General features: G+C 40.7%; 1 protein-coding gene across 1 annotated transcript; it reads left to right on the top strand.

Annotated features, from left to right (window-relative positions):
* The first annotated feature begins 16,274 nt into the window (after window positions 1-16,274).
* lingo3a (leucine rich repeat and Ig domain containing 3a) lies at window positions 16,275-71,458 on the top strand. Its single transcript, XM_084722952.1, has 2 exons — window positions 16,275-16,820; window positions 68,660-71,458. Exon 2 carries the CDS (start codon window positions 68,701-68,703, stop codon window positions 70,546-70,548), a length of 1,848 nt encoding a protein of 615 aa, XP_084579078.1. The 5' UTR covers window positions 16,275-16,820; window positions 68,660-68,700; the 3' UTR covers window positions 70,549-71,458.
* The last annotated feature ends 631 nt before the right edge of the window (window positions 71,459-72,089 follow it).

The following is a 72,089-nucleotide window of genomic DNA, read 5'->3' as shown; positions in this document are numbered from 1 at the left end:
ATTCTTGCTCTTAAAGGGACGACAGAGAGGGAGCCCACCTTTAGCCTGCAGCCAGAGCGCGCACACACACACACACACACACACACATACACACACACACAGGTTGGCCATGACAGCCAGGCACTTTGTTTGAGTCCTGGCTTTGTGCCCAGACTTGCTGTACCATGATGTTGTGGGCAGCAGATCGAGCGCTTGGCTGGACTTCGCTTTCCTCATTTGCTGCCCCAGTTGCATCCAGGCCTCCAAACAGAGATGGACAGGGGAGCCCATGTGAGGGCCCAAGAGGACAGGAAGACTGCACATGAAGTTATTAGTCACAGTAACTACATTAATATGTCAAGATCTACAGACTACATAGAGAGCAAAAATAGAAAAAGAAATGTTTCCAAAAGATTAAATGGAGACTGCAGTTGGATATGGGAGGCAGATTGGAAAGCACCAAATCCAAGTCTTGTATCCAAACCAGAGACTCTATAATAAATTGTGGATGGAGCTTCCATGACATCACTGATAAGTTTCTGAATAAAGCACTGAGTGTGGGGGCTCCAGCCGTCGACATCTTGGCAGTGAATAAATCAGCTAACTCCAGGCTAATCCGAAACTGGGCAAAGAGCGTGAATGGAGCTGCGGTAAACACCTGTCCCTCAAAGTGGCCATTCCTTTAATAATGGAAAACTTAAAGTCTTAATATAATTTTAACTGGTGAGTTATATACAAATTCACCGCATACAGTTGTCATGAACAGGGATAATATCTCTAGAGACTAAAGCTGTTTTTTGTACTATGCTGTAAACATATTTTTACTCTAAAGTTGGACATCTTAATAAGGGAGTCTGTTGGGATCTGCTTGCTTTCGGAGCCAGCATCAAGTGCTCATTTAAGGAACTGCAAATTCTGTTACTTCCATATTGGCTTCATGTTTCAGCCTCAGAAGTTTCCACATAATCCAAAGTGAAAAAATGCTGTATCTTTGCAGGATTTTGAACTATAAAAATAAATATTTATTAACATCTTTTTTGCAGATCCCCTTGAGTTTTTGCACAGGATTAGAACGTGAAACAAAATGTACATGTGCTTAGGGCCTGTGAAAGCCCTGAGCACATGTTCCTGGAAACCAGGAACTAACAAACAAAAACAAATGCATAAATAAAAATCTGAAATACTTGATATCTTGACAGTAGGTGTGATGGACACAGTAGTAGTCTGCTGGGGGATGGAAAGTGTAATTACAGAGTGTGTATTTAGCTGAAGAGGTGGGGTGTAAATCTCAGTGGATGGCCTGTATGCTTTGTGTATCAGCGAGAGCAGATGGTGCAAATAACAATGCAGTGATGAGTTGTTTGTATTTGCATTGGCAGAGGCCAAGCATCTCAATTTCACACCGTTTAACAAAAAGTGAGGTCATCTTGTACGGATGTACAAGAGCAATATAGGAGGCAACAAAGGTCGGTGGAAAAAGATTCATCTATCATTAACAGTGTATTTGCATTTAAAGTAAAGGCTGTTTTCTCCTCCAACCTTCAATTTTTAAAGGGATAGTTCAGTTAAATTGAAGCAAAGTTGTATTACTTACTCATCCATAGTCAGTGTATTAGCTACAGTAGATGGTGGTCAGCACATTCCCAGTTTGGAGAACCAGCAGGAGCACTGGTGTAAGAATCTAAGCAATGTACTGCTGTGGATAGGGTCAGCAAAAAAATGTGTTTTAGACACCTAGAAAATCAATATCATTAAGCATTCGCTATATTCAGAATGTTTTCACAGCTTTACCTTGCTTAACAGTCTTTTCTGATGTGAAACTGAATTGTATCGCTTGATAAATCATTCTCTCCAAAGCCACCAGACTCCCTTGACAAAAACAGTAATTTTATCTTCCAGGAGACAAGAATTACTAATCTATCTCTGCCTCGATTGGTTAGTTAGTTTGTTATTGTGTGACTGAAGTTGAAACAAACAACACAAACAAACCAAGCAATATTTGGCTTAAATAACACATTGCTTAGCTCCCTACACCAGTATTCCTGCTGCTTCTCCAAATTGGGAGTGTGCTGATCGCTATCTACTTAAGGTAATACACTGCCTGTCGGTAAGTAACTTGTACGGCTCCACTTCAAATAGTCCAAACTATCCCTTTAACATTCAATCACTGTAGCAGCAAGTCTGGTAGACAGCATTGTTAAAAGTCCCATTTAGCAGAATGTCAAGCTTGTTGCTTTAATAATGGAGGAGGCCTGTGTTGCCACGGGCACAATAGCCGTTGTGTCATGCATACGCTGCAAATTGTGCGTGTCAAATAAAGAAAGAAGCAATTAAAGGCGATGCCTGGCGACTATACCTCATTTAAACCTAATAAGCATTTTGTTGTCATTTCCCCTGTGTACAAGCAACATGCCGTCCTCTCTCTGTGTAGGTGTGGCTCCAAATCTTTGTGAGATTAAAATGAACCCTGCCCGCTTTTGTTTTAATATGATCCATGATTTCATGTAGCTTGGAAACAAGCATCCAGCTGTGCATTGTTGGCGAGATAAAGCAGATAAAATATCTTATTTGTTTATAGTCTTTCATCACTGTGCCATAATCTGAGCCATTTTTTAATACAAATAAATGCCATGGTTGTCTGCTTAGACTGTGTGTGTGTGTGTGTGTGTGTGTGTGTGTGTGTGTGTGTGTGTGTGTGTGTCTATGTGTGTGAGGGAGACACAAGGATGACGATGACCCGGAGCTATCAGTCTGTTAAAGCACTGAACAAATAGTTTTTGACATGACAGTGACATTGTGTGATTAAATATAATTCAGTTTGCTCTTTACTCAGGCTGTTTATTCTGTTGCCTCCATGATCGTAATGTTCTTGCAGTTCACTGACTGCATGTTGCTTATTCCTTCTCCATCCATTGCAACCGCTTGCCTCGCTCACTTCATTTCTGCCAACCTCAGCTTTATTGAGGCACGAATCCGTGACTGATTTTCACCTGCACCCTCATCTGCTGCCTCAGCTTGTTCAGGGCTAAAAGCTCTATATGATGGATAATCTCAGCTGTTGTGTATTACCCTTGAACTGTGGCCACATTTTGTGTACTATTTAACTTAATTTATGTTTCCGTCACCCTCAACAGTCCAACCTGTATTGCTTTTTTTCCCCCTCTTAGTACCATAACAAATGTTCAGTGTCTCCTCTCTTATCTAACACTATCGTTCCCACCTTCGCTCTTACATACATATAACCCCTCCCTACATTTGACGTAAAATTAAACATTAATTTAACTTTACGACTGTGTTATAAATAATTGCTGTGATTTAATTAGCTAACCCAGCAGGGGAATTTACTCTCATCTACAGGGTTTGGTTTAGTCCTGAAGCCTTGGCTTAATTAATGAATTCATACACTGCCTGAGCCAAAGTCATATACTATGAACTACATTCACTCACACACACACACACACACACACACACACACACACACACACACACACACACACACACACCTGCTACTTTCTTATTGCCAGGCAACAATCAATTATTTAACATTTCATTGAAGCTGCCTGCATGGCTCTCGACATGCCGAGCTCAGCTCACCGTCCCGCAATCAGTTACACACATTTACACACTTACACAGGAGAAAAATTAAATACTATATTTGTATGTCTGTGTTTAATCAGAGATCTGTCACAAATGTGTCCTCGACTCGCATCTCTCTTGGTCTCTCTCCCTGCTGTCGCTGTGGGTGTTTTTTATGCCCTGTGTGTTCCTGACATTGGCAGGGAGCTGCTGGGGTTATTCATCTGGCGCAGTGATGTGTGCAGACTTGGGGAGATATTCCACGTCCCTTTTGGGAGGCATTGACCCTCAACACTAAAGGCTGGGACCGTCCCTCAAGTGCCGCGCCAACCTTTCACTCCAACAGGACTGACATTGACCCAGAAACTAACAGTTTGCAGTCAATTTTATTTCACTGTTTTGTGTGTGTGTGTGTTGAAGTAAAAGAAAGTGTGGGCAGGTCATATATCATCCTTGAAGGACATTATTATTTTCCATCCCAGCGGGCTCGACTGTAGCTGTGACAAGTGCTATGATAGACAGAAAAGTCAGACAAACAGAAATTGGGTTAGGCAGATGCTCACTCAATATATTGCTAAATCTACCTCTAAAATCCATCTGTTTCTTATCGAGTTTGGGCTATTCATGGTTTCCCAATTCAAATGAAATGGAGCAACAGAAGACAGGAATAGGTGCAAATATTTATAAGTACTGACTCCCACAGGCCGTCCAGACTTATCTAAAAACAATTCTGAAAAGTTAATTTAACACAACTTAACACACTCCTCCTTGACTCTGTTCCTGATGGAAAATGGGCTATAGACTTCTCGGCGAGTAAAGGAAATTGGCAACGTGCTCTGCAGTACATCCTTAGATGCGTCAGATTCTAGCCATGTAAACTCCCTACGTTAGTAGCCTCGACACATCACTAGCTAGTTGGTATGACATAGTTGGCTGTTTTCGTTGAATGGTGAACTATGGATGAGCTCAGACAACAGGAGTTTGATCTCAGGTTTCATCAGGCGCATAAAGAGAAACTTCACAAATTTTCTGCTGTCTAATCTCAAACATGACACACTGCAAGATTTGAAAATAAAGGCACAACATTTATGTTTTATTTTGTAAGTGAAGTCGTAAATCAGTTATTTTTTCATTTGAGTACTTTGCCGATCAAGTATTGTATTGGAATGCTTATGGAAAAAGAATAATTAGAAAGCAGCCCTGCGGTTATATTGTTCTGCTTTATCTCAGTTATGAAGATATTCCATTTAAGTTTGCATTGATCATCTTTTCTGTCATAAGTAGAACTTTAAGAAAGTTTTTTAATAAAGAAAAGATGAGATGGGCTTCACTGAATTGTAGATGTGATTAGTTGGTGAGTATCACAGTCATGACGGCCTGGGTGCCAAATCCATTTTCTTGCAGTGACCACATGGAAGCAACTGATCTTCAGAAGTGCAGCTATTATTTCTACACTACTGGCTTCTTTCTGTCTCTGCAATATTCAAGACATGTTTAAGGCAATACCTAAGTGAAACTGGTTGTACTTTGATCATTTTTTGCTCATTGTGAGTTGGTTGAAACCTGTTTAACCTCCACATAATGATCTACTACTTTAATTCTGTTTTCTGTACATAAAAGTAAATTGCTTGTATTGATTGCGCTGTTTGAATGTAGTTTTCATTCCAAAAAACACTTGTTTTATATATGCATCTATTACTAAAACACATTGTGTGTATATTGTTCTGCGCAAAAATGCATTCAAAAGTTCAGCTAAAGCTAATTTGAGGTTTTCACAGCAGGGACTGCCCATTGTTCTGACGGCCCATTATTCACAAACCCCAACAGTACAAAAAAAATGTCCCATTGGACCGAAAGTCCATTAGTCTGACAGCCAGTTATCTTGAAAACAAACGCCCATTGCTCCACAAATACACACACTCCCTGCAGTTGCAGTGTTTACAGAATAGGGTTGCAGGGTGAAAATTTGGAGCAGTAGGCCTTTGGAGTAATTGTTTTCAGGATAATGGGACATTTTTTGACTATTGGGATTTCAGAAGGATGTGTCATCAGAACAGTGGCATAGCACCTTAGCAGTTTGACTTTGCCAAATTAAGTTGCTAACATTTTCCTGGCCAGGTTCAGAGGAGACACATTACAAAGTAATGCATGTGACTACTCAGATTACTTTTTTGTTCTAATGAGCAACATAACATATTAGATTCATATTCAAGCATATTTAGTTACTTTTTCAAATAAGTAATCCACGACCTTTATAATTTTATCACATATCCACCCACTGCAAGGACTGGCACTGCCCACACCTGTCACTTGAGGAGCCTCTGAGGGTTACTTCTTTTGCATTTGAGACAGAAGACAAACAGCCTACGGTCTCAGCAGACAATGAAATCATGAAGTGTCTCAAGATGGATGTTTTGAACAAATTCTCCATGATTAAATCTTTCTTCAAGTCAGTACTCCAACAACCTCCAGGCTAGTGGACGTTGTTGGAGTCTCATCAGAGGAACCAGCTATCCGACACAGATTTTGAAAAATCTTCTCTGAGTTGTAAGAGTAAGCTATAGGAAACACTGGTTGGGTGAGTCTAACAGTAATTTGAAAGAGCTGTGCACTTTCATAGTTTGTATGTAGACGTGTTTTGAGAAGTTAACTGGTTTATTAGTTGTAACATGATATACTGTAGGCTGTGCAAGACTGTTTTATTATTTTCATAGAGGCAGCTGTGCAATGTGCCTCTACCAGAGAGAACAAAACCAAAACCATGTGCAAGGACAGGACAACTGAAGATGTGACAGGAAATGGGGAGAGAGAGTGGAGGAATGACATGCAGCAAGGGGCCATGGGCGGGAGTGGAAGCTGCTGCAGAGGACTCACACCCTCCGTACATGGGGCGCACGCTCTACCAACTGAGCTATCCAGGCACCCCACTAGTCTTTAATCTTATAAACCTGCATGCGACTTCCAGGTAGTGCCCCTCCTCTCTCTCTTCCATGTTAGGAAGAGTTCATTTCAGGGCCAGTATGGATGTTAGTGACGAATAACCTTTTTAACTAAGATATGGACATGTAAGTATTAAAAAACATATCCTTTAAAGTGTTACAATCTTGTTAAATTCATTCACCACTTCATAAAAGCTTTGCAAAACCCTTTTTTGAGGGGCCTTTGATCGTTATTCTTCTTCTTGTAAATCACAAATGCCAACTGTTGGAATGGACCACTTCCCTCAGAGATCTGCTCATCAAAACTCTTCTTCGTACTGAAGCAGTAGACTTGGGGTCAAAGCTCTGCAGGGAGCCTTTTAAGATGATATTCAGACTCTGCAGAACACAAAGTATTTTTCTGCACCAGTCTGTTTAATCATCTGGCTAATCCCAGCTGAAACAGTTAAGCTACGTACCTTTCTAGTTCTGGCTGCAATGATTTTGACATAATTCAAGAAGTCAGAAGCTGCTTGAGGCCCGCAGCCACTGCAGTCTCTGGTTCCTGTTTATGTAAACACTGTTTTAAGAAAAGAAAGTGTGTAATTGTGCACGCATACACACACATACACACACACACACACACACACACACACACACACACACACACACACACACACACACAGTCCCCCAGTTGTGTCTGTATTTACTCGAGCAAATATGGTCTCCTCCTGCCCACATCCAAATGAAACTGTCTTCAGTCTCCAGAGTCCCTCCAAGCTGTCTCCTCTCTTCCTCCTTGCTGCTTCCCTCAGAGGCCCCATGGGTGCTGCACCCTCAAAAATAAAGATACTGACTAGAACCCTAAAGGGTTCTTTGGCTTGTCCTCATAGCAGAACCCATTTTGGTTCCTGAAAGAGAGTTCCAGACAGGTTCTACTCTAAACCCTTTCAGACAATTCTACCTAGAATAGTTATACCTGCAACCATCTGTGAAAGGTTCTGTCCAGAACCCCCTATGAGAGGTTCTACAAAAAAAAACCCTCAATGGTCTGAGGGTTCCACCCAGAACTCCACCGTCTTTTTCCACCCTCCAAGGATGCTAACAAGAACCAAGGGTTTTATCTTGAACCCACCCAGGGTTTTAAACTGAGAACCTTGGTTTATTCCAAGGGGGGGTCTACTGAGAACCTTCTTATGTTCCAGGATTTTTATGTGGAACACACCCAGGATCGTCCTACTGAGAACCTTTTCATATTCCATATTCATATTTAAAATGTTATATTCATATTTCATTTTCATATAGAATTTTATCTAGAACCCACTTGTGGTTCTACCAAGAATGTTTTTTCATATATATTAACCCTTGATGAAAAAGTTCTTAAAGGGTTTCAACAATCTTTGGAGAACTTTCTACCAAGAAGGGTTGTCTGGATGGAAATGGTTCTTAATGGAACACTTAGTCCTACAAAGAACTCTTGATGAATCCTTTCTTCAAAAAGGGTTTTTCAGAGGCAAATGGTTCTGAGTAGAACCTCAGCCTTTTAGTAAGAACCTTTGTGGAAACCTTATTTCCAAGAGAGAGTGTGCTTTGCCTCCCCTTTTGGTCTCTCACATCTTTATTTACTTCATCCCTCCCTCACTCCCCACAGATCAGCCTTAAGGGGGAGGCAGACGTCTTCTCCTCTTCCTCCTCAATCGACTGTCCGCTCACACATTTCTCCTCTTCCTCTGGGTCCTCAGGCTCCCCGAAGATCTCCGTCCCTCCATCCTTTCCAATTCTCATCTCCTCCTAGAGTTGCTGCTAATCTAGTCTTCTGTCTCCCTCTCTATATCACTTTGTTTTTCTTCCTTTGCTTCGGCTGAGCTCTGGTGACTCACCAACCTTTGTCCGAGCCCGAGGGTGTGGGACTGTCCAGCCTACACGCACACAGACACACACAATAATATGTCACGCGAACACTGAAGCACCAGTGTATTACTCATCCTGCCTCTGCCTGGCTACAGCATGGAAATCCTCACTTCAAGTCATCACATCTTATTAAGAAGAAAAGTTTAAGAAGCCCGTTCACACTTGTCACCTACAGGGAGCTGTGTAATCGAGGAGACACTGCAGCAGTGTGGCCTCCCAGATGAAAGTTAAATTTAGCAGATGCATTAATGAAACATTTGTTTGTAGCCACCACGTTTGATTGCATCATGTTTCTAGCTTGTACACAAAATTTCTTTCATGTTTCATCTGGCCTCGGCATGTATGCTGGTGAATCCTGCGTAATACGTTACACATGCAGCATCACTGTGACTTCATTTCTGTCCTTGCAATGTATGTCCTCATAATCACACAGCAGATAGCACAGAGGAGATGTCAGCAGCTCACCACACCAGCAGAGACAGATGTATTTTGTGCCTGTGTGTGTGTGTGTGTGTGTGTGTGTCTGTACACTCATGCTTGTGGTGTGATGAATGTACTTGCTGCCTGATTATGTCTGCACTGTTAGTGAAGTACATGTGCCACCTCGGAGTCCAGAGCAGGAAGACGAGCTGAGCAGCGACGATTACTCACGCAGCCTTTTGCACGGCTGCAGTGAAGATCTAACACTGAGCTTGCATGCTTACTCACACACACACACACACACACACACACACACACACACACACACAAACACACGCACTCAGCTTCTGGAAGTGGTGCGGTTGCTCGTCTCACAGCTGCAGCAGGGGCTCGGCCTGCTGCCTGTCTGGCCGGTCCAACGGCAGCCAAAGGCCAGATGGGCTCAGCACGGCACTGTAAGGCTGCGGGACACACTCCTGAACACACACACTGGTGTGCATGTAAAGCAGGTATGACACACATGGATGCGCAAAAATGTGATGCCTCATGCACACACATCTGCATCTTTATTTTTATTGTCCGTTGTGTGTAAAGCACTTTGCAATATTTGGAAAAGTGGTATATAAATAAACTTTATTATTATTGTTTTGTTGCAATAATAGCACAAGTACACTCCAGGGTGTTTTTTGTATTGTGTGTTGTTACAGACTGAGTGAGAACATGACTCCCTAAAAGGAGTCAAACGATATTTTTCAAGGAAGTGCAAGCTTATGAACAAAATGAGAAATAATTTATGTTGCAAGTGACATGTATTTTCTTCTTCTTCTTCTTTTATTTTTTAAAGATTTTTATTTATAGTATTCTATCATTATACACATCACATGTATTTTCTGGCTTTCCTCCAGTCTTTGTTTTTAGTGACTGTGTTAGCTGTGTTGTTCTGTCAGTCCACCACTTTGGTTCAGAGTGAAATATCTCAACAACTATTGGGTGGATTGATGATGGATGATGATGAAGCAAAGCAGAGTATGTAACAGACCCCCCGATCCACTAGACAACACGTATCAGTGCCATGTTTTGGTTTGCTTGTGTGAAAACTTCAGGCATGTATGAAAGTAGCTACAGGGTGTAATAATGACAGCAGCAAAAAAGGAATGTGGTACAAAGAGCAAGAAAATCTGTGAAGGGAGGAAACCAGGGTGGATGGTGAGGTAAAATACAGGATCTTAACCTGAGAATTTGGTTTGCGTGTAAGGCACAATGCATTACAATGCATTGTGGGATATTTTTAGTCCATTATGTAGGGTATAATAATTCTCACTATAGATTCTGACAGCACTATAAAATGGCAAACTGACTATAGTGGACTACCAAGTGAGTAGTGAGTGATTTGGAATAGAGCCATGGAAACTGTGACAAGAGATTGTGAGTAGACTTTGCGTTACTTTAAAAGGTCACAAGCCAAAAAGGTTGGGAGCCACTGCACTAAACTCACATATCTTGACATTTTGTATGATTTACCAAAAAAAATAGTTCTACTAAAGGTGCAGTAGCCAGTTCTGGAGGAAGATAATTGATTGTTGAGTCTCATTCCCAGGTCAACAAATACATTTTGAAAATCAGACACAACAATCAGCTATCTTACCGACCTGTGATTGGCCACAGTTTCCCATCACTGGCTAAATTTTCTAAGGCCTGAAAACAAGAGCCAAGAGGAGGAGCAGAGGTCTAGTTTCTCTTAGACCACTTCATTTACATTATGCTAAAGGTTATTATGGAACTTTTGCAAAAATAAACTGCCTACCCCAGCGTTAAGCTAGAAATCCCTTGGATCACAATTACTCCACAACAAAATGACATTCATATATTCATGCTCATGGGTTTGTTTTCTTTTTCGAATACTCTCAAACTTGCCCTTACCCCTTTGCTCGTTGGCAGAATTACTTTTCAAGAAATGTAAAGTAGGCGTGTGCCACATCCCACTGCAGTGCTCGTCTTTGTCCTCCATTCACTGAAATCTGCGCCTCTTCCTTTTTGTTATGCATTTTGTTTTGAGTGAGTGGGTGTGAATTAATGGGCAAAACCGCTTTAAGTTGCCCAAGGCCATTAGCTTGTTGTTTGTCTGTATGAGTGGGTGAGTTGTAGAGATATAAAACTGGCAGAAGGGTTGTGGTGAGTCTCTACTTATGGCCTTCAGTCAAGGTGAGCTCTGGTCATAGATGTTTAAAGCCTAAAGCACTGATACTGTAGTAAATAACTGTTTTGTGGAGCTCGTAATGTTTGTTTTTCTGACCTTATTGATGGTGATAAAGTGTTGATATAGCTTAATGGTCATTTTTGAGCCTGTGTTATTAGTCTTTCACTCAATATTGGTCTACTGTTTGTTTCGACTGCTTCTTCTTGCTAATGCAGTTTTCCTTCTTCTGAGACCCACTTTAAAAGACTAAGTTGTTTATTAAAGCTGACATATACTGTGCTGCTGATTAGTATTCAACTTAATATGAGTCTCTTTTGTAGCTGTCTTTGTGATTGTAATTTACTGTAGTCGCTGCCTGAAGTGGTGGCATGCACACTGCAAGATTAATACTGTAAAAGAAAGATATTTTATGAACACTGAAAACTGCTGTGGATTCAAAAATAACCATTTTTATTGCGCGACAGTTCATTTTTCCTTTCCATTCATATCTTGTCTTGTCTTTCTGTATGCACAGCAGACATCAAACGGTACAGTAAGATCCATAGACCTCTTCTATTTGTGTTCAGCCCAGACCCCTTCAATGTAAACTCATTCATAGGGCTCAGTGATTTAAAGCAAGATGATCTAAATCGCAGTGTGTGTGAACCCTAATTGTGTAAGATGCAACCATTTTCGGCCGTGTTCTCATTTTGGTGTCGCCATCCTCTTGCTGGTTTCTGCAAAAGATATTTTTAACACGCTCTCAGTGCATAAGTGACACACAGATCAAACGAGATTCTCTTACTGCATTATTTAGGGTTTCCTCACCCTCATAAGAACTGTCCAGCATGAATAAGGATGTAATTGCCTTTGTCACTTTGTCGGCGAGACGTTTAATTTTTCCTTCAATGCAAATCCTCTGCAACCCCCTTCTTCATCCTCTTTGGATTAAAGCTGTTTTAAATTGCTTAAAGCTGGAAAAAATTAGACACACACTTAAAGGGTCTATAAACAAATTCTCTGTGATATGGACCCGCTTCCTTTCTTATGTTAAGTGACTACATTGGCACTGGCCTCAACAGCCACCTCGCTCAGGGACAAACCAGCATAAACCAACATGTTCTAAACAGACATGAACACTAACAGAAAGTAACATTTGCATTTGGTAAAATGAAATAACAAACTTAATAAACTACTCAGTCCAGCAAGCATGATGGACGTTCTTTACAGTGTTTCCCTTCAGGTACCAGTCAGCAATTACGGTTAAGGTAACGAGTGACCTGTGCCAGTGGGTGGTGCTTGATTTTGGCTCACATCTTTCCAACATGGCGGTCAGGTCACAAACTTTCTCCATTGCGTTGGACAGACCCCACTTGCATAAAATAGAGGTCTAATCGTGATTATGCAAATTCTGATACGGCCACTGGTCATATCGCTGCACTGCACCCATTGTGCTACTCCTCTCCATAGAAAATGAATTGGTTCTGCCAGCTTGACGTAGGTCAATGGATTTGATGTGTTTGCTTTTTCAAAATGTTAACATTTCTTCCCATTCTAAACACAAAATCAAATCTTAAACGGTTACTGGCTAGTGTTGAATATATGTTATACATTTATTATCTCATCACTTATAGAGTAATGCAGTTGAATGACATTGCCTCTGACATACTGTACCCTGCTCTCCCTTAAATACCAGTCACTTTCTGAAATCTATAACCAAATGTATTTTTCTGTTTCATTAATTACAAAAAAATCTCTCTAAAACAAGACAACCAGGTGGATTAGATGGTAATGTGCATGAAATTACAGAATTATACTTTTATTTGTTTTGATATTGGCACTATATATTAGCCATTGGCCACCTTACTCTCTTAATATTGGCACTGGTCATTTAAATATCAGTTATTAGGCCACTAAATATTAGTACAGGTGATCAATAGTGTGTAGGGTTTTTTTTGTTTGTTTGTTTTCTTCACAGTCCACACTCTGCTGTGGACTAAAAGTAGTAAATCTCACAAAGTAAGAACCGTTGCTTCAAAACCGTACTTACATAAATGTCCTAAACTGCTTTAGACCGTGGCGTTTGAATCCCAAGACCATGACTGTCATTGTTTTTTGGTAACTCAGCCTCTCTCACCCACACAGAGAAAGCGAGGGTAAGCAGTGCTTTCAATTTGACAAATGACTAAAGAGTCCTAGAGTTGATGCACAGCCTTTTCAACCTGCACAGTAGGCAGGTACATTGCCTGCCTTCATGTTTTATGTATACCATATTTATCAACACCCACCCCCTCAGTACCTCTGCAGAAACCCTTCAAAATATTCAGCCAGAAAAGCCCTCGGAAGCCAGAGCAGACCTGTTTTCACTGCTGCCCTCTGGTATGAGGCATGGAGGGAGGTATGCTGGTGATTACTGTGCTGTGGTATTATTGTAAAGCTGCTACTGAGCTTTTCACCGTAAGCCAGTGAAGGAAATGGTTGAGGGGGATAATGACATTCATGAAGGTCACTGTACTACAGGCTGTATAGCAGTTTGGGCTTAAAAATGCAACAACCGGTGGCAGTGTTCATATTATGTGCTAAAAAATGCACCCATGTATTTTAATTTTTCCCTGTGAAGCATGGGGAGTGACACTGTTTGCGTACAGAGACCACACGTGCACTGACTGAGACTGCAGCACAGATAAAATAAAAGCAGCACAGGGAAGCTCCGTTGTGGCTTTTGAGGACAGCAACGCCGACTGGAGATAGGATGAAACGTGGCACAGCCTCCATTTTCACCTGGATATGACACTCCTGCACTGCCTCCGGCTCCGATTTATGCTCTGTTAAAAAGTGGCAGTGAAATGTAAAAGATGTGTTAGGACGCCGGAGGGAGAGTTCAAGTCCACCCCCCCCCCCTCCTTGTTGGAATCTGAGCCCATTAAAAAAACGTGAGTCCTTGTACTTTAGTTAAGAATGAATGGACTGGGAAAAGTGCCTAGTCTGCTTAAAATTGTAAATATATCTTTTCAGTACAGACCTAATTTTATGGTAATCTGATATGCTCTGGTGATGTGATGTATTTTTGGGGAACTATAAGAAGAGTAAATGTTTTTGTTTTCTTTGTGGGTGACTAACAATGTCTCGTGAAGATAATTCAGCATTATTATCATACTGACAGTCACAAAATATTCTTTTAAATTTGGACTAAGCTGCATCCTGTAATGACATTTCAAATATACAATCCAGAATAAAACACTTCAGCTGTCTATGGTGGACTTTCATTGATGGAAAGCAACAGCAAACGTCATGTTTTGGCATCAGTCCCACAGAGATTTAAAGGGCAAGGCCTTCTTTCTTCACTCACTATGAAATGAAATACAATCCACCTGTCAGTGCTTTATAATGGTTTCAACCGCCTGGCACAGCTCACCACCACCCTCTCTCCGGTGTCGCTGTAGTAAGCAGCTGTTGCTGGTAGTAATCGTCGGTGGTTGGCTGTAAAGTTGGTGGTATGATCTCAAGCTCCTCTTTTATGTCCTCGAGCAAGACACTGAACACCAAATTTGCTCCCCATGAGTATATAATGTAATATAATGTTGATATTTCCCTGTCCATGTCCAAAAGGAATATAGGAAATTGAACTGAACCAAGAAAAATAACCAGGATACACTTCTTCACCTGGACTATAATAAACCACTGATGATATCTAACACTGTTAGAGCATTGGAGGGTGTTTTTATTTTTCTTCTTACCCTCAACATGTAAAGACAATCCTTAATTTTATTAAGTGACATTAACAAATAACAGAGCCTTTTCACAGCAGATATTTTGACTTGTCAAAGCAGGAAAAAGTGTAAATAACAGGAGTGAATAACGAGTCCAGTGACTGAGCATACACAAAAGCCCTGGAGCTACTAGGACTACTGACCTATTGTGACATTTCAAAATGCCTGCCGTGAAAAAGGTCTATTACTCGCACATGAGCCACATTCATGCTTTGTTATTATGCATGCAACCAGCGGAAACATGTTCATGTTAGCCTCTGAGGAAACAGGTGAGACAGTATCAAAACAAGAGCAGCTCTGCACCATGTGCCCTATTTGATCTTTGGAGTTCAGTGTGGGCTAAAATGACGTGGCCTTTAACTGTAGGCTACGTCTGAGTGGCAATTAGACACAATTTTTCTTTGTACAATTAAACTGTCTACTAACAGACTATCAACCATTATCCATTTCCTTAAGTTAGCTATAAATTATGTATCCATTACTTTAAGCTAACTATGCATTTAACAATTATTTAAACTAACCATCAACCATTTATGAATATGCTAACTATATCAAAAATTATCCATTACTTTCAGCTGACTATCATCCAGTACTTTGTGTTAACTATAAACAGTTATCCATTATTATCAGTAAACTATCAACAATTAATTTAGCTAACTTACCATTTATTCATTCTTTATCTGCCAACTACATTTAGCTGACTATTGGTGCTTAGTACTTCAATAATTTATCCATGACTTTCTGTTATGTCAGCTTAATGTTGCTCCATGTCTCTTACATGTAGGCCACAGTTTGTTTAACGTCTACCACATCAACTTTATAAAATGAATATGTCACTCTTGTGTTTATTAGTTGTTACTGCCCATAGACGGACAAAATCAATGAATGAAGGTTTTATTTAAACCTTCAGTGAATGAAGGTTTAAATAAAACAAAATTGCAGAGTAATTTCATAAATTATTACACAGCTGGCTGAAGCAGCAGTTGCCAATCATGTTAGTATCTCAGTGGCTGCGGGTGGTGATTAGTATCAATAACTGAAAAGAGAGAGTTCGATATCAAAATGTCTGGGGAGAAATGATTTTTGAAAAGCATGTTCTGAAATATAGCTTGCTATTAATAAATAAAAAAAGAGAAACAGAATAAAAAAGGTGAAATAACATTTCATAATACTGATTGTTTAAATAATAATTATTACCAAACCTATTGGTTCAGTCACATCTGTATTTATTATATATATTTCAGACCATCTTTTTCCAATACATTTTATATTCTGTTTTATATATTTTCCCTACATGGATTTTCCATACAGCCTGTCCCTGTAGAGTATTGTGGGTATATACCCACCACCTGACAGCTAAAGTGAGCTGAATTTTTAAGTAGAGAGCTCGTCTTTCGTTTTCCCCACAGGACGTGAATGCAGCACAAAGCAGCCAGAGAGAGAGAGAGGGAGAGAGAGGCAACATCGCAGATGAGCCCCAATGAACAGCAGCCGGGTCCTCTTTCATACACACACACACATACACGCACACACACACACTGACACACACTACGCTGCCGCTCCACATCCCACACACACAAATGCCAGCACACTCATACACATGCAATCCAATAACGAGAGCAGCATCAGTCCGAGCTGCCTGCCGCCGCCGGTGGCAGAACTCTCCGCTTCTCAGAGACACAAAGCCGGGAGCCCGCTGGGAGAGGAGCTGCTCCTGCCGCTGCTGCTGCCTGTGTAGCGCGGAGGAGGAGAGGAGGAGAGCGGAGGAGCCTGGGACTGCCTCATCTGGGAGGCGGTAGATAATTCAACAGCAGAGAGACGACAGAGAGGAGAGGGAAGGTGAGTGAATGCAGCCCAGTCCAGCTGCTGTTGCTGCTGCTGCTGCTGCTGCTGTTGAAGGAGGAAGAGGAAGAGGAGGAGGAGGAGGAAGCTCAGTGTCTAGAGAGGCTTGAGGAGCAACATTATCCTGCACACAGAGCCAGCCAGAGAGAGCAGACGGCCAGCAGTGATCATCAGAACACCTCCAGGCTTGCAGATGTGGAAGGAGCACTGTGCAAGTTCCAGCCCTGGGTGAGCCAACTTCCCATCACACACGCACACATACAGACACGCTCATCTGGTGGTCCATTTGATCTGACACTTTTACACACCTCACTGTGATGTGATCTCAGAGAGATCATACGCATGGGGTTCATCTTCGTTTTACTTTCCTCGGTTCACCTGAACAGATGACCTGATGAGCGAGAGATTCAACCCTGTGATCATCCTGACACTACTTCCTGTCCTCACACTGTGATGGTGCAGTCCCAGCATGATCGATTTGCTCTCTAACTCAGATGGACATCGGGTCTCATTATCTCTCACGCTGGCTGTGCTTTTTCCATTGTCATCCTTGAGATGCTGTGCCTGTGTATCCATGCAAGCAAGCATATCCACTCCTCTGTGTGTGTGTGTGTGTGTGTGTGTGTGTGTGTGTGTGTGTCTGTGGTTAGCAGTTCTCAATTAGGTTTTAATGATCTAAACGTGGGGCAGAAAGGGGAAGGCAGCCTTTGATCGATCCCTGCAGTCATCTCAGCGTGAGAGGCTCGGTGCCTGTCGTCGGTGTGACACATCTAAGCCTCTGCCTGTGTTTGCTCAGCCCCTCTCCCAGCTCTGCTCCTGCCTTTATTGTGGCTCCCCTCACTTCTTAGTGCAGTTCAAGAAATAAGCTGTTTTTTTTTAGAAGTGAAGTCTGAATACAGTTTTGCTTTAATCTAGCAACTCAATAGACGGGGTCTAATAGTATAACTGTCCCGGCATTTCTTGCACACATCACAGAAACACGTAACAAATGGCACATTATAACTGAGATTGCATATGTTGTTCAGTTTCTAAGGCAATCAGTCAAAGGCACAGTGTTGCTCAGATACTTCAGGTCAGAAATCTGATCATACGCCGATCCAGGCTCCACTTAAAGACCAGGGAGACTGTAGACAGACAAGTCTCAGGATTTTCTCCTTCTCTGGGAAGTGGTGAATTCTGGTGATCATGGAGTGTAGTCGTGCAAAAGAGGACTGTGCCTATGTCAGGGCACCCGATTTCATTACAGTTGTTCTAAATATCTGACACCGAGTCAGATTCTCCATGAAATCAGGTGATAGGAGCCTGTGTATGCATTTACTAGACAAAAATACAGTGAGTGGTACGTTAAACATTAAAGCTACCACAAAGAACTTTTATACTGTGTTGATTTTGGAGTCAAAAATAAAATGATCTCAATAAAATTCTCCTTCCACTTCTTTTTAACTGGCTGACTGTCTCCATTGACTTTTGAGATGAGTTATGCTTTGTGGTTTTGCTGACTTCCATCAGCTCACCACACCGCTTCTCGAGATCTGTGGCACGGGTCTCATGGTCAGTTTCACACGTCTTTATGTCAGCAGTGCTCATTGTGTGGTTGGCCAGGGAAGCTGAACTTGGTGTAGCTTTGATTCCAGTGCATTTAATCTTGTGTTTGTGTCTTCACCCAGTTTCCTGATAGCTGCCAGGATGTGGGCTGTAAACTAATGCTAGCACCGTTGTCTTCTTTAATGGCCAAAGCAGCTTTACCTTATTTCTCAGGGGCTGGTTTTGGTTTTGTAGTTTTCACCTTTACAGCATTTCTTCCAGAGTTGCTCATAGTTGAACATCAGCAGTCCAAGTGTGAATTATGAGTATCATTTTTTATTTGTAGCGGAGCTTCTCAGGAAAGCGTCTGACCCATGCAGTGCTCACTAGCGTGAGTTTTCCTTTTAAGTATTTTTGGGGCAATTTGTGCCTTTGTAGAAAGTCAACAGCAAAGAGAGGAGAAAGTAATGAGAAGAGACATGCAACAAAGCTCCATGGCAGCACTCAAACTGTTGACATTAAAATTAATTTCATGAGTTGGAGGCAGTATTCATTCATGGGGCTCTGGCCCTGTCAGACATTTTTACTGATATCAGTACTTTTTCCGACTGGTTGGTCAATATCAAACCAATCACAGGAATGCAGAAATCCCCATCCCCGGTAAATTATGCACCTTTTAATTTTTTTTATTGCAGGTTAATTTCTGCAAGTCAAACCCCAACATTTTGTCACTATGAATGATTTGATTTGACCAACTTTAATCCTGATTTGATTTGTAGCAAGGTTTTACAGCAAGGGTCAATCAAAGAATTGCAGTACATTTCAAGTTGAGAAATGCAGCTACAGGCTACCACTAAACTGTACTGTGTCCTTTTTGAAGTTTTCTTTTCTTTGGACACGCCACAGATGCATGCAAGTAGGCAGGGATGCAGAGAGAAAAAATACTGGAAGAATTGTGATCCTGTTTTTGATTTCGATTATTGAAATTGACAGCTCATTTCGATCTATTTTTTGATTTAGAAGTGAAATCGTGACACCCCTAATTGTCAATGTGTCCCCTGCTTCTGGTGTGCAGTGACAGAGGCATTAGCAGGTTTGTTGACCGTCCCTTTTGTGTTTGGGTTGTCCTACTTTTGTTTGCTATGAGTCCTTTGGTGGCTATGCAGCCCGAGGGGGAATGCACACTGTCTTCCACAGGCAGTGTACACAAAGACAGAGGGTGGTGTTGGATTAGCTGCAGCTGTGGATTTGTGTTTCCTGCACGTCTTTGCCAGGTGCTTTTCCTCCCTTTTTTTTTTCTCAGCAACCTTCACGCCTTCATGACATAGTTGGCTCCAGGTGGTTCGATCAGTGGCTGCTGTCTCTCGTGTGTGGACATGGCAGTCCTGTGTAGTGTGGCGCCCAGAATTCTTAAGGGAGACATTTAGCTGGTCTTTAAATCTCTTTTTTGGTCTACCAGCTGAGCTGTGTCCCAGTCTCAGCTGGCCAGAGACGATCTTGTGGGGACTCTATGCTCCTGCTGCTTAGGATATCTAGATATGAGACATGATCCAGCCGGATCACTTTCAACATGAGCTGGTTGTCATCAAGGTATCAAGATCATTTGTTTGATTTTTGTCCCTTCATGCTTATACCTTAACCCTCATATACAGATAATTAAAATCAGAATAGAATAGGACAAGACATATCATAAAATAAAACAAGTATTTTTAAGTATATTATTTATATGCAAAACCTGGGAAATAATTAGTCCATTTTTAGAATTTGTGTCTCATGTAAGTGTATTTCTGTCATAAGTGATGCATGTTTCAGCTGCAACGCTAGAAAAATGACAGATTAAAACAAAAATACAGTGAAATTTGAAGGAGCAACCAGAAGCAGTTTTTTGCATGAGAACTGCTGCTGTGGAGGGAGAGTGGGTTGTCCTTTGATCGTGGGGTTGGTCATTTCATCCCTGGCTCCTTTTGTCCTGTTGAAGTGCCCTTGAGCAACTGAATCCACATGTCAACCATTGGTGTGTGAGATAATCGTAAAGCACTTCGACCAACATGGTAGAAACATGTTCATCATCAGATTTATATTGAGTAGGGCTGGAAAACACAGCTGAAAAATCTATCACGATAAAATGTTTCAGTAGCTATTGGTAATTATTGCTAATTTTTAATTACCTACTTTTAATAAAGCCAGGAGAAAATAGGTTAATTTAACACTTAATTTCACATTTAAACACCTTACTTTGAATTCAACCACTTTGTTCATGCATGTTATATTGCTGTCTGCTGTTTATGAGGCAGAGTGTATTCATTATGTGCTTCCTTGGCAGTTTGCATGTAATATATTTAAGTGAAACTATTGAACAGCTCTCTTATTGCTATTAATAACATTTGCTTAATATGTCAGAAAACCAGGTCAATAAGAAGGCTTTTCTTTGGATTAGATCACACTATTCTCCATGAGTTAAAGAGATTCATGATATGTTTGAGGAAGCTGAGTTACAATACATGTATAGTAATAATTTATCATGCAGCATAAAGACAATTAGAAGAAAGTTACTTGTTAGATTTGAGGCAAAATTGTTATGATATTGATATTTTGTTAAAACCAAAATTACAAACTTATATCCACATAAAGCACAATTATGGCCCTGAATCTTATGTTACAGCAAATTTATCAAGGAGTCAAAAGTCTTTAGTTGCACAGCTGAGAAGAGGAATCGTCACTCTGAACCCTGAAGTTGGCAGATTTAAAAATATCCAGGAGGACAAAAGGTTGTGTGAATTTTGCAAAACAGGAGAAGTTGAGTTCTTCTGTATTGTCTTTTTTATTTTGAGTTAACATTAGGGCTGCATAATTGCAATAAAATTGCAATATGGCCAAGTACAATATCCAAATCGCAGAACCAGAACTAAACTGCATTTTGTGAAAAAGTAAAAAAAAAAAAAAAAAAAAAAAAAAAAGTATGAGAAAACAGTATTATAATGAGGCACTGTAGCGCTGCATCGATGACCTGGTCTAAAAGTCTTGTTCACCAGATGAAAGAAAATGTTTGTTTGGTACAGACCTCAATAAATATCACATCACCACAATTTTAATAGTTTTCTTTTTCAGCGAACATGAAAATTGTAATGCAAAACTGATCATTTCCGGTAATCATATCACATGTCACAATTTCAGTCAAAATAATCACAGTATGAGTTTTTTACCTAGTCATGCAGTCCAAGTTAAGAGTAGCAATATTCAACTAGAAAAGCAATTTCTGAAGAAATTGCGGGTGTGAATGCTTCAAGCTGAAGCCAAACTGCAATGCTGCCTTGAATAAAATGAAGTCTGAAAGATTTGAATGTTTGAATGTTTGTTGAAAGGCTGACGCCACACCAAATAGCTGCCTGAATGATATGAGAAGGTTTGAATTATGTGAAATGTTTGAATGTTTGAAGAAAGGCTCACGCCACATGGAACAGCTGATATGAAAATCCAATAATGTTAGAATTATGTAGAAAATTTTGAATGTTTGTTAGAAAGATGAAAGAACTAAATCTGAAGAAAGAAAGGTAACAATTTTACATGAAGCAACTGAAACTTTGAATTTATTGACCGGTAAAAAAAACTGCAGTCTAAAATGTCCAAGGTGGACACAGAAAGACACAGACAGACAGAGAGACACAGACAGACATGCAGAGCAACAGAGAGAGACAGACAGACAGACTTTTTAAACTGATAATTTCAAACACCTTGACCTGCTTCAGGTGTAATTGTCTCTCTATGAGGTTTTAACTGCTAAGAACTCAGGCTGGTGAAATTGACCAATCACCTGTGTGTTACAGAACATTCAAATTTGAATACTGAGAGGACCTAACTGCTGTTGGTTAAATCAGCCAATCGCCTGTGAGCAACAGCACATTCAATTCTAGGCAGACAGAGACAGAGAGACAGAGATAGACGAACAGTCTTTTTAAACTGTTAGTCATTTCAAACCTGGAACTGCTTCAGGTGCAATTGTCTCAGCATGAGGTTTTCACTCACGTCCTCACAGTATTCAAATTTGAATGTTCTGTAACACGCAGGTGATTGGTCGATTTCAGCCTAACGGCTGTTGATTAAATCAGCCAATTGCCTATGAGCAACAGCACATTCAATTCTAGACAGACAGAGAGACAGACAGGTATGGAGAGTGGCAGACAGAGATAGACAGACAGTCTTTTTAAACTGTTAGTCATTTCAAACCTTGAGCTGCTTCAAGTCTAATTGTCTTTGCATGAGGTTTTAAGAACTCAGGTCGTCTCGGTATTCAAATTTGAATGTTCTGTAACACGCAGGCGATTGGTCAATTTCAGCCTAACTGCTGTTGGTTGAATCAGCCAATTGCCTGCAAGCAACCAGACATTCAATTTCAAATACTCCAAACAAAGGCAAAAATTGAGAAAACGTACCACTCAAACTCCAGCCGTTTAACAAACAACCGTAATTGCTAGAGCTAAAAACGGATACGGTGAGCGAGAGGACGAGATGGTGAACGCGATGGTGCAAATTTTATTTCTGTAGTGTGAAAAATGAGGCTGGTAGGGCGATGGAAAAAACAGGGATCATCTGCTTTCTTCCAGAAATGTTGGGCTCTCGCTTAACATGGGAGCGAATGGGGCAGCCGGTTCGACTTGGCGCCCTTTCAGACCCCGCTCAGCCCAAACCGTTTGTCCGTTGGCTTCGGCGGTCACACCTCTGCGACCGGCACGGCTTTTCCTACAAAATGATGTAAAATTTGTGTATGTAGAGTGAACGGTGTGGCCGTAGCGGTGAGTTAAAGAGAAAATTTCTGGATGATTTTGTAGCCGCTCTCCACTCTAGCGATGACATCACCCACTCTAGCTCTAACGACCGCATGCAATACACACCCATTATAAAGTCTGAGAAGAGATGAAAATTTCATATTTTTTAAAATGCTGCTGTGGAAAAACTAAAAGAGATATCGAAAATCTGAATTAGTCACTGAAAGTCCACGTGATTGTTAGCGTTTGAGAGTTGGAATGGAGTTTCTACGTGAATGTATGAATCCATGGCGACAGGGTGAAGTCGAGCGAGTTTGAAGGATTTTCTCATTGACTTCCATTATAACAAAGTTTCAGAAAACGGTGAATAATTTTTAAAGTTTGAATGGGATTAAGAAGTTGAAACAAACATAAAAAGTCAGCGAAATGTTGAATATTTTATCTGTTCAAAATCCAGAAATGTTCTGGTGCACTGATGACAGAATGGAATGGTTGTTTAACTTTAATCATTATAAGTTGGCTAATTAATTTCTAATGCTTGGGAAAAATGTCAAGATGGTTTATGTATTTACTTATTTTTAATTGAATTTACTTATTTTATTACTTGCAATTTATGTTGCTACTGTGGTTTCTGGTCTATTTCTCTAAATAATGGTGTCTTGTACCCAGTGCCTGCTTGGGCTGGGCAAATTGTGCATGACACAATAATTGCTACTACATTTTGTTATTGTTTTAAGGCCCAGGCCTTATATTGAGCATGGAATTGCATATTTCTTGTCTTACACCACATTGTGGTAACATTGATTCCTACCTGCTTGCTGAGAGCCACTGTTACTGTTTGAAAATCAAGAGAAAACCAGCACTGAAGTGGATGCAATTATACAACAGCACTTAATGGTACCCAAGGTGCCACTTAGCCTCCCTGTTTGGCAGATTTATGTGTCAGTAATGAAATGTCTGCTGACAGGTCTATGCTGCCCTCAGACTGCATTGTTGAATCAGGCCTGTTAGTCTTGTCCATTACTACGCCTACACTTACCTTCTCATTTTGATCCTTTCTGTTGCACATAAAGCTGACAGCCGTGCTCAATAGTGACATTACCTCAGCTTAACACTGCCAATGGCCGGCCTCATTGTTTTCAGCTTCTTAGTATTTATGAGGGCAGTAAAGCAGAGATGCATCCGTTGTCAGCAAGATGAGGGCATTGCTGCTCTTACGGAGAGGACAGTGCAGAGCGAGACGGGAGGAGAGGAAGGGGGTAATAAGTGGTGGATGAGTGCAGGAGGAAAAGCAGAGAGTGCCCCTGTGAGTGGCTGTCAGATACCTGCAGGCACACTGACATGTCAGCTGTCGCGGTTAAGATGTCCAGCTGGAACGATCATGGGCTTGTGTGTGCTGGCCGTCCTCCCACTCACTGAAAACTGTAATGCCATTATAGACGTTCAGATGGGGCTGTAACCTTAATGCAGAGCTTAGGGAGCATCTGGGTTTTACAAGTCATTTATTTACAAACATGATTGCTTCATTTGACATTTGTGGTGACGATAGAGGCTGGCTGACCTCGTTACCTTAGAGCAGTGGTTTTCAGCCCTTGTTTCTCAGACAAATACTGCCTTCAGATGGAACGTGTGAGCTTGGCAAGGCAGAAGTAGGCCTGCACCCTGTGGTACAATGTTATATTCACATGCCCCTCAGATGGTTCCATCTGACAGTTCCAGCAGGGGACCCCAGACATCCTGTTCCCCGGCTAAATTAGCCAGCTCTGACTGGGGGATCCCGGGGTGTTCCCAGGCCAGGGCAGAGATATACTTCCTCCACCTAGTCCTTGGTCTGCCCCGTGACCTCCTCCCAGCTGGGTGTGCCTGGAACACCTCCCTAGGGAGGTGACCAGGTGGCATCCTTACAAGATGCCCGAACCATCTCCTTTCTACGCAAAGGAGCAGTGGCTCTACTCCGAGTTCCTCACGGATGACTGAGCTTCTCACCCTATCCCTAAGGGAGATGCCAACCACCCTCCTGAGAAAACCCATTTCGGCCGCTTGTATCCGTGATCTCGTTCTTTTGGTCATGACCCACCCTTCATGACCATAGATGAGAGTAGGAACGAAGATTGACCGGTAGATCGAGAGCTTCGCCTTCTGGCTAAGCTCTCTTTTTGTCACAACAGTGTGGTAAAGCCAACGCAATACTGCTCCTGCTGCTCCAATTCTCCGGCCCATCTCACGCTCCATTGTCCCTCACTCGAGAACAAGACCCCGAGATACTTGAAATCCCTCACTTGGGGTAAGGACTCATTCCCTACTCGGAGTAGACAATCCACTGGTTTCCTGCTGAGAACCATGGCCGCTTCACACTCGGATGTGAACTGATCCAATGAGTGTTGGAGGTCACAGACCAATGATGCCATCAGAACCACATCATCTGCAAAAAGCAGCTTTGCAATCTTCAGGCCACCGAACTGCCCCCCCCCCCCTGTCCATGAAGGTCACAAACAGAATTGGTGATAAGGCACAGCCCTGATGGAGGCCAACCCCGAACAGAAAAAAGTCTGACTTACTACTGAGGACCTGGACACAGCTCCTGCTTTGGGTGTACAGAGATCAGATGGCCCTGAGTAGTGACTCCCTCACCCCATACTACCGTAGCACCTCCTGTGGAACCCGGTCATATGCCTTCTCTAAATCCACAGAACACTTGTAGACGGGATAGGCATACTCCCACGCCCCCTCCAGGATCCTTGCGAGAGTGAAAAGCTTGTCCATTGTTCCACGATTGGGGTGGATCCCACATTGTTCCTATTCAATCCGAGGTTCGACTATCGGCCTGACCCTCCTTTCCAGCACCTTAGAGTAAACTTTCCCAGGGAGGCAGAGTAATGAGTAATAAGAGTAATAAAGAGTAATGTGATGCCTCTAGAACTGGCACACACCCTCTGGTCCCTCTTTTTGACTTCCACGCAATGCTGAAGAGACATGTCACCCCCAACAGCCCCTCAACACCCAAAACCTTCAACATTTCTGGGCAGATCTCATCAATCCCTGGGGCTTTGCCTCTGTGGGGTTGTTTGACTACCTCAGTGACTTCCTCCAGGGAAATTGACAGTGATCCCCCATCATCCTCCAGCTTTGCCTCTACCATAGAGGATGGGTTAGTTGGGTTTAGAAGTTTCTCAAAGTGCTCCTTCCACCGCCGGATTACCTCCTCTATAGCTGCTATATACAGCTTGGATGGTACCCTGTTTCCCTCTCCTGAGATGCCGTTTTCCATAAGTGCTTTGGTGCTGACCGAAAGTCCTTCTCCATGGCTTCTCCGAACTCCTCCCACACCCACTGCTTTGCTTGTGTCACAGCCAAGGCTGCCATCCTTCAGGCTTGTCGGTACCTTGCAGCTGCCTCCGGAGACCCCTGAGATAACATATCATGGAAGGTCTTCTTCTTCAGCCGGTCAGCTTCCCTGACCACCGATGTCCACCATGATGCCCCTTGAGGCACCTACGACCATAAGACCACAGCTCTCAGCTGCAGCCTCAGCAATAGACGTTTTGAACATCAACCACTCTGGTTCAACCTCCACAGGGATGCCAGAGAAGTTCCACCGGAGGTGGGAGTTGAACATCTCCCAGACAGAGGCCTCCTCCAAACGTTCCCAGCTCACCCACACTACACGTTTGGGCTTGCCAGGTCTGTCCGGAGGCTTCCCCACCATCTGACCCAACTCACCACCAGATGGTGATCAGTTGACAGCTCAGCCCCTCTCTTCACCCAAGTGTCCAATGCATATACAGCATAAACTCTTAAAAAATGAATACCGTCAACCAAACATTTATTTTTGGCCGGCTTGTTTATGTGTGTATGACAACTTGGTAAGTTGTGTACTAAAACTTTTGTCGACTTCCTGAGTTGTTGACTTGAGTGGGTATTGACTTTAATTTTAACCTAACCCTAATGCAGTCAGGAATTATTTTTTCCTATTATTCTGGGACCACATTAATGCAGAACAAGTATCCCTCATTCGCAAACCACTGCCTCAGAGCATGATCAGCAGCATGACATTAAAATGGGCCTCAATCTGTAAAAGACGTTTAGTATTACTTAGTGAAATTAGACTCAAGTATGTTTTTCCAGTGCTTAAGCAGGGTCTAATAGAGAGTTTTTTGTTCAAAATGATGCCCCTGCCCTGTGAAAAATAGGCCGAGGCTCCAGACAAATTAGTAAGGCAGTGCAGTTATGACGCTCTGCACACTGCAGTTTGTCATTATAGTGCCTTTTATTTAGATGTCTCTAATGGAGTCACTAATAAGTACACGGCTTTTGTTATGTTTTTTTTGAAACGAACAGGATCAAAGCCAAAGCAATACATCAACCCAGCACAATATAGGAGAGCAATGAAGGTGTTCTGATGTTGAGGAGTCAATATATCCTCACTGAGTGTGTTTTTGCTTTCTGGGGATGATGCAATTTATGCCAGTGCTCTCTCTCTCTCAGAAAATATATTTGTCTTCAATTTAGAACTATAAATTTCTAGTTGCAGAACCTATTTATAGATTGTATGACAGAGTGCATACACCATAGTGCCACGGCATCATCTAGGACAAGCAGGAAGATGCCTTACACTTCTCTAATATATTTCTTGCATTTCTGAATATTCTTCCTCAGTTAACTCTTTTACAGTGCTCGTACAAGTCACCTCTAAACAAAATCAGTCCATTTAAGCCTCAATATGTCCCGTGTGAACTACTAGACCGGCTCAAGGCATCCGAAGCCTTGGCACAGATGAGACACAGAGAGGAAGTGGCGGAGTGAGAAAAAGAGTTTCTGCTCTTTGGATGCTGCATATTTTATGTTTTCTGAGGTTTTCTCTGGATGAAAGAATGTGTGATGAGATGGCCGTAGCATTACATAAGTACTAAAAGGAAAGCCAAGGAATCTCATGAGTGTAGGCAGTGCTTACACACATAAGAGGAGTTCAGAGGCTTCACTATATGTTTTTATTTCTGAATTAAGTCGTTTTGTTTGTCTAATGCTCCTCAGGAGATCATTTTTAAGAATATGAAGCAACAGACAGTCCTGCTTATGTTTTATTTAAGCGTAAGCCAGCTGATCATCAATTAAAACCTTTGGTGTGAGTGAGCTGATATATGAAGCCACATTTCTTTTAGTGAAAAAAGTGTCTCCAGCTCTGAGTTGTGTTACAGGATGGAGTGTAGGGTGTTTGAGGAGTTTATATACTTGTCACTCTCTCCGCCTCATTTCATTTTATGTATTTCTATTGCTGCTGGCAGCTTGAAGTGCTGCAACTGGCCAGCCATAAAACAATATTCTCCAGTATAGATCGACCATCATGACTGAGATTGCTGGAGAAAATGGAGTTCAAGGCTCCTGCCTGTGTGCTCTCATCAGGAGGTGCAATATTTACCAGCAAAAGACGTGATTTAAACAGGAGTTCAAGGATTGCACCGTGTATAGCATTCTCAGTGCTGATGCAAGTAGTTGATTGACTGATTTTGACTGAAATGGCCTACAGTTTCTCATGAATAATCTCCTTCAATCAACACAAACGTGACAAGATAGTTAAATACCCGACTTCTCCCACTGGGGGTTCACGACAGACACACGACTCCACTGCTGCACATGTTACTCCATTATTATTGCACTCACAACTGTCCCATGTAAAACAACAGAAAGTAGGAACTGAAATTACTCTGAGACAAGGGAATAAATCTTACTCATAAATAATGATACTTTATATACTTCATTAAATTTCTGTAAATGTAGTAATGACGATAAAATTTTGCAGCAGTCCAAAATAATATTTTCCCTCTTTAGCTCTAAGCTTGTGATCGTTTTTTTTTTTTTACTAGTCAATAACAATATTTTGACCATATACCTGTCCCTTAGTCATATATTGAGTACCATGAGGGTACCATGTAGCTCATACGGCCATCCTACCCTAGTATCTTTTACAAAGTTTTGTATACAATTTTCCAAAACACTGGCATTTTGTTGCATTTCTAAAATATATGAGTGGTATGCATCTATTACTCTACACTCTCTCACACATTCCAGTGTGGTAGATTTGAGTTTAAATGTTTATTTTGTGCTTGATTAAAAAAAAAAAAGTCAAATCACAATAATAATTTTACAATGCAAATTATTTATTACAGTATGTTATGCATGTCAGTTACTCAACATCTGAAGGTAAACTGGACTAAACCAAAAATGTGATATCTATTGTAACAAGGTTACAGTAGCAGTTTTGTGCATCCTTCTAAATACATAATTTGAGAATCTGTCATCATCTACGCTTCTCTAATGCTCATACAGTCGTCAAAAATGCTAAAACACTGTAATCAACCACTGAAAGAGAGAAAAAAAAGGCATAAAAGGTCATTTAAAAGTTATAGACGGCCATCTGAAAACAGCATAAAAGGGCACTTGAAAACAGATTGTGTAACACTAAGTGCACAGAGCTATAAAAAGGCCAAAAAGATGTTTTTAAGTGTTGTTTAAAAATTTCGACAGAGTCTGCCTCTCTGATATATTTGGGTAAGCTGTTCCACAGTTTGGGAGCATAACTGAAAAAAGCTGAATTTCCAGTTTTCTTTTTGGTGGAGTTTTGAGCATCTAACAAGCCAGCAACAGAGGATCTAAGTGTTCGTGAGGGAACATAAAACAACAGGGACAACTACTGTGCTCTCTAAGCCTGTGATATCTCTAAGCCTAAGATAACAGACAGTGTTCATACAGAGCCATCGCTTGCAGTGATCGTGTATTGAACTGCAAGCTAGAGGAGACAGATAACCAGAGCAAAGGGCATTTGTACTGCAGTATATCCATTACATGCAGCCTGTCAGCTTTGGTGATCTCTGCATGCATCCTGCATTATCTTCACTAACACACCACATAAAGCTATACCATAACAATACTTTGTACTTAACAAAACTGTCCTCAATCCAGCATCATTCATCAGTAAAATGTATATAATATGATCAAACTAGATCACCTTACATGTTCTCAGTACTTTAAAGGGATAGGCTGTATTATTTGACATGGGATTATATGAGCAAGGCCTACTTATCCGTAGTCAGTGTGCTACATACAGTGGTTCAGTTAGTTTGCTAATGTTATTGTGTGACTTTGGTGTTTTGAAAGAATAGTTTAGACTCACTGAAGTCACACAATAGCCCAAACAAACAGATCCAGGCCAGCAAAGTAAAGCAGAGAAAATATTTTAAATATAGTGTACATTTAAAGTAATATTGTTGTTTTTAGGTGGACTTTTTTTAAGTGGCTAAAATACCTTTTGTTGCTGACCAGCGGTGTCATCCACAGCAGTTGATGGCTGAGCTTCCGACTGACTATCGATAAATACCTCATGCAATCCCACCTCAAATAATGCGAACTATCCCTTTAAATCATACAAACACTGAGCACTGAGGGGCTCCTGGCTGTCTCCTTCTCCAGACTGTTGTTATAAATGTTTTTTCTGCTTTCTGAACACTGTTTTAAAACCATCCTTTTATCTGTTTCACCCATAACTTTCACACCATTACCTGCGTTTACATTTAAATGTCCATATTTAGTGTTTCTCTAAAGGTTTTGATGAGATTAGATAAAAGTATATATTTGAATAGCTCTTCTCTTATGTATAAACCAGGAGATATATTCCAGATATACATCATACCATTACTCTATGCTTGAAAGCGTATCAATCCTTCCAGCTCTGTTATTGACCACATTTGTAGCAGCTGAGCCAGGGCGCACATAGCTTACTTTATTTTGAAGCGCTGTGAAGAACCAGCTGTGTCCTGTGGGTTGACTCGAGTTACACACATCTTTCATATCATGTCTCTGTGGGCCCCTGCACATGAGATAGCTCTTTAATCAGCTCTCTTCAATTATGTAATTATAAAAAAGATTAGATTAACACATGACATGCAGTGTGCAGATACAACACACATTCACCATTTTTCTTCGTCTAAGCCCTGAAACATCGCACGCCTTTGTCTTGCATTTCGAAAAAAAAAAACATCCTGTGATTGGATTGAAAAACTTAATTAAGTTCAGACGCCTGTAGGTACACACACACACACACACACATATGCACATACTCATCACATCATCAGCCTTTCGTAATTGATTTATAAGTGTTTGACACTCAAAAGTAGCATATTTCCGTCATGGTGTCCCCTCAGTGCTGAACCTAGTAATGACTCAGACTCTGATGAGAACTTCACGTGTGGTTGTGGTCAGAAGCACTTAACTCTGTGCGAGGGTATTAAGCACTGGATTAATTAATCATTCTTCAAATGGGTCCTGTCGTTTAACAGCGTGTTCGACTTGGCTGGGCTCTGAAGCGTTCACTCGCCCGTTTTCCGGGGTGATGATGATGCATTTAGATTGAGATTAATGCGATTAGTCGTGCACACGAGATCTACGCCTGTGTTTTTGTTTATCGCGCTCTCCCAAGTATTGTCTGCTTCCTTCACTCGTCCTCCACTCTCATTAAGAAATTGGTCCTTGGACCCCTTGAACCTATTTTAAATATCCCAGTGAGCTGCCTCTGTAAATGAAGATTAAAGATTCATGCCTCTATGCATCTTCGTATCAGTCCATAACCCCTGAACGTTCCTCTCTCTCTCTGTTCTATGGATCACCCTGTCAGAGCTAAAGCCGACTTTTATCTTCTTTTCCGCCGTTGAACATAAATCTGATAATCAGTTGATCAAATCGTTTTCCAGAAGTGGAGATCAGTAGAACTGAGGGATGAGAGTGAACTGCTCAGTGAGGCTGTTCTCCCCGTTTGCCTTTGCTTGATTTACCCTCTGTGTTTGTTGCTTTATGCTTTGAAAGCTTGCATGTGTACTTGGTTGCTCGTTTGTTTGCTATCTGGCAGAGGCATGAAACGAGGATGGGTGAGAACTGGGCTTTAAACCCTGTTCACATGTCATTCCAAGTCAGTGATCTTTGCTGTTGAAGGGAGTAGTTCACCATTTTGGGAAATACGCTTGTTTGTTAGCTGGTGGAGAGTTAGATGAGAAGATCAGTACCACTGGTATGCAGAGCGTATCTGCGTTCCCAGGGTTGTATGTTCCCAAGGTCCTAAGTTCCTAAGGTCCTATGTTAGGAGGGTCTTATGTTCACAAGGTCCTATATTCTCCCAAGATCCAGTTACTTTAATCCTACAGAATATTCCCAGGCTCCTAAATTCCCAAGGTCCTATATTCCCCGGGTCCTGTTTCCCAGTGTTCTATGTTACATGCTAAAACCTAATCCTAACCCTAACACAATATGTGTTATATAAAGCTGGGGAACACAGGACGCTAGAAACATGGGAATGACCTCCTTTTGGGACTGTATGATAAATAATAAGGTAGAGCCAGCAGCTGGTTAGTGTAGCATAGAACAAAGTCTGGAAACAGCCTGGCTCTGTCCAAAAGTAACAAAATCCACTTACCAGCTCCTCTAAAACTAATTAACACATTGTATGTCATTTGTTTAATATTTACAAAAAACAAAGTATTAAAATAAAAAGAATATGAAGTTGTACAGGGTATTATGTGCTGGACTATTTCTTGTATGACTCAAACATTATCAGGCTACTGTTGCACACATGCATTTTCTTGTTCTGACATGAAGCTACCTCACTACTATCAGCTAACCTTTACTCTACAAGAGACACAATTCAAGGGATAATTTGCATCATCATGTCAGATTTTGATCACCGGAGGGATTACATTTTATTCCTCCCTAATATACGTCCTAATAATGTGGAGGTCGCAGCGAGGTTAGACACGTCCTGTTGTAGTGGCTGTCTTCATTAGTGCTTTTGAGCTTGTAGCCTGAAGGTGTTAAGACCATCTGCCCGCTGACAAAAAGTGTAACACATTACTTCATTATGGAGATGTTAATTTGAGCCGGGCCGTTATTTTCAAGTGACCTTTTAGTTTGATGAGAAACAGAAGTGTTTTCACTCTAGATATTTGACTTTGTAGAGTATGTGGAAGGAACTGAACTTGGCATCTTTGGATACTGGTTGAAAATGAAATTAAAGATGATGCTGGTCATGATTTAAATTACAGAGAGTGCCTCATCAATAATAGTCCAGTTTGAATACTAGGCTGAACAATTTAATTTTTTTATTAAAGTCACAAAATGACAAATGAATCACAGAAGGTGCATTATTTGTTTAAGGTGAAATGTCTGTCAAAATACCAATTTAAATGAACAGTTCACCCCAAAATCAAAAATGCATGTTTTCCTCTGGCTTTTAGTGCTATTTATTCATCTAGATTGTTTTGGAGTGAATTTTAGAGTTTTGGAGATGTCAGCTGTAGCGATGTCTGCCTTCTTTTGAATATAATGGGACAAATTTGCACTCTGCGTGTTGTGCTCAAAGCATCAAAAAACATATTAGAAAAACAACAAATCAACAGCAATGTCTCTTACTTTCTGCTAGAAAGAAAGTAGTTCCTACATGAAAGTGCTCACAACAAGGTCTGTGTAGTATCGTGAATAACCGGGTCTTGATTTCTGGAAAGAGGCATTGGTGTTTAATTTTTCACCACAGGTAGAGTGCCATCTAGTGCCATTATATTCAAAAGAAGGCAGACATTACAATGACTGACATCTCCAAAACTTGGCAGCTGACACCAAAGCTATCTAGATGGATAAAAAGCACTACAGGCCTGAGGAAAAACATATGTATTTTTTATTTTAGGGTGATCTAACCCTTTAAATATTGTTACAGAGCTGCAGAGATGTCCTGGCCTAGACATCGTATTCTTTGGACTTTGGAAAACAGCTTTGTTTGGTACAGAGCCCTGCAAAAATCACACCATAATAATTTTTATGTTTTTCAATGAAATTGAGAATAATGATGTAAAAACGATCATTCCCTCTCATATCACGATTGAAATATCAGTCAAAATACTTGCAAATAGGTATTTTTTTCCAAATCGTTCAGCCCTATTCTTGGTTTTGTGTTGCAGGACTAAAATCATAAGGTGCTTTTCTTGTGCATGCATGTGTTTGTGCATGTAGTGCATAAGAAGTGAGTCAGTCTCTTCATGCAGCCCCAGAGAGGGGGCAACATATTTTCAAGGCAAAAGCCTTTTTCCAGCCTGTTATTTGAAAAGGACGTCAAAGACTGGAAGAAGACTGCTTTGTTTTCAGCATTATTTGAACTAATAAATCTGTAGCTGTATGTGTCCATATGTAGCTGTGACAGATGGAAGTGATGAGATTGTACTTAACAGAGTGTGGTTCCTCTTCCTCCCTCGCCTTCTTCCTCTCGTCCTCCATCTCTTCGGGAACATACGGATTCGGTTTGGCTGTCAGAAGTGTTTGATCAGAAGTAGTCTGCTGAGGATTTTTTTTCTTTGAACTGACTTACAGCTGTGGCGAGTTTCTGTCTATTCTATTGTTTGGGGCAGTATAGAGGCTATACTCTGCCTGTATAAAAGCAGGAACAGTCTTTGTACTTGGCCCATTTTTATATGTGGAGGCGGGCTGCATGCTGCGTCTGAGAGGTATAGGCTTATGTTTGTCAGTACAGATCACAGTCTGTGGATCTACAGTATGTGTCTGTGAATGTCTGTGCACATGTATGTGTACATAAACACGTCTGTTTACTGCCCTGCTGTCACATTCCTTCACTTTGACAGGTGTACTTCCTGATCTGAGCTGTTTGCCACACTTTGAGGTGAAGAGGACAAGCCGCTTCTGGACATCAGGGGGAACGTTATGATTTTATCACGAAAGCCGGTAGAGATGCTGCGAGACAAGTGGTGCATGGGGCTGACGCTCCACTCGTCTTCACAAGCCTGTCATTGGTTCGGGCTGAATTATTCATCTTTTTTGATTTTTTTTTTTCTAAGGAAAACATTGATCAGAGAATCAGAGATCGGTCCGATCTGCAATGACAGTCGGTCTGTGTGACAGCACGCTGTCAGAACCCGCCTCATCTCCTTCAAAGACAACCGAGCCTGCTTTCCTTTCCCTCTGTCCCGTACAGTGTGCACCCGTAGCTTTCTCTCAAAGAATTCTCTTTTCACCCTGCTGCCGCCTCGAGCTTTTGTCTCACGTTGAAACGTCTCATCAGAAACATTTTCAATGGATCTCTTCACTGTCTCGGTGTGGGGAAGGCAGCGTCTGCATGTCAGAGTAAACAGTTTCAAAAGAGCCTGTGAATAATTTGTACATCAGGATGTAGCTGCGGTCGTGTCTGTTTTCATGGACAAGGCTTCTGTTTTATGTTTTTTTTTGTTGTTTTTTTTGGTGCGGTGCACTGTGTGTTTCTGACTCTATCCAGCATGCTGTTTCAACCCAATACATCCATACTGAGTTCCTGTGTGATGTCAGAACAGATCTATGTTTCATGCGCAGGCAGGGCCCAATTACTCGGCGCCCATAGCTGTACCTAGAGACGTTAAAGAGGCCCCTTCGCATGCCAGATAACAGGCTGTGATGTTGTGATCCGCCTCAAACTCAGTGGGTGAAATGCCATGGCATGGTGATCCCCTTTAAGGACACTCATCGCTCATCTCCTCTGGAATCATGGATGTTTGCTGTTTGCCTGAAGAGTTATTTTGAGGCTGTTTCTCTTTTATTTAAGAGTTTTAAACGTAAGTCTCATAACCCATTGTACCATGCTGTTGCTAGCTAACTGTTGTATCTCAGCTCTGTGACACTGAAAGTTTCAGATTGATTGATGATGAGATAAGATAAGATAAGATAAGATAAGATAAGATAAGATAAGATAAACTTTATTGATCCCACACAGGGGGAAATTCACTTGTTATAGCAGCTCAAGGATTGAAAGTACATGTAGGAAAAACTGTTAAACAGATATAGAAATAAAATAAGAATAAAAATATAACTTCTTATAAAAAAATAACACAAATAAAAAACTCTGGTACTGGACTAATACACATAAAAATATTATTGGTTGAAATTGGTTGGTTCAAGCCTATGTAAACACAGAAAGAAAACGTGGATTATCATGATTTTTTTTTTTTTTTTTTTTGGCATATTTTGTTAAATCAGTGCATAATATGGGGTAGGAGGGTCTGAAAGTGTTAAAAAGACACTTTTCAGTTAATCTGAACTTCAAATCAAAGTATTTGCTCCACTGTTGGTTTGACAAAAGAAGCCATTTGAAAATGTCACTTTGGATTCTGAGAAATTGTGAGTGTGCATTTTCATGATTTTTGACATTTTATAGATGCTTAATCAATCACTTGATTAATTGTGAAAATAATTAGTAGATTTTTACAATCGAATCTACCAGAACTACTTTTTTTCTACTAGACATTGCTGTTGAGTTTTTCAAGGTTTTTTTTTTTTGGCTGTCTGAGCACCACAAGCCTAGGTTAATCTCGTTCCATTATATTCAAGAGAAGGCAGACATCTCTACAGCTGATATCTCCAAAACTCCAAAATATCTAGATGGATAAAATGGCAATTGAGGTCAGAGGAATCATTTGTAGTTTTGATTTTGATCCTCCTTCTAAACAAACAATATGTTAACTGCTGACCTTTAGAGTAGGTCTGCATGTTCATTTTTATTATTATATTATTATGTTATAATCTACTGATTATTTTCATGATTATTTGATTAATTGTCTATAAAATATCAAAACAATCTTGAAAATTGCTCATCACAGTTTGCCAGAACCCAAAGTGACATCTTCAAATTACTTCTTTTGCCCCTTTAATTATCCCTTTAAAATGTAATAAAACCACAGTGTGAAAAATACAGTTCCCAGTTGTACAGGGTGTTATGTGCCAGACTATTTCTCGTATTAGTCACACATGATGTCGTGATCTGCCTCAGACTCGCTCGGTGAGATGGTGTGACATGGTGATCCCCTTTAAGGACACTCATTGCTCATCCCCTCCTCTGGATTCGTGGACATTTGTTTTTTGCCTGAAGAGTTATTTGAGGCTCCTGTCTCGGTTTCTCCTTTATTTTAGAGATTTAAAAATTTGAGATGACTCTGTGAGGAGCAGTGGGAGCACGCGCACCCCTCCTCTTTGGTTCCTCTTCATCCGTCTCTCCCTTCTCCTCCTCCTGGAGGCCTTAAGGGAGAGCAGCTGAGTCACCATCTCCTCCCTCTCTTCATCCTCAATCTGCTCCTGCTCCTCCTTTCTCCACCTTCCTTCTGTTTTCGATCACTAAGCCTCCGTCACAGAAGCTGACAACCTGTGTCATTTGCCAAGGTTCACTTTTAACTCCCAGCAGAGTCTCAGCTCACAGTGTGTCAATTTCTGCATTTAGCAGAATTTATCTGTGCATATTTGTCATGTTTTTTTCACGTACACTCTTAGCAATAAAGGTGCTAAATAGAACCATAATGGGTTCTTCAGCTTGTTCCTACAGGAGAATCCTTTTTGATTCCTGCTAGAACTCTTTCTAAAGGTTCCACTTGCAACTCTTTTCCACCAAATGAGCTCTAGTTCTTTAATTGCTTCAGTTCAAGACCCTTGGAACATTGGAGCTATCTAGTGAACCTGCCAGGTTTTCCACCAGTTTTGAGCAGAACCATCGTAATCAATACTGTCATCAATCAAGGAAAACCTGCTATTTTTGGTTCAGCAGGGAACCAACATTTCAGGTTCTGAACCAGTTTATTTTAGGTGGAACCCTTTTATGTCCCAGTAGTTTCACCTAAAACTCACTTATGTGCAGCAGAGAGCCAGAGAGTAGCACACCCTGCTCTGCCTACCATCGTATAGCATGAAGTAAAATGTACTCATTAAGGAGATTTCAGATACACATGCATGAAAATGCCATTTGAAACATGGTTATACATTCAAATATTTAAGGATGTGGATCTTTTAACACCTCTGCTTTCAACTATCCATGAAGACCACTTACTTCTAAAAAAGGTTCTTTGGATGAAAAAGGTTCTTAACAGAACCCTTAAGCCCCTTTTACATTGGACAAAAACCCACGAACATCTGGCTTTCGTCTTCAATGGGAAAGTGTGCGACTGACTTTGACTTCTGGTTGGTCATACACGTGTGCTGCTTTGCTTGACTTGGTTTGACTTGGTGTGTCAGTCCATCATGGTGGAGTTTGCACCTGCTTAAAGGTGTGGTCTTATTGATGATGTGCTCATCTTTACTCGAGCGCCTGTAAAAACATCCTATAAATTCTTCCCAATAAAAAGCCCATGTTAATTATTATGCAAAAGCTCTCATTATGAAGCAGCAAAATCAGGAAGCTTTATGTTTTCTTGGGCTGTAACTTAACACACCTCCTATCAGCTAAAAGTGAACATCAAACAGTAAAATAAAGTACATACCTGAAAGTGCAAACAGCGACGCAAGAGAGAAATGAAACTTCAAACGACAAAGATTCAGTCACAGGCTACGAAAGTACTCAGAGCTGAACATAGAGACTTTTAAAATGTCTTTCTCTCTGCCCTCCTGCACAGATATAAGCTGAATCTCAGCTTTCATGTGCACATCAGAAAAAAGAAACTATGAGGAAAACTTGTCTACTGTCTCTGGGAAAAGGTTGAATCACAGTTTTTAGCAGGTTTAGCCATGTTTAAAAACCTTATATATAAGTGCTAATGTTGGCGTAAAAACAGTACTCGTCTTACATAGAACAGTTGAAGAACCCTTTATTCAAAAAAGGAGCAAATAGTTCTGGAAAGAACCTTGGCTCTTCATGAAGAACCCTTGTGGAACCCTTATTTCTAAGAGCGTAAGCCTGCATGTCCCCTATTAGATGCGTCTATTAGTCAGAGTTGTAGCGCGGACAGCAGCAGCAGACTCGTTGATAGAATCTCTCTCTCTCTCGAGTTGAGATTTACGCCAGAAAGATAAGAGAGTGTGGCTGTCAACCACCCATCCAAGGAGACACACACACACATGGTTACAGTCTATGTTCCTCTGAAGTGCCTCACTTTCGACAAATCCATTTTTAAGGCGCTCCTCCTTCCATGGCTCTGTCAAAATGTATAATCCCTCATCACCTTCCCTAAGCCATCTCACATCTCTGCTTCTTGTTTTCATCTGTCATTCCACTTTTGCCTCTATTAATAATTTTTTTCACATATTCCTGTTTTCTTGTGTCTAATAAGTGTTTAAAAGCATTCCTGTTCTCTTTTTTTTGTCATTTTTGTCCTCATTTAGTCGATTCCTTTGTTTTTTTCCTCTACATGGTCAGCACCTTCATGCGTGCTCCTCTTCCTCGCTTCAAACACTTGACTTTTAACAAGGAGCTCATTGTTTCATTAGCTAATCTCTCAGAAGACGTGGCACAGATACAGGATCTACTACTTCTTCTTCAGCTCGTAGCTATAAACAGGCGCTGCTTTCCAGACAAACATCCTCTCGTTATTTAACCAAAAGACACAAAGAGAAAATTCTGGGGAAACAAATGTATTTATGATTTAACAAATGAATGCTTATCTCCACAGGTTTCATGTGAATGCAGAGCTCTGAATGTGATATTGACGTTTGAAGATTAATCAACAATTAGCTGCTGTGATGTGCCGTGAGACTCTTTCTGTGTCTGCGTGCCGTGAGAGCAGCAGATTCAGTGCCAGCGCTGTTGCTCGAGATCCTATAATTGCCTCAGAATTCTTCCTGTAATTAACACTCTTGGATAATTACGCTAGAATCCCAGACCTCGCTATTCTCACATTAGGCTCAGCGTGGCAGGGAGGGAAACACATATAGTGTGTTGGCGAGATTAGATTATTTACTGCTCTTTTCATTGACGTTAAGGTTGTAGAAAATAAAGAGAATCGCTGTTTCCGTTTGTCCCACTGGTTTGTTTACTTACAAATGTGGTCACATTTTAGCCGAGGCTGTTTTCGACAGTCGGCCGTCCCCAATTCAGAGCTCGCTGTCTTGGCTGCAGCGAGATTAAAGCTGAGTGGCGGAGAGATGGGAAGTGGACCGGGCAGCGTGGCAGTTCCCAACGGCACAGGATTAGAGGGTGGGACAGTGAAGTAGGCCATACAAACAGGCTCAGCTGAAATATGGACAACAGACCATAATATAGCCAGAGCTGGATGGCCCAGTACATTTCATCAGCATGTCATTATGCTGTAATCCTGGGCCAGCCACTGCGCTGCTCGCTGCATGTGTGTCAGACGGGGATAGTTATTGCTCAGGGACACTTGTGGATATTGCTATTTTCACCTTGATGCACAATCGCAAGACTTTGATCACAGATGTGCCCTATTTTATCAGAAATTGCCTTTTGGTGCAAGATTGCTTTGTGTCAGATATGAGAGTCTAATTTAATGTTTGTCAGCTAAAGCTGTGAGGAATCTAGATACACTAAAAACAGGTTGGCTGTCAACATTATATTTTTAGAGCTTTGATTTATGTTGTTTGTATTCGTTACAGAAAAAGAAGAAAGACAGGAGACAGACAAGTCTTCATATGGCAGTGTGGACTTTGTTCAAAGTTGCCGGGTGTTAATTGTCTGTGAAGTAGTGAAACTGACAAAACTTTTCAGCCAGTGTTCTCCAAGCTTAATGACCTATTCTGAGAAGTGAGACGTGAAAGAATATTCAAAACAACCTCTTTGCTTTTGCTTTTGCTTTTTTGCCCTTCAAATTCAGATAATTGTATGATCTTTCATAATGTACAATATTATTCAATCATTTGCTGAGCTAAAACTAATTAACACAACAGTCCTGGAATATATTCTCCCTTCATGAAGCCTGTAATGTTCACTTTCTGTTGGAACTGTTTCAGAGAGATGATGATTCAACTTTATAGACATTTTGGAGAATGTAGTTTTTGGTGCTCTTGCATTAAGACTAATTTATGCCCCCTGACGTATGAAAATAGATTTGTCTGTTTCAAACAGTGTACTTGTCACTGCTCACACACTTCAATTATTATTTTACATTGGCAAGGATGTTAAGCAATACATCCACTAGAGGGCGCTGCTGAGAGTCAAAAGTTGTACTCATGTACCTCTTGAGAAAGAGGCAGAAGCTGAGGCAGTGGTCTGTGCAGGCCTTTAAATACATCTCAACATGTGGATGGAGAATTTTTTTTCACTAACTAATTGATGACAGATGTCATTTTCAATACTTAAGGATTTTTAAATCTTATTCATTTTAAAAAACTATTGGCTACACTGACACAGTTTCTAATGTTTCCATAAGCTTTCAGAAAACGTGCAAAAATATGGATGTATGTGTATCCATATCTATGTCTAACATTTAGCGTAAATGAACCGCAGTTTTCTTTAAAAAAATTGTTTTAGAGAGGTGGTGGAGGAGGTAGTTTGCAGCACTATTGAATTTCATTATACTGACGGGTGTTTCCATTATTTTGCCCGAGTATATCAATGAGGGTTTTGTAAAAAGAGACACCTCTCTGTGTAATGTATTTCAACAGTAGCACAAACTATAGTTTCAACAAAAACTCAATATTATAAGCTTCTCAAAGGCAGGATTTATTGCACAACTGTTATATTAGAATACATCAGTTTGAGTGAGGTGTACCTAATAAACTGGCAAATGAGTGTACAGTGTACAATACAGAAATCATCCAAATTAGATGGAAACTGAAACTGAGATTGTGAACTGTTATTTGAGAGCAGGTGTTCTGAGCAGCTGAGAGATGGATGGTGACGATGACCTTTTCAGACCCTCTCAGAAGCAGAAGAGATTTAATGAGACGAACTACATGAAATGACATGACGATGTGCGATAAAAACACAGCACACAGCATTCCTCACTTCCCAGTGAAAATGATCAGCCCGTGCAGTTGCATAGTTGGTGAAGACAGATGAAGATGAGAGGGGCGAAAGAGAGGTCAGAAATGTCAGCCAGCATCACGTTACAGTGGCGAGGGACAGAAGAAGCCAGCTTCAAGTTTCAGATGTATGCTCATGATGGGTGTTAATGACTTATTTCACATTATGCTACTTCAGTGTCAGTCATGACTAAGTGACACACAATGTAATTTGCATATCTGCGAGGAACTGACAACACACATGTTGCAGTCAGTGAGACATTTTGGGGCACTTTTTCAAAGTCAGAAGAGCAGATTGATAGCACTCTCATGTCTGTTTGGTAAATGTGAAGCTAACAATAGCAGTTAGCTTAGCATAAGGACTGAAAGTAAAAACTACAAAGTGTAAAATACCATATTGTGGTTTTACAGAAGGGTTATGTGACTAGTTCTTGGCTAGGTGCAGGAACTTGCTGGACAACAAGAGTCCAGGAAGTTACTGGTCCGAGTCAGAAAATAGTACAACACATGACCACTGTAAAAAGACTGATGTCACACACGTGTTCTGCACGATGGTCACGTCATGCAGACAAACTGACCGTGATATCACCACCGCGCTGATAACAGCTACACACACTCAGACACATGCTTGCTTGAAGCTGGTGTTAGCGGCAGACTCCAAGAACAGGATAAAGAGAAGACAGTCTACAACGAGACAGAGCAGCTGACAATGTCGCAAAACAGCCGTAAATTTTGTAGCTCTTCAGGCTAATGTTAGCCAGCAGCAGACTGCTGTTCACAGAGAGACAGTTAAAATCTCACCTCCTGTTCTGGCTGAAGAATCAACAACCTGTGTTGATGTGTCTCCTCAAACATTTTCTCATCCAGACTCATTTAACTTCTGCGTCTGTTTTTCTCACGGCAAAGTTTTAATGCAGCAAACTGTAGCACCGCCTCAGTCTCTGGTTTGTTTACATCTGCTTCCGCAGGAGATCACGTGAAATTGCATCCTGTGAAATCCATTCACCCGATTTATAATCTTAATATAAAACTATAATAAGGCCCAGAGAAATTTGTGGTTACTGGTTGGTAACTCCAGTTCTACAAATACATTTGTAGCCCTCTTCCAGCATTAGTTTTAATATGCTAAAACATTCATCACGGTAATGATTTTTGCAGTATTTTGCAGTATTGCAAAATCCATGTCATGGGCAAACTTGACGAGGTGTCTCCCACCCCTACTTTGGACAGATCTAGAATAGTTGTTCCTCTTTGTTTGCACTCTATGTGCAAAGCTAAGATGCTAGCTTTTCTTATTCTTATTAACTGTACATTAGAGTGGTGTCAACCTTCTCAGCTAATTGCAGCAACAAAGTAAATAAGTGTGTATCACAAAGTGTCAGACTGTCTACCCCATCTCACCTTGTCTCATTCTCCTTTGCGACCATCCTTTATACATCCTCCTCTTCTTCAGTTTCACTGTTTCCTCGTCACCTTCAGGTCACTCTGGTGTCATAACTGTGGGTGGCGACTCTGCTGCAGGGCCAGCCAACACCCCTGACAACCAAAGTCACCTCCACAGTGTACAGTACACTATGTGTTGTCACAAGACAAGCTGTGCATGTTTCAGCATGGACATTTCTGTGAACTTGTGTACTCGTGAACATGTGCTTTGAAGGTGAAAAGCCTCTGCAGACTCCCCGTTTCCACTTTTTGTGTGTGTGTGAAGTTTTGTTTTCTTTCATGAACTTGTTTTAACTTTCAGGAGTCAATTCTCATAATGTTGAGCTGATTGATTGAGTTAAGCTTAGTGAGTGTGGTCCGTGAGCTGTCTGTCTGTCAACATCAGTCGTCTTGAATGACTTTAGCTGTCTTTCAAGACTGTCAGTATCAACCTGCTAAAGGGGTCCTGTGTCCCATATTCATGCTTCAAATCATATTTGAAATATGGTGATTGAATTGTTTCTTCTGAATTTGTCAGACATGTAGCTACTGCCAAGGACATATTTCTTTTTACTCTTATACTGAGATACTGTTTACACTACCAGAAAATATTAATACAGTTTAGTATTGTGATATATAGGTTTTGTGATAGTCTATTGATTCTCAAAAACACTGTATCATGATATCTTGATACATGCAAAGTTTTGTGGCAGTGGTTCATTTTGTGTTGTGATTAAACTCCTGACCTTAGTGGTCAGTGAGCAGTGTTGTTATATATATCTCCTGATTGTATAAAAAAAGTTAACTTTTTAACTCAAATGCAGTATAGAGTATCCCAGTATATCTCAATATATTAAATCGTAACCCCTGTGTCATGATACATATTGTATTGGCAGATTCTTGCCAATACACCCTATTCCTAATGGGTTTACAAGGGTAAAGCAGCTATAATTGATATCTCAGGATAATTACAGATCAAATAACTAATGTCTACTTTGAAATTGCTCTCTCATTGTGACACACCCACAGATAATTATCATGCAATTTTTTAGCCCATCCAGGGCCCACAACTTTACTGTCAAGGTTCACTCTCACTGTTACTATAACGCAATTTAGAGATATAGCAGGTAATAATTAAAAAAAAAAACACTGTACGCGACCTATCCAACACCAAAGAGCAAACAGAGTTAGCAGCTAGTTTGTGAATAAAAGTATAGTATTTAGCATTAGCATTTAGCAGCTTAAGTACAGATTTTTTAATCAGGAGTTGATAGAGACCAAAATACAGAGCTAAATTGAGAGTGAATATTGCACTTACACTGTTTTTCATAGTGTGCATAAACCCACTTAAGATAGGTGGTTTACTCCTTTTCCATTGCCAGTAGATGAGTTTGCCTGACTGTTTTTTTTTTTTTTTTTGCTACTGTGTTTGACATAAATGCACAGAAAAACAAAGTTAATAAACATGAAAAAGCAGTACTGATTTGGAAAAATGAGAGCTGCTCAAGACGGATGGAATTTTATTTTCATAGCATTGCATAAAAAAGAGGCCAAAATTACTGCGTCCACCGACGTATCATGTTTCCACCACTGCCGATCAGAGTTGGGGCCGATACATACCTGTGACTACTGCATTTGCTCTGGGAATGAATACCAACCGTATCCTTTCCCACTGAATACATAAGCCAGATGTTAGTGGGTGTTTTGTGGATTTTTTGTCCCGTTTGTGTAAAAGGAGTTATACATTCATCAGACCACCAGAAATGAGTGACAATCTCGCTCGTATCTGCTTGATACAACTAATTGCTAATAAGTTTATATATCAATTTAAAAGATTATAATCTGTCACTGTTGCATTCACTGCTTGAAAAATCATTTATTGCAGGTTGAAGCTTCAGTAGTTATCCCTGTGCTTTCCTTTCAGTGTGGTGAATGCACTCGCTAGAGGACTGAACACTTTGACTCCTTGGTGGTCAGGCGGGTAAAAGCTTAAGTGGCTCCAGTTGGAGAAAAACCAGTGTGTCAGTTATAAAAGTCTTTTCTTGCGATGCTTGGACGCTGTCTAATTAAGCTTTTGACAGTTCATGTCTGACTGACAGTGGCTCGGCCAGCTAATCTCCTCTTGAGCATTGTGGATGGACAGCTGTAGGATCTAATATGATGTGAAATACGTGGACTCCCAGCTATCTGCTCCATCTGTCTTCCTGCTTATAACAAGTGCCGCTCTCACCTGGGACCCTCAGCAGTACAGAGGCTGATCTGCCCGATTCCATCAGTGCCTTTCAAAAACGTCTCTTCCTGGTTTATTACACGGACAGAACTTTCTCCACCTCACTGCTGTCGAGTAATGAATTATGAATAGATGTGAATCCAGCAACACCGGCAGCCAAGCCTGAGGATTACTTTCAATTTGCACACCACTCCCCTTGCTCCCCAGCAGACTCACACCACTAGTCAGGCTTCTTTCTCAAGGGACCTCGAGGGCAGTATTAGATTGCTGCCTGAAACTCTAACCCAATCATGTAAAAAGTTTGAGAAATGAATCTCTATGGACTCTCAATGCACTGTATATAGTTACACAAAGAGTGCTCCTGTTGCTGCCCCCGTGTAGATAACATTTCTCACTTTCCTTGGGAAGGATGAGGAATGCGTAGTGCATGCGTGACCTCTCTCAGATACTCGTTGACTCCTGATAACTGGCTGTAATTGGCCTGGTTGATGAGCAGGCAGCAGGCAGTGAATGGGAAGTAGAAAGGACAGGGATCCTTTTAATGAAGCCAATGAGAAGGACATGGAGAGCCTGGAGGCTTCAAGAAGGATTAGAGCAGGCTCCAGCAGATTTAGGCTTATGATGCCTCAACCTTGAGGGGCTGAAAAAGGACAAGGAACGTGTTGGAGTTAGAATCTAGAGTGAGACTTTACATCTTTCACAGTGTATCTGAGAGAGGTGGGAAGTAAGTACAAATACTCAGTGCTTTACATGACTGAATGCTTTTACTCACTACATTTTACCACAAATATCTGTACTTTCTACTCCTTTACATTTCAATGGAAGGAGTAGTTTCTATATTTGTTACTTTAGTTTTAATGTATTTGAGGGAAATTACAGATTATTTTTGTTTTTCTGTCACTGTGCCAAGTTCCCAACATCAAGATTAATTTTAATGTAAATGCATGGGACAATAACACATGGAAAAGACAGTTCCTTTGGATAGCCATCAGTCTATCATGACAGATGTGACAAGACAAAACGATATTAAAGATGTAACAAGAAGAAAACGATGTAACACAATGCAACAATACAAAAACAACGTAAAATACATAACAAGGTAAAAGACATAACAAGATGAAAATGATGTAACAAGGCATAATACGAAAATGACATAAGAAACATAATGAATTAAAAGACTTTTTCGTGATGAAAAGGACATGAAAGACATAATGGAGTAAAGGATGTAACCAGACTAAAATAACGTAAAAGATGTAACAAGACAAAAATGATGCAACAAAATTAACAACGTAAATAATGAAATAAAAGCGATGTGACAAGACAAAAACAACGTAAAGCACTTTGGTATCTGATATATGCAATACTCTATCCCTTCCTTTTTGTTATACTTTGATCTTTAGCTTCACTCCATTCGGACATGTTGGGTAAACAAAAGGATTTTTCTAAAGGTCAATGTCCCCAAGACACTAACCTTTTAATATACAACTCACACACATTCCTCTGCCAATTGAAAGCAGTGTGTGTTAGTGTGAATATGCATGCCTGTCCGTCTTTGTCTGCATCTCTGTGCATTCATCCGTTTTCGTGTGTAAATTGGAACACGCGAATCTTTGTGTGTATGTGACGATGTCAAGCGTGTGATGTGTGATGCCGGCCTAATATGTCCCGTCTCTGCCTCTCTGGATGTGGCAGGGAGTGTGAGAGCGACGGCAAGTCGAGCCAATTGGCATGGAAAGAGCCGGGGCTGAAGTGATGGCTGGTGACACGGCGGACAGGCCAGCCAGGCAGGAAATAGACGCCAACGGAGATACTGATCACACTCACCTCTCCACCTCTTGATGACTTTGTCTTTCTGGCTCTTGTCTCTGTGCCGCCTATCTAAGTGAAAACTGCAAAGTGCCTTTCAGATGCAGATAAACAGCTGTAGTTGTGCAGTTAGAGGGCACAATACTTTAAAGATTAGGTCTTTAACATTTAGGAGGATCTATTGGCAGAAATGCAATATAATACTCATAAGTGTGTTTTCATTAGTATATAATCACCTGAAAATAAGGATTGTTGTGTTTTCATTAGCTTAGACTGAGACATTTTTATCTACAGCAGGTGGGGGTCCTCTTTCATGTACTCCATTGTGTTGCACCACTATGTTTTCTACAATTACAGTTGATTTGTTGGTTGAAACCTGCTGTTTCACTGCTAGATGCCACAAAATCCTATGCACTGCATCCTATGCAAGAGCTAGTTCAGATTATTTGAGCTGCATCAAAAGGTATTTTAGCCATTTTCAAAAGGTCTGCTAAGGAAAAAAAAAATCAATATCAGGTTAACTGTACTCCTTTTCTTATGGGAAGCCACCAAATAAACCAAAATATCGCTCTCTCCAAACCAAGCAAACCACATAGATGGAATTTTTTTTTATCTTGCAGAACACAAGAGTTGCTGGTCTGCCGCTTTCTTGTTTGAGTTATTGTGTGACTTTGAATACGAACTATACTTTTAAACCACAGAGGGCCCAAATTAATACAAACAAACTAACAGATCAATAGACACTGTAGTATCATAGCAACTCCCGTTTTCTGCAAGGTAAAATTCTTTTGCTGGTTTCTTTGAGTTTGGTTGGTTTGGAGAGAAATATTTGGCTTGTATAACAGCAGTTTCCTGTCAGAAACAGGCTGTCTAACAGCAATATAAAATGGTGAAAAAATGATATTGATTTTTTTAGAAGGACCTTTTTTAAGTGGCTAAAATACGTGTTGTTGCTGACCCTGTCCACAGCAGTTCATTGCTTAGCTTACGTGTAAATACTCCGTCTCTGGTCCTCCAAATTGGGGACATGCCAACCGACATTTACTGCAGGTAATACACTGACTATGGATGAATGCCTCATACAACCCTAAGTCAAATAATCTCAGCTATCCCTTTAAATCCCAGTCATATGCACGACTCCTTTGTGTTTGTAGGAATATAAAGTTGGCTGCTAACTTGGTCACTAGTCATTTGAGCTTGTGAAAATGGTTCTTATTAACCTTTGACATGAGATTGTATTCATGCTTAGATGGAAAATCACTTCTCTGGGGGTAATTTTGTTTCAGACTGGAGTTTGCTTCATGATTTATTACCCTTTGCTTACTTTTGTATGGGAGAGCTGTGCTGAAATTACCCAGTATTTGCTTGTGTTGCCATAAGTACTGAGGCCAGATGATAAATTGTCATTATTTGTGCAAATTTACAACTGCGGGAGTCTACTGTGTCTGAACTAATTGGGAAGGAGGGAGAATAACAGAAGTGCTCTGTTCTAAATTGCCCCCACTTCTCCATTTCACCAGCATAATGGAAATAAAAGAGAGTATTATACAGTTATAGACTGAACAGGTGCCATGCATACTGAAGCAATCAAGACAGAGAACTTGACAACCAGCCATTTACTCTAAAGTTATGAGAGTCACAAAGTAATGGATGTTTCCAAGTCATTACATTCAGGATTTGATCAGGGTGCTTTCAAGGACACAAATCTCGTAGTTAAGCAGTCCCTGACGCCTTAAACTGGATCATGTTATTTTATCAACTTATCAGTAGTTGCCAGACACAATCAGGGCAGCGTCCTTATAACAAATTCTATTTTATTTCCCTTATTTTTTTAAAGACAGCCCCAAAAGATTTGGACAAGGACAAATGAACATTTTGATCTGTTCACTGAGCACAAACAATCCGGCCGTTCTACCAATTTCCCCAATTAGGTCCTCTCTGTCCTGGTGGTCTGTCACTTCTCATCCCTGCTGAAGTCGTGTAAATAGCCTGAGAGGCTGCCTGGAGACGGCGACTGCTGCTTGACTGACACACTCTGATCACGGGGGCTTAAAGAGAGGATGGCCATTTAATAGGCTTGCTGCCAGTGGAAGCCTGTCCACATGGCGAGCTGGCTGAAAAGACAGACGGGTGGGTGGCTGACCGGTGCTGTCATTCCACCGTGACACCCAGATCGTTGCGTCCATAAGCTAAGGACAGCGGAGCCACAAGTGTTCCTAATGACTCCATATTGCATTTCATTTTTTAAAATGTTGTTTTGTGTAAAGATTACATGGCTGCCATTAAAAATTAGTTAAAATTTCTGAGATGCTGCTCAAAAAGGGACCATGGGCAACATTTTGGGAGATTTGCTTGCAAGATGGATACCACTCTCATGTCTGTCTGATAAATATGAGGTATTTTAGTTGTAAATGCTTCGTTAATAGTTTATACAAGAGTAAACACAGCTGGAAACTCTTCCATCAAGTAATCACTGAAATGTCGAAATGATTCATAAACACAAACTGCTTCTACAGAGACAGAATCAAGAGCATATTTATGTTCTTGTAGTATGAAATACACATTTATGAGGTCAGAATTATTCACATTTCTGTGTAACTTTTGCTCTCCTTCAGAGGGCAAAACACTGTAAATCAATTTATTTTCACTGTGAATTAGAAAATGGTTGGAGAGACACACGGCACCCTGTCGGAGCCCAGGTTTGGCCCGCAGGCTGTAAGCTGTGTATCACTGGCCTACAGGCTACTGGTCCATTTCCATATTGTCCTCAACAGGCTGCACTACAATCGCAAGCAACTTTCTGTGTTCAAAACCAGCCCGCTCACCTGCTGAAATTATAACAGTGTTACAAAAGAACTAGCAGGCATCAGGCAAGACATCGCCATAGTTACCCATTTTAAAAAATAATGGTAGTCTGATGAGTCAACAATCAGTGATTCACTCACATAAACAGCACTTAGGAGGAGAGCAGGCAAAGTAACTAGAAATGAGCATTTAAAGGCTTATTTTCAATAAGAACTCTCTCCATCCACAAAAGACATTGTTACATAAATATAATCATTAGAAGAGATGTGTACCTTTAGGGGCCTCGGGTCTGTGAGAGGAATTAATTTCATGTCTGTTTAAAGTCATTATTTTTTGCCACCCCGGTAGAATCATTTGATTGTACTTGATCACCCCAGTGGGATTGTTCTGGCTATGCCTGTCCTTATCTGATCTGCAAATTCATCATAACTTTTTAAGATGACCCCCTCAATGTTTCAGACCCCTGTGACAACATCTTAAAGTGACAGAAAACGAAGCACATTTTTGCCCTGGATCAGCTGAACAAGTTTGACTGCTGGACTTCTTGTTTTTATTTGCCCCAACCAGCCCATTAGTGGGAATCACGGCTCTTTCTGAGAGCCTTTCAGGGGATCCCAGGTTTAAATGTGTAAGATCTAGATCAGATTGAAACTTATATATCCTAACCATATGGTTTAATTTCAGATGTGTGGACTTAGCTTAACTGCACTAAATTACTTATATTGCCAGACCTGATGTCAATGATCTGCACTCTAAATGTTGCACAAGGTGATGCCTCGTCCCTCGGCTTTGTCAGTGAAATTTACTGTTTCACCCTCTGTATGAAATGTGTTACGTTGCCTCAGTTGTCTAGCCTTGAATGCAATGATGATGATGTCTGGTTCTCACTGTTCAGTGAGTGGATTTAGGGCAGAGAGTAAAATTTATTTACACAAAAAAGAATGGCCTTTACGAAGCACTGCTCGTTTCTCTTTGTTCACACCAAAGAGCCAAAAAATCAGATTCTTTAACATCACTATAGCCCCTTTATATACAGATGTTAGCTGTAAGCTAGCTAGCAACAGATGCATAAACCGTGTGTTTGGGTGTGACTGAATTCAGAATTCACCAGAAACTCAATTTTTTTCTGTGTATTTCAGAAAAAACTGTTTCTCTACTGAAGTATGTTAACTGTCACCAGGCTCCAGCTTCATATTTACCACACTGACATGAGAGTGGTAATGAACTTAACTCAGAATCTTGCACTATTCCTTTAAGTTACTGCCCTAACAGGAACCATTTGTATGAACTGGATCCATCCAGGAAGATATAATCCTGAACATGACTCTTGGACATCATCCCAATTTCCAGTATCCTTTCAGGAATATTTTCTCTCATATCAAAAGAGAAATGATTGTTGACTTAATGGAAAGCATTCAATTAAAAAAATTTAATGACTGTAATTGGATTTTTTAATCATCATTAGTCTATTCACTGCAAGCTCTCAACTCTCATGAGGCCTTGAAATAAATAAGCACGGGGTAAGTAAGTCGGCCGCCCTCGTAATAGGCCCAAATTGATGGAGGCCAGTAATGAATTACTGTTACAGAACGTTTCTAATGCAAATGTGCTGGGTCATGTGTCGATACGATAGCACTGCTGTGGGCGCTATAAGCCTCGACTATCATCATCGAGTGTGTGTGTCTGTGACCGGGGGAAAAAGTGTCGCCCTGCATTACAGTGACAGCCGGTGGCCCCTCAAAGAATGGCATCAAACTTAATGTTCTTTTGAGCCACTGATCCCTTCGTGTTAACTCAAACTGACTGTGTTTGGATTGGTTCAGACTGTGCGGGAACCTCAATATTAGTTTTAACCTTCAGCTGTGAACATGACTCAGTGCAAATTGATAAAAAAGAAACCAGGTCAGACCTTGTCATCATAGTGAGTTATTAAAGTATTACAGACCCACCTGTTCTCTCGTAATACTCGTTTTGGATGTTTCCCATGTAGAAACTTAATAAAAACAGAGCAGTATTGTAATCTGTGTACTTTGAAGTTTCTATTCAGAATCTATGGCTAGACATAATTAAATTTGGAAAAAATCAACTTCCTGCTACTTTATTATCATTTTAAATGGATAGTACTGGTTATTTGAAGGGCTGTATGAGGTACTTATTAACAGTCAGTGTACTGCCTACAGTTGTTGCCGGGTTTCACCACTTTACTTTCCCGTCAGACAGTCTTTTCTGACGGGAAATTGTTGTTACATAAGCCAAATATCGCTCTCTCCAAGCCAGCCAAACTCCATGGGCCAAATCAGTAATTTGAACACGTACAGGTATTGGTCTATTGCTGAATCTATCTGTTAGTTTTGTTTGTGTGACTTTGGTGTTTTAAGACGATAGGTGGGATTCACCACCACCAGTCTTGGAGTTTGGTTGGTTTGGAGATAGCAGTATTTGGCTTTTATTGTGGCAGTTTCCAGTCAGAAAAGGCTGTTTGATGGCAAAGTAAAGGGATGAAAATATTCTAAATATGTAAATATAGCATACGCTTAAACTGATATTGATTTTGTTGTTGTTGTTGACCTTTGTAAATTGGCTAAAATATCGTCTGTGCTGACCCTGTCCGCAGGAGTTCTGTGCTGGTCCCCCTCACTGCTTTTCCAAAGTGGATACAACCCTACATCAAACAGTCTAAACTATCCTTTTAACAAGTCTAGTTAAAGTATAAAAAAAGGTGTAATAACCTACTTTAGATTGTTCCCTCTTTCACCTAAGCCATGTGAATGTTATTTGATTTATTGATCTCTTTACTTCTGTGAATGGGAAAAGGTCTCAAAGATGCAGTGCATTGTGGTCTGTTGTGGTTACTGTTATCGGAGAAACTGGCATCCTCTGTAATGAATCGGCCTCTGTACAATCGTTAAGTATCAATACTAGATGGTGGGTCTAACACCTTGTTCTCCTACTCTAAACCTGACATTTACTGGTGTAATTTAATGTAAGAAGTCTTCTAATGGAGTCGGGTTTATGCAGTGACAACCAAATTTATTTACTGGAACTTGTATCAAACTTCACAATTCTGATTGCTGTTGCAAAATAAAATTTTATGCTGCTGATGCTTAATCCAGAAACAATTTGGAAAAAACTTTTACATATGAGTAGATGGAAATTTAGTATAAAATGCATAGCCTGGGTCTATAGATGGTGCAGCAAACAGAAGAGCTTGGAATTTTTCATGTGTTTAACAGCTTTAAAGAAACAACACGATTTGTACAAAATTATGATGTATAAACAAAGTGGACGTTTTAGTGAAGTTTAGCAAGTCCGTTTTTATTCATTAAGAGGTTTTGAACTTTAGATTAAAACTATAGTGCCATAAGAAGTGGTCTCGTAAGTTGTATTTGAATGAAATTAACAAAAGAAATACACCACTGACTCTTCCAGCATGTTGCCTAATAACTCGATTGTGAACACAGTAAGTCCAGAACAAGTCATCACCAGGTTTCTCCTGAAGACCACGTGATCTGATTAGATTTTGGGAACACCTTTCTGCATAAAACTGTGTTAAAGGCTCAGTAAGCCATTGTGGGGAAAGGTAGTTAATTGTTAATTCTCATTACCGTGTCGTCAATTGCTGATGTTCTGGGAATTAGACTCAATAATCATCCATCTTAGCAACCTGTGATTGACCAGTCTTCTGTTATAGGCTACAAGCTAAGTTGAAATACCAGCTTCTCCAACGACACTTTGAAATTTCCGTTCTGGGCAAGAATACCTGTTTTTGTTGACATTTATTGGAGATCAGAATAATGCTAAATGTTCGCCAAATAAGCAAGTGTCTTTTAGAAGGAGCGGATGTTTACAACGGTTAAATTGAGCAATATGTCAATGGAGTCTGGAAGGCAGTAAGACAGACAGCCACTGAACTCCAACTCCAGAGCCTGTATTTTCAGATCAGTGGGCTTTTGGTTTTTTTTAGCTGTCCATCAACAGACAATTGACGGTTCTTAACAGCTGGCCAACTAACAGTGTTGGACTTGTCTTTGCTTGTCATTGTCCATATATATTGTTGCACTACTGTTCAGCGTCCATGCAGCCTGCAGGCAACGTGCTTTTCTCTATTTAGACTTACATATTTCTCCTTTAGAAGTTATTATGGAGCTTTTGTCTAATGCCATCAAAAATAAACTGCCTACTACAGGTTTAATGAGGGGAAAAAATCTTACTTAACATACTTAAAAGATGGGAAATACTTATCCACTTTGCCCTTGTAATATACATTCATAATCATTAGTGTTATTAATGACCTCATTAGTGCAGATGTTTTTTTATAGTATCATGCAAATTATTGTGAGATATTTGGCAGCTCACATACTTCTTGAACAGTCATGTATTTTAGTTTCAGTTTTTTAAAAAAGCTGACAAGGAGTTTATTATGTCTAAAAAGATGGAGGTCAGGTCTGTCAAATGCTTAAAAATAGAGAGAACTTTATTTTTTAGACCAACAACAGTTTAAGTTAATGCATCATAGCTTTATGGCAGCTAAAGTGGAAACTCAACAGCTGTATCATTGTATGACTGAGGTGTTTTATCTCCCATCAGTCATGTAGTATGAGAGTATCATGTGTATGTCTTTGTATATGTAGCTATTGCAGCTGGAGGTAAGGTCAAAGTCTCTATGTCAGTGGGACATGACCACGCAGCATAACATCTTCAATTATTTAGCGCCTGTTCATCGAAGCCTTTACGTCCATAAGCCCTGAAACAGTTCTCTCTTATTAAACATTCATGCCACATGGCAAGACACATTCTTAATCACCCCTTTGTGTCCTTTGGTTTCACTGTTGCTGCTTTGCATAGGACAGAAGTGCAATTTAAGATTCTCACTGTAATCCATTATTATAATTAAAATCCCATTTGGCACCCCTATACTAGTATTTCATATCAATCTTCTGCATACGTTGCTGAGGTGTAATGGCCATTTCCGACATATCTGATCAGCGCACTGCGGCAGTTTTATTATGCAGGGCCTGAGGACAAAACCATATTAAATAAGTGGACACAACGCCCCTCATCTATCTTCTGACTGCTCCTGGCACCTCAGTGTCCACAGCTGCTGGAAAGACCCCTATGTTGTCAAATACTTAACACATATATTCTTGTTAATACACACTCATTCTTCTTCCTAACTGCACCTACCCATATATATGCAGACTATCGAAAGGTGGGGCACTATTTTGGTGGAAGTCATGATGAGTTTAAGGTGAAAGAATTCCAATCCCTAGTTTAGATTAAATTTGTTTTATTGTATGACCTAAAGTACAACAAGTACAACAGCTCTTTAATAAAAACACAGTGAACTGTTAGCTATTTAACCATTTAGAGGCATCGACAGGCCATCTGATTTCCTAGCATGCAAGGCAGCCTGTATGTCACTGTATCACATTTACTCTGCTGGAAGATCACCCTAGAGGGCTCTTTGCCATGTTTTCTCCAGTGGAAGGACCTCCAAGAAAACAATTCATCATGTTTCCCCACTGGAAGGACTCTCCAGAGGGCACATTTCGTCCGTCATGCAGGCATTCAAGAGGGCACCACAGCCCTGCCAGTGATAACGATCCATCACCAGACTGCAAAGGTGGAAGTTACAGGGTCATAAAAGGGAACAAGCAACTCAGTCGTTTCTCTCTCTGTCTCTTTCATCAGGTGAGCGTGAGTGTGTGTGTAATGGCCTGTGAGAGTATGTGTGTGTTTCCTGGACCATGCACTGCCAGGGGCTTCAGGGTCTCCACATGGATTGATGGACACTGACGATGGCTTCCCTCAGTGTAAATGAGTAATGTGTTTTCTCTCTGGTGGACACACACACACACACACACACACACACACACACACACACACACACACACACACTCACACACACACACACACACACACACACACACACACACAATGAGTATGTGCTTATGTAAAGCTCAGTGAGTGGGCATGGAGAAATGAGTGTGAGCGAGCACAGCCATTTGAGGAGCTTTTGTGGATGTTATGCTTCGGCCTGTGTGCCTTTTCTGGAGAGCGCTTGGCTACACCTACACACTCTCAAACACACTTCCTGCTCATTTGTCAGCTGTGTCCTACACCTGCAGAATGATTACCGGTCTGGCAGTCTCACCCTCTTTTTTTGCTGCTGTTGATTTCTTCAGGCCCCTTCTTGCTATAGATAACTCACACACATTATATCTATCTATCTATCTATCTATCTATCTATCTGTCTATCTGTCTATCTGTCTATCTGTCTGTCTGTCTGTCTGTCTGTCTGTCTATGATATATATGTGTTTATATATGTATATATATATGTGTGTGTGTGTGTATATGTATATACGTGTGTGTGTATGTATATAAGCTTCCTTACATAGAGCTGCATGGGAAGAAGAGTTTTCTGTTTCTAACCCCTGATATATCTTACTCTCTTGAGGGCCATTGTTTTATTAAAACGACATAAGTGAGCCACACTGTTGCACTGGCTAACATATTTCTTCCTCATGATCAACATGGACACTGTAGTTTATTTTGAGTCCATCCCACTGACGCCATCCTGCTGCTGTAAATACTCACTAGACCAAAAAAATGTGTAATCATCTGCAGCTAAAAATAGTTGGAGTCTCTCTATGTTACACATTCTGTGTACATTTTTCTACTCTTTATCTTCAGTGAGCAAAATAAACTCACAAAATGTCAAGAGAGTAAACATTCTTACACATACTTTCCTTATAGAACAGAAAAAATACAACAGTACACCTCCTGAATTCAAGTTTCTCCCTTTTCCCAAATTAAGACAAGCTTAACTGTCTTGTTAAATCTGCAAAACATCTCATTCAAACTCAACAGAGACACTAAATAAAACTGTCCTGGTAAGTCTTTCTTGTGTTCCAACAATCACCAGCTCTTGTGTGGTTGAAATAAATCCTTAATTCCCCACATTAGAAGTGAAAATAGTCAGGCTGTACAGGATGCATCACTGAATGAGGGCGAGTCGCTGAGCAATCATATCCTTTAAAGCCACTGGAAAACCAAATCCACAATAGCCTTTTAAATACGTAATGTAGGGTCTTGTGTGCATAATAGTCAGCATCAAAAAATATTAGAAATTAGTTTGAATCCAAATTTAAACTACTGTCATGTAAGTGTTGTGCTCACTTTCCTGATATTGTGTAATTAATTCTGTGAACCAAAAAAATTCACATCAGTTGTCCCACTCAAACCCCTCTGCTCCCACTCGGTCTGCCTCTTCAAGTCTGAGCTGAACCAGCTCAACAACGAGGCACTGAAGCAGTTATATCTCTCCAGACTCCTCTGACAAAAACATTTTAACACGGTAAAGCGAACAAACTAACCAAATGAGGCAGCGGTAGTCCAGCAACTCCTGTGTTCTGTTAAAAGTATTTTTTGTGAAAGGAGTGGCTCCAAAGAGAGCATAGTGTGTTCTTCAGTTTCCCATCAGAAACTGCTGTCTGACAGCAAAGTCAAGCAGTGAAGATATTCTATACACTTAAACTGATATTAAATTTTTTAGGTGGGTAAAATATGTTTTGCTGCTGACCCCGTCCACAGCAGTACAGTTTGCCACAGCAAAATGTGCTGTTTCTTGAATAATTATGAATGTTTATTCTCACTCAGATTCTTGTAGACGCTTAATGAGACACTCAGCTTTGATACCGTATTATGCATTTTTACTATTTCAAGTCAACTTTCCAGAGGCTATTAGCTCTCACAAAATGTGAGTTAAGATGCACACATAGCTCTGCATCTACACACACACATACCCAGTCCATTAGCTGCAAACCAGCATTTAAATCTTGTCTCTTCACACACACACACACACACACACACACACACACACACACACACACACACACACACACACACACACACACACACGTACACACGCACACACACTTTTCAGCTTATTAGAGAAGTTTCATGCATACATTAATAGGGTGCGTGCGTGTTTAATTTGTAAGATTTAGCCGAGCATCAGCAGTGCCCTCTGTCTGATCCTGTCCTAATGTCCTCATGTAGAAACATGTGGGGGCCTCGCGATCTATTATTTTGAATAGCTGAGATGGAGAGCGTTTGCATAAGGCCCATTAGCTTAATTTGCTGTCTTTCAAACCCTAATAGCTTCTGCTTAAACAAAAAGAAGCTGTAGAGGAGGAGGAGGAGGAGGAGGAGGAGGAGGTCAGCCTGGACTAAAGCTAGTCTCAGAAAAAAATGACATAGCGGTTTTTGGACGGGGGGTGGAGAGGTGGCAGAATGTCTCCCTGGGTCCCCTTACCCCTGCGGCTTCACAGCCCACTCCTCTGTCTAAATATGGCTCTGTTGCTACCTAACCTGCACTTGGCTGTTTTTTAGCTAAAAAGCCACACTTCTCTCGCTCCCCCTCAAACTCGCTGCAGTGTTTGGATGGTAATTGGGCCTGGGTCAGAGAGTACATGGATTCCGGGTCACCCACTCTGCCATCTGTACTTTACAAACTCTGAGCAGAGGAAGACCCACACTGAGTGTAGCTGTAGAGGGGACACCGAGGAACCTAATGACAGTTGGATGCCAGTAATCACTGGGTGATTGCTTACCACATAAGCAATTAAATGCTCCAACTGTGATTAAGAAGACATCAATATTAGCATCTTGTAGCGTAAAGATCAGAAATGAAATACAAAGCAGCAATTTCAGTAAAAGCAAGTTAATTAATCCAGATTAAAAGTCTACAGCCCTGCCAGCAGCTCTGTGAGACCAACAGTGGTGCTTTGAGCTAAATGCTAACATGCCCACAAAGGGTCATTCCTATGTTCCCAGGTCCCACTTCTCCAGTTCCAATGTTCCCTAGTTCTACAGATGTGCTGTCCTGGGGTCCTAAATTCTCCTAGTTTTATGTAGCACATAATAGGGGTAAGGGTAGGGTTAGCAATAGGGGTTAGCATAAAATATAAGATAAAGGAACATAGGACCTTGGGAACTTAGGATGTTGGGAGCATAGAACCCTGGGAACATAGGGCATTGGGAACATAGGACGCTGGGAATATGGAACCCTGGGAACATAGGACCTTGGTAACATAAGACCTTGGGAATTTAGGATACTGAAAACATGTGACCCTGGGAATATAAGATGCTGGGAACATACGACCTTGGGAATGTAGGACCATGGGAACATAGAACCCCATAGGAGCCTGGGAACATACAGTAGATACACTCCTGAGCACAGTAGCAATGACATCATGCTAATGTTTAACAGGTATAGTGTAGACATAAACTAGCTGAGGCTGATGGGTTTTCATCAGTTTGAAGTATTTGGTCATAAACAACAAAGTTAAACTACATGAGAAGTTTTATCGTAGATGTTGAGACAGTTCATCTGAAATAAATCTCAACTTCATGGTGGCACTGGAGGAAAGATCAAAAGACTACAAAAGTTGTTAGGCCACACTCTCTAGGAGCTGGGAATGTCTGGACAAAGTTTGATGGTATCCATCCAGAAGTTTTTAGCATATTTCAGCCTTATCCAAAGCATGAGCCATCTACACCAACTTGGTCTGCTGTAAAGGTGACTATTAAAATCAAATGGTAAATTCTGAGCTTATTGTTTAACATGAGATGAATCATGAGCTGAATTTCATCTTCCTGGGAGCACAGGAATGCCCTTTTAGCTTGACTAAAGTTTAATCTAGACAAGACAGGGCATTCATCAACAACAGCTTCTCTACCAATCTCTCTTTAATAAAAATTTAATATCATATTCCCAGTTGATTCCATCAGCTCCTGAATAAAGACTCCTTACTGTTGACACCATGGCAATCACTGCATGTGACTGCTTTTAACAAGATGCACACTGAATATTTTAATCTGGCTGTCTTATGATTCAGTCGTTGATTTGTGTGCACATATGTGATTGAAATAAAAAGATGTTATTCTGTTAGAGTTCTTCAATAAAATTGTAATATTCCATCTTATTTCAGTCTTCCTAAATGTTAAATGGAGATCTATTTCTGAGAACTTCTGAAAGAATGGCAGAGGGTTTCTGTACTGACACTTTTATTAAGGCAGAAACATAGTCTGCCCTTTGTAAATACTTGAATGCTTCAGGCAACACGAAGTTATTTCTTGTTGCAAACGCGTCACCTAAAATTTGTATCACAATTCAAGTGTGAGCTGCAGTTTGAAGCGTCACGAGAGCAGCCAACAACAGTGTGAAGCCCTCGTCTTTGATTTGTGATAGCATTTTGTCTTTCACTGTCATGGCAGCAGAGTCTCTTTCTGTCATATCTAGTGGAGGACTCAGGCTTTTCACTGGCATAAAGAGACATAAAAAATATATCTTCCTCACAACTAAAAGATCAAATATACACTTTTCCACTTCTCCAACTTTTCTTTTGATGATGCCCTTTTGAGAAGGGTTTGTAGTACATCCATTAACGTCCATCTCTTTGCTCAAAGGCATTTTTCACATCAGGCAATTTGACATGTCACAGCAGGAAAAGCACAGGTGTGAGTCATAAAATTAATGATGGTTGAATTCCATTCAGCTGGTGTCAGTTTAAGGTTCTTTGTGGCTGCTGGCTCACTGTGACATTGTCATGACTTCCTGTGACACTTGAATGGAGCCATTGTTAATGTTATGAGTGCAGCTGCAACAATTAATCAATCAATTAGTTGTTATCTTTTAAATTAATTAACAACTAACTTGATAATCAATTAATTGCTTTTACTATTTTTTAATGAAAAAAGGCAAAATGTCCCTATTTGAGCTTTTTAAATGTGAATATTTTTTGTTTTCTTTACTCCTCCAAGACAGTAAACTAAATATCCTTGCACTGTGGACAAAGCAAGACTTTGGAGAACGTCATATTGGGCTTTGGAAATACTGACAGACCATTTTCTTACATTTCATAGATAGATCATAGATTAATTGAGAAAATAATCAATAGATTAGTGGACAATGAACATAATTTTTAGGTGCAATCCTAGTAAAAAGTCAATGAAGAGGCAATAAAGAAATGAAGGAGATGATGGCTTGTCGCCTCCGTTGGTAATTTCAGTCCACCACACTAGAGTTTGCATTTGCTTGAAGGTGTGTATTTATGACGAGTCAGTCTTCAGTTGTGCAGCTGTAAAATGGCGGATAAACATTTTATTTCCTAGGAATTATTCACAATAAATGTTCCCCGTTATTTTGTTATCTAAAAGTTTTTATTATGAACAGCAAAATCAGGAAATGTTGAATTTTCATCAGCAGTAACACAGTTTCTATACAGCTGAAAGCAAACTGAGATGATTGTGATAAATGAGGCACATATCTGAAAGTAGAAAGATTGACACAGGAGAAAAACTAAGATTCAAACCACAAAGATTCAGCTACAGAAGTACTGATAGATGAACACACAGAGACTTTTAGAAATGTCTTTCTCTCCGCTCTCCAACACAGACATGAGTTGAGTCTCAGCTTTCCAGCACACATCAGAAAAAAAACCCAGAAAGGCAACAGGAATGGCTCTGTTACACGAAATGGAACAGAGCCTTAATTAGTGTCTTTATTAACACGTGTTTAGCTTACTATGTTATATCAGTGTCTGTGGAAAAGGTCTAATACGAACAAAATGTCTGCTGTGAGAAGGTCTATCAGCCTCTTTCCTCAGTCCAATCTGGTTCTGTGCCTTTTAATAAAAGATCAAACTTGCTGATGATACTGGCAGTGTCTCTTTAAGCCCTTTGGCCTGACAAAGTCATTACGTAAACGATTTTACAGTCTGTTGACAGCTGAGATGCCCAAATATCTAAAGCTGGTGTGGCTAACAGCATAACACTCTTAACAGAAACAAAAAAAAAATAGATGCTGCAATTCAGTTCACCCCCTCATGTATAAATATTGAGGCATTTCCAGAATAGAACATCACTTCAGGCTGTAAAGTTTTTTCTAATAGAAAGTACTGGATGAGTAAATGTTGCCTGGCAACCAAAATTGTGAGATAAAGAAAACTGACCTCTTGCCTAATGCTACTGGACGTGTGCACAGCACATTCTGACAGAGATTTCATATATAATTCATCTGTGTTACAGTGACAGACAGTAGCCATCTGTCTTTTGTCTCAGTTTTTGGCAGCAGGTAACAGCAGACACCAAGACACAGCAGGTAGAGTTAAGGAAAGAAAACAGGTACAGCCAAGGAAATAATGCCTCAAACCTATCTGTGAAATGCATGGAAGTACCACCTGAGATAATTGCTCCGGAGATAATGAGGAAATGGGCAGCGGCTTTGCAGGCAGGTGGCTGATGACGTTCAGGTGAGGTCAGCGTACAGAGGCGGGAAACCTCGTCTAGTGGACAGGTATGTTTCAGCTCTAGGTATGGAAAACAAATTAGGAGAAAAGCATTTAAAGAAAGATATGGTGGGAGTGGGGGTGGGGGGGTTGAGGTGGTTTGGGGTGGGATGGTGCAGGCGTTGCCATGACAACATTAGACACCTACAATATTGTCCTTTTCGAAGCCGATCGGAGCATTGCAGTTTGTATCAGAGCTGCATATTGATTCTGCCTGCAAGACATAGCTGGTGTAGTTCGGTCTGTTGAACATCCTCTGACTTCACTTTTTACATAACTGAATTTCACTGAATATTACTCTCTGCCAGGAACATCATGTCTATCTGATGAAGCAGATATTTTTAACCCTGCTATATTCTACACATTTATCTGAGTGCAGCCAACAGCTGTTTCAAATTGTTTTTACTCTGCAAAACATCTTTAAAAGGGTAGTGTGGATTATTTGATGTGGGTTGGTATGAGGTACTTATCCACAATGAGTGTATTAAACACAGTAGATTCCAGTCGGCATGCAACCAGTTAGGAGAAAAGGAGAGGGGCAACAGCACAGAAACTAAGAAATAAAGTGCTATGGACAGAGTTAGCAACAAAAAGTATTTTAGCCACTTTACCACAGATTGCTTAAGAAAAAAATATATCAGTTCAGTTCAAGCCATTCCATGGTTGTACTCCTCTGGTAAACAGCCATTATATAGACCAAATATCTCTCCCTCCAAACCAACCAGTGTCAATCAGTGAAATCAATAATTTTACCTTGCACAGGAGTTGCTGGTCTATCACTGTCTCAACCTGTTAGTTTGTTTGTGTTATTGTGCAACTTTGATGAATTTAAAACATGGCCTGATTGTGCACATGGAGTGTGGTTGATTTACAGAAAGCAATATTTGGCTTATACAGTGTGATCTCCCATCAGAAAAGGCTGTCTGATGGCAAAATAAACAAGTGAAAATATTCTAAATATAGCATACACTTTAACTGATACAAACCTTTTTGGTGGATCTTTTCCTAAAATACTTTTTCTAATAGGGGTTGTGTGGACCAGCATCTACTGTGGGTAATACATTGATTATGGATAACACAACCCCACCATCAAATAATCTGAACTGTTTCTTTAAAAATATCCTTTAGAAAAAGGAAAAAGTGACAGTGTTTATCAGTCTCTGTGCTGTCAGGAGAAACAGCTCATTTCCTTCAGCAGTGCCTCTCCTCTGCTCTCTGCCACCTGCATCAGCTGAAGGTCAGCGGGGAAGAGCACACACAGTTGTATTCCTGCTGCGTAATCAAAGATTACAGTGGTTATTTTTGACTGCAGCTTACTACCAGGTAACAGTAGCCTCTTGGACAGCAGCTCTGTGTGGCGCTGCCATGCCCACAGGGGGGATCATCGCTGTATACAGTAGAGTGCACACTGCTCCATTCACCTGCTGATGACCTGTGGTGTATTAGCTGTCCGGGGGCCTCCAGGCTTATTAGTGAGGGACTGCTACCAGATATGGGTTTCGGAAAACCAACCATGTGACTGACATTTTTAAAATAAGGGGTTGAGGAAGTTTGTGGTTTTCTGTTTCAGTAACTGCCCATGGGAGGAAAAAAATGTTGAACTTTTGCAGAGGCAGCTGAGCTGCTACAGTTTTCTAAGGAAAGCTGAATGCCCCTCAGAATTGCTGATGTGGAGAAAATGTCAGCCCAACTCAAGGCTCAACATAAGTCAACAAGCATGTCAAGGTGGATGGTTGAAGTCCTTGAAACCGTGCAGACAGTGCTGTCATTCAAAATGAAATTCACTTATATATCCTCCTGTTGTTTTTCTCCTTATGTAACTTGACCTAATCCAGGATAGTTAGTGCATCAATTAAAGTAGTCCAACTGTCAGATGTCAAGGAATGTTAAAGTGCATGTTCATGCATTTTTATGACATTGTTCAAGAACATTACATCACAGAGATATATGCTGTCAAATATTTACAGTCTCACGTACCATTAAAAATTATTAATTATTTTCTAATGAGAGAAGCCATTTAGCTTATTTCACTAATTAGACTAATTCACAAGCATACATTTCGCCTTAAAATTATTTTTAAATTTAATTTAGTGATTATTTGATGGATTAAAATAAAATGGTTTATTGTTTAATTTACTTAAATTAAAACCATTACTATGGTGTAAAATGCAAGTTACAAGCTTTCTCACTACAGCAGTAAACTAAAATATAATTTCAGGTGAGAAATAGACTGTGCAGTAACAGAATCTTGATCCACATAAGATCAGAGCCACTTGGTTTGAGAGTTTGAGCTGAGTTTCTGGAGCCTGACACATTGCACTTGGAAGGGACGTGTTGACCGGATGCAACTGGATACACTGACAACCAATCAGAGCTGCAAAACATGACTTCTCAAGTCTGGACCGATGACGTTCCAAACAGCGTATAGAACTTGCCCAATATTAAATAACAAAAATGAAATACAACAATATAAATAGATATTTTAGAATGAGGTATATTGTGGATTCCATGCTGTGGATTATAAAATAAATGATCAAATAGCCAGTAAGAGATATCCACAATTAATGTCAAGAAATTGAAAACGTGAAAGGTCACCATTTTTTCCAGTACAGATGTATAAGAAGAGCAGGATTATCACACATCCACCTTACAACAAGTACATGTGAAAATTAGATGAGCAGATGAAATGATTTTCCTCCCAGTACACATTAAAAGAAAGCAAACTGATTACATTGTTCACTATGAGAAATTTGTGAAAATGAAATGTGCTGTATTTAAAATGTGAACTGAGTTAGCACTTCTCAAGTCCTGAACCATCTACATAGTTGAGATACTGTAAGGCCAACGTCTCGCCACAGATTTATCCAGATGCTGATTTCTGCATGTGAAAAAAGTTGTATACAGCCTTTTGTGACTCCAGAGGGAGCAAAGTCTTATAAATTACCTCAAGTCACTTGAATCAGTGTCAGGTGGGGCTGAAGACTACAAGTTTGAAAATGAAAAGGATGTGGAGGCAGAAAGACATCACTTCTGTAGCCAGCTCCTTGTGTTTGCTTGAGGCAAGGTCACATTAGTGTTAGCCAAAGCTAATGTAACCTAGCATTTGCTAACATAACCTGTGACTTTAGTTGTATTGTGGGTAGTGTAGGAACCAGGTTTGGACAAGGAAGTAGAATCTGTTTTGACTGAGAAGCTGAGAGGAAGTGCAATGATAAATCTGTGGTGTACTCTCAAGATGAATGTGAGCAATGCCTCAGCTGCCATGTTTTTTCAATTATAAAGTCAGAACCAAAACATAAGGACTGGAGTGCAGAAAGAGCTCTTGCTTTTGCTAGTAGGTCTTGTTAGACTACAGTGAATGACAGAGAATTTGTGTGCTGGCTGTTAAGGACTACATATCAGGCAGTGTCTGACGTGTGTGTGTGTGTGTGTGTGTGTGTGTGTGTGTGTGTGTCGGGGGGGTATTGGCAGCATGCATTTCTGTCTTTTCTGATGCTTCTAATGGGTTTGTAAAAGTCTGAAATTTTCATATTTTCTGTCTGTGAGTGATTTTTTTTTTTTTACCACGTTCTGCTCATTTTAAGCCTGTCTGCTATCAGACAGTTCTAGCATTTTCAGACAGTTTAATTTAATTCAGTGGCAGGTTGGCTAATGGGAATATTCATCTCTGAGCCAGGTTGAATTATGAATTAGAACATGTGTAGAGGTGAGGGACATTAAAGGAGTTATTAAATCATCCATAACAGTTGCAGGTGGGAATTTAAAACCCTTTAACACTGTTAAGCTTCCTCCATATACCAAACACCTCCCAGTTTGTGACTTTCTTTTGGTTGTGGTTGTGTCTTTTGTATGACTGTGTGTGTGTGTGTGTGTGTGTGTGTGTGTGTTTCTAGACAGTGTTTGCGTTACACATTAGCACTACTGATGAACAACTACACACAGACCAACAGACCAAATTATCTACATCTGTATTCATACTCGCAGTGGGCAAAGTTTGAACTGGACATGGGTGGTGCTTAAGATGGACGTGGGCTTGGCAAATTGTTAATTTAAGCCTGAAATTATTATGGGTTAATCAGAATTCACAGAGCAGACCCAGAATTGAGCTTCAGATCTTCTTCTTCTTTATTTTTTTCTATTAAAAGAGTGAGAAAACTATTACAGAACAAGTTTTTGATCATCTTGAATGAATAAACTTCAATGAATCAATGAATACAACACATGCATTATTAGCGATTATTCTATATTACAAGTACAGATATTGACACGATGCTCATAATAAAAAGTACATAATCTGGACCGGATATTAATTTCAGCCAAGAACTCGCTCAAACCTAATTAGCACCCAGTAGTTATAGATATGGATATGTACATTTTTACTTTGTAAATGATAGGTGGTACCTAGATAATGGAAACAATTTCTTGTGATATGTGTGGGCTTTTTTTTTGTATCAGTTAATACATTTGCTTTTTCTTCGTGAGCACATTTTTCAAGTCATTTTAGTGACATAACCAGCACATATTGTAGGTCAGGGACCTCCTGATGTGTGAACCAGTGAGAGTCACAGGAGTCATGGCCTTTCAATATGGTTTAACACACTGTCCTCGTCACAACTCAATTATTCTGATGTTATGGAATATGTTTTCTGGAGTTACTTTCCATCCCATTAGTCTGGATTTCACAATGGGTTTATAAAGGGATTAAAATTCTGCTGCCAACATCCACCAACAGACGGAGGGTTGGAAAGAGGGAGGGGGAGAGAGGAATTGTTTATGTGGGTGTACACTCTTAGAAATAGGGGTTCCAAAAAGTGTTTTTTTCCCCTGAAGGGCTAAGAACCACTGGCTTCTGAAGAACCCTTTTTTGAAGAAAGGTCGAGGTTTTTTTTGTAAGACTAGGGGATCCATTAGGAACCCTTTTCAACAAGGAAACCTTTTTGGAGGAAAAAGTTATTCAAAGATTGTTGAAAATATGGCCGTTAAAAGATGTTTTCTCAAGTTAAAGAATGACAATTAGATTAGACTAGATTGTTAAAATGATGGATCATCACAAAATACAATATATGGGATTCAATAATTTTTTGCTTTACATGGAATACAATTTTGTGTTTCAGAAAACTCTCACAAGACAAGAGAGTTCTAGAAAAGGGATCTTGGTTGAACCACCTGAGTTGGTTCTAGATGAAACCCTTGGAATACAAGGGGGTTCTCAGAAGACTATCCAGGAGGGGTTCTTGCGAAAATCTTGGAATATAAAAGGTTTCTTCAAAGAACTCCCTCGGTGGCTTCTGGATGAAATATAAAATGGTTCTCAGTAGAACCCCCTGGTTAGGCTCTTGTTAGCACCACACTAAAGAATGGTTCTCTGTAGAACCTCTCATTGGGGGCTCTGGGTGAAACCTTTTACAGATGTTTTAGGTATAACCCTTTAGGTTGGGTTCTAGGTAGAATTCTCTGAAGGGGTTACAACAGAAACTTTTATAAAAGATTCCACCTACCAAAAAGATTTGTCCATGGGGACAAGCTGAAGAACCCTATGTGGTACTAGTTAGAACTTTTATTTCTAAGAGAGTACTGTATGTCCATGTGTGTCATATGAACCCATAGGGAGGCCTCATGCCTCAGAGACGTATGCAGGCGATGTGATGGACTGAGTTATTGTGATGCAGTGAGTCGTAGCCTGGTGCTGTGGTGAGTGACCTTGTCAGGCATTTACTCCAGGACACTGGATATTCTATACTGGATATTCTGAGCTATATGTTCGTTGATTAGATTGTTCATATTTTATTCAGCTTGTTTACATGCTGGTGTTTTCTTCTGCGGAGCAGAAAGTTCATTTGTTAGTACTCTGCCTCACCCTGTTTAAACAAACCATTTTGTAGTGCCATTTGCTGTTAAAGGCTTTTGAGAGGCTGCAATTGTTTTCCTTTTTCATGCATTTTAAGATGTCTCACATGAGGTCTAATGAATACAATAGATTTTCTGTTTCCCTGTTTTTATTTACAATGCATGAGCTAGCTACAGAGCAAAACAGCCATCAGATATAAAATTGACTTATAGCTATTAGGGGAATTTTCTTTGTGTGTGCTGCAGCAGTATGATTTTAAAAACCTGACTGCTCACGAGGCACAGGCGACCATTGTAAATCGAACTGTTTCAACTGAATACAGACCCAGTCCTTAGAGGATTATCTCGGAGCTCTAGCTTTAATTTCACTGCTGTGCCGGGTCAATTAGAGTTTGTAATTGTAATTCCACCCATTTAGAGTGTTTGATCACTGCTGTTGAAGGGGAATTGAGTTTAATTAATTTGTTTCACTGTCTGTCTCTTTGTCTCTCCATCTCATTCTTTCTGGCCTCCCATCCGTCCTCTCCCTCTCCTTTCCTTCCTCCCATTTCTCTTCTTTTCTCTTTCCTCAGGTGTCTGGACCAGTGATTCAACCCCAGACAGGAGCAGGAGAATGCAAAGGAGGGCCATGGGGGTGAGCCTAGGCCAGGACGTCAACTGGCTCCTGCCTTTCCTGTTCTTGCTACTGATGATCACAGTGTCACCCACCCAGGGTCAAGCATGTCCCCAGCGTTGTGAGTGCATTTCAAAACTCAAGACTGTGTCCTGTTATGGTAAACGCCTGTCTGCACTGCCAGATGGCATCCCGCTGGACACCAAGATCCTGGACCTAAGTGGGAATAAACTCCGCTGGGTAGAGCATGGGGACTTGCTTCCTTATCAACGTCTTGAAAAGCTGGACCTGAGTGAGAATATGATCAGTGTCCTGGAACCAAATGCTTTTTCCAGTCTGCAGAACTTGCAGTCACTTTCACTGAGGGGCAACCAATTGAAACTGGTCCCCATGGGGGCTTTCTCACGTCTGTCCAACCTAACTTCCTTAGACCTCAGTGGGAATAAGATTGTGATTCTTTTGGACTTTACTTTCCAAGACCTGAGAAGTCTAAAAAACCTGGAGGTTGGAGACAATGATTTGGTTTATATCTCTAACAAGGCCTTTCTGGGTCTCGTGGGGCTGCGGGAGCTGACCATTGAGAGGTGCAACCTGACTTCTGTGTCCAGCCAGTCTTTATCTTACCTTCATAACTTGGTGACTCTGCGGCTCCGCTACCTCAGTATTTCCGCCTTAGAGGACCAGAACTTCCGTAAGCTGGGAAACCTGAGGGGCCTCGAGATAGATCACTGGCCCTTCTTGGAGTACATTTCCCCTCACAGCCTGCAGGGTCTGAACTTATCTTGGCTGTCCATTACGCACACCAACATCACCTCTGTGCCCACCTCCGCCCTACGCAGCCTGGCTCACCTCACCAGCCTCAACCTCTCCTACAACCCCATCTCTGTGCTGGAGTCCTGGGCTCTGCGGGACCTTGTTAGGCTGAAGGAGCTGCATCTGGTCAACACAAACCTGGCAGTAGTTCAGCCATATGCGCTAGGCGGTCTAAGGCAAATCCGCCTTCTTAACCTCTCTACTAACAGCCTGGTGACCCTGGAAGAGGGGGCCTTTCAGTCTGTCAACACTCTGGAGACACTGCGTTTGGATGGGAACCCTTTGGCCTGCGACTGCCGCTTGCTGTGGATCCTCCAGCGCAGGAAGACCCTCAATTTTGATGGCGCTTCTCCAGTGTGTATGACGCCCGTCGAGGTGCAGGGACGGGCCCTTAACGCTTTCTCTGACTCAGCTCTCTTTGATCACTTTACTTGCCAGAAGCCCAAAATCCGCAACAGGAAACTGCAGCAGATTTCTGCCCGTGAGGGACAGGTTGTGTCGTTCATTTGCAGAGCAGAAGGTGAGCCAACACCGGTCATATTCTGGATCTCTCCCCAACGCCGCCGCATCACCACAAAGAGCAGTGGCCGCTTAACTGTGTTACCAGAAGGCACATTAGAAATACGGTATGCTCAGGTAACAGACAGTGGAACCTACATCTGCATAGCTAGCAATGCTGGTGGAAATGACACCTATTTCGCCACACTTACAGTAAGCGGGCTGCCACTAGATGCTGCCCTAATGGCCAACCGCACTTACTATGCTGGGGACCTTAATGACACGAATCTGAATGACACCAGAGTTTTCTTGAAGTTTACTCTGGACCTCAAGACCATCCTCATATCCACAGCTATGGGCTGTATCATGTTCCTGGGGGTAGTTCTCTTCTGTTTCATTCTGCTGTTTGTGTGGAGTCGAGGGAGAGGGCAGCACAAGAACAATTTTTCAGTGGAATATTCCTTCAGAAAGGTGGATGGACCCGCTGCCAGTGGAGGACAGGGTGGGGCGCGCAAGTTCAACATGAAAATGATTTGATTATTCGTATCTCTCCTTAGTATTTTTTCCCCGATGCTGTTTACAAGCAGACTCAAGCAAGGACATAGACGAGCAAGACACTGGACTGGACATTTGTGCTTGTAAAACATTAAATAAAGTTATTTATAGGACATTTCATTAAGGTTTTGTTATTAAAACTTCTGTACACATGAGAAAAAGGGAAGTCTGTATGGATTTGATATATTTCTATTGTTTTGTTGTGTGTTCATATTATTGTGCAGAGGAAAGCTGGATTAAAGATGTCTCAAAATGTTGAATAGACTGTTAAAAGAACAAGCAACAAAAGCACTCAGAGTCCCACCAGTCTTTAACTTCCACAAAACTCTTGGCCACTCCATCGTCTTTCCCTACAAGGAACTGTGTCCTCTTCATCTTGAAAGGACTTCACCTCTCTGCTCCGTCTGTCTGAGGTGATTCCAACTGTCTATCTCCAAACCCATCAATACATTATAACAGGGTGGTGCTCAATGAATGCCAAGGACTTGCCAATATGTATTTGAATTGTTACAGCTATATACTGCATATTTAGACTCATATACAGTCAGGACTTTAGAGCACTATTACGACATAAATATAGAGGCTCTGCTTTTTTGCTGATCGTGGATTTGTACACAGTACACTAGACACCAAGAGACTACTCTCTGTAACACTGCCAATTTGACCATAAAGCACCTTGCAATATCACTGTCAATGCAATGTTGGGGTAGAGAGATATTACCTCTCATTGGATACCATTAAAAGTTGGTCACAGCCATTTAAAAAAAAAAAAAAAAATGGGACTCTACAGGTGAAGGGATAGTCCGGATTATTTAAAATGGGGATGTATGAGGTAGATATCGATTGTCAGTGTACTACTAGCTGTCAGCATGCCCCCTAGTCTGGAGAAGCAGAGCCTAAGCCAAATGCTGCTTTCTCCAAACCAACCAAACCATAGGCAAAATCAGTAAGTTTACGGTGCAGAACACAGGAGTTGCAGATCTGATCTGTTTGGTTGTGTTAATGTATGACTTGGTATTTTAAAAGGATAGTTCGGATTCACCAAACTCACACAATAGCACAAGCAAACTAACAGATTGAGGCAGTGGTAGGCCAGCAAGTCTTGTGTTCTGTGAGGTTAAATTACTGTTTTCACGTGGAGTTTGGTTCTTTTGGAGAGAACTAAATTTGCCCTATGTAACAATGGTCTCCTCTCAGAAAAGGCTGTCTGATGACAAAATACAGCAGAGAAAATCTTCTAAATGTAGTGTACACACCTTTTCTGCTTCTCCAAGTTACTGGCGTGCGGATAAGTACTTCATACAACCCTACTTCAAATAATCTGAACTATCCGTTTAGGCTACAATTAAAGGACCCAATGCACATTTGTGTGGTGACAAATCAGTTCATGCAGATGCGCACTTGCTAGTTAGGTTTTCCATTGTTGTCTATTCAGTACACACTGTACAGTGCACAACTCTTACCCTCTTGAGCTGAAAAATGCTGAAAGAAAAGCTCAATGTGTGTGTACAGTTACTTTGAAT

Source organism: Lutjanus erythropterus, chromosome 7, assembly GCF_056507025.1.
Source record: "Lutjanus erythropterus isolate fLutEry1 chromosome 7, fLutEry1.hap2, whole genome shotgun sequence".
NCBI lineage: Eukaryota > Metazoa > Chordata > Actinopteri > Lutjaniformes > Lutjanidae > Lutjanus > Lutjanus erythropterus.
Note: the sequence above shows the minus strand (reverse complement) of the source record. Positions and strands in the feature narration are given on the sequence as shown.

Excerpts from the sequence above, each read along its gene's own strand:
- lingo3a (XM_084722952.1), top strand. The coding sequence starts at position 68,701 with ATGCAAAGGAGGGCCATGGGGGTGAGCCTAGGCCAGGACGTCAACTGG.